At 44.4% G+C, this 72089-nt stretch overlaps 1 long non-coding RNA gene across 1 annotated transcript; it reads left to right on the forward strand.

The window, feature by feature from the left end:
* Nucleotides 1-23407: 23407 nt before the first annotated feature.
* On the forward strand, nt 23408-37959 carry LOC122683541. The gene is made up of 4 exons (XR_006337772.1): nt 23408-24754; nt 30730-30851; nt 32834-33026; nt 37911-37959. It is a non-coding gene; the product is annotated as an uncharacterized LOC122683541 (long non-coding RNA).
* The last annotated feature ends 34130 nt before the right edge of the window (nt 37960-72089 follow it).

The raw sequence follows: 72089 nt of genomic DNA on the forward strand, positions 1-72089 counted from the left end.
TGCATTTTATTTCTTTTTCTTACCTAATTGTCAGTCAAGATTTTGTGGTTATTTTCCATGTGGGATTATTGTAGCAACACCTGAGTGATAAAGAGGCTTTCCTCATATGTCTAGAGATCTCTGGATGGTGGCTCCCTTTTAAGAATGGAGCACTGAAGATAAGAGAACATACTCTGTATGATTTTAATACCTTTAGACCATGAAATTTTTGTACCTTGTTTTATGTCTGTGAATATGTTCCAGTGTCTTCTAGTTTATAGTCTATGGGAACCTGAATAGAATTTGTATCCTACTGTTGTGTGAAAGTTGTATAAATCTTAATTATGTTGAATTGGTTCATAGTGCTTTTCAAGTCTACTATATCCTTCTACTTTTCTGTATATTCATTCTATTAATTTTTGAGAGTTGGATACTGAAACTCCAGCTAAAAATCTTAACTTATCTACTTAAAAATATAGTGGAACTATATGTAACATTTTTCTTTATTTTCCAAGTCTCCTGTAAATGTGTTGTCATGCTTTCATAACTTAAAAAAATAAAGCAATTTTCTTCCCCCCCCCACCCCCCCAAAAAAAGAATGAAGCACTGAAAAGGGACCTGAGACCCTGTGTGCTTAGATGGGGCCTGGAGACTTTATGGTGACTGTGTGGGGGACATAGCCAGTTCATGGGGAGCCTCCAAATGTCAGTGTCTGTAGATCTTGCCATGGTGCCCCCACTTTTCCTGGGATGTCCTTGTCCCACTGCTGCAATTTTACATCTTACTTCCTGCAGTCTCATGAACGTCTCTCTAGTATGTGCTTATATGGCAGGAAGAGTGAGAAAGCTCTTGTGTCTCTTCTTATAAGGGCACTAATCCCATTCAGGAGGGCTCCACCCTCAAGATGAAATCATCTGCCAAAGACCCGCAACCCGCCCCCCCCCCCAACACCATCCCTTGGGGATTAGGATTTCGACATATGAATTTTTAGGGGGCCTTTAACATTCAGCCCATAATGCATCATGAGGTAAAGAGTCAGATGTGGATACTGCTGAGCCCTGAGAGTGCTGATGCTAGCTCATTTCTCATACTTGTCAGGAAGAGCTTTGCTGGTCTCCTTGCCTCTTCTTTCTTTCCTGACCCAGAGGACTCAGAGCTGGATTTAATGAACAGGAGAAGAAGCACAAGCTGAAAAAAGAGAAAAAGGGCAGCTCCCTTCCTGACTGCAGCAAAATGACCTGGGGAAGGAAAGAAACCTCAACTTGGAATCAAGGTTTGAATTTTGGTGCTTATGTGGGACTGACCTTTTATTTTGTGATTAAGGTCTTTTTAAAGTTTTTAATTTAACAGTGGCCAGAAAGTTCAGGAGACTGAGTTTTTTCCAGGAGTAGAATTGTCCATTAGCAGTTTGAAAGGGAAAATGAGAATAGATATTAATAAGTTTAAGTTGTTTTGTGATTATATCCCAGAATCTGAATTAGTTAGTTTAGTTCAGTCACTCAGTTGTGTCCGACTATTTGTAATCCCATAGACTGCACCACGCCAGGCTTCCCTGTTCATCACCAACTCCTAGAGCTTGCTCAAACTCATGTCCATGGAGTCGGTGATGCCATCCAACCATCTCATCCTCTGTCGTCCCCTTCTCCTCCTGCCCTCAATCTTTCCCAGCATCAGGGTCTTTTCAAATGAGTCAGTTCTTTGCATCAGGTGGCCAAAGGATTGGAGTTTCAGCTTTAGCATCAGTCCTTCCAATGAACACCCAGGACTGATCTCCTTTAGGATGGACTAGTTGGATCTCCTTGCAGTCCAAGGGACTCTCAAGAGTCTTTTCCAACACCACAGTTCAAAAGCATCAATTCTTTGGCGCTCAACTTTCTTTATAGTCCAACTCTCACATCCATACATGACTATGGAAAAACCATAGCTTTGACTAGATGGACCTTTGTTGGCAAAGTAATGTCTCTGCTTTTTGATATGCTGTCTAGGTTGGTCATAACTTTCCTTCCAAGGAGCAAGTGCTTTTAATTTCATGGCTTCAGTCACCATCTGCAGTGATTTTGGAGCCCCCCCCCCCCCCCCCCCACAAAATAAAGTCTCTCAGGGTGCTCAGGTCTGGTGAACTGGCATGACCCTGAGGGATGGCGTGGGGAGGGAGGTGGGAGGCGGGTTCAGGATGGGGGACACATGTACACCCATGGCTGATTCATGTCAATATATGGCAAAAACCACTACAATCTTGTAAAGTAATTAGCCTCCAATTAAAAAAAAAAAAAAAACCCAAAGTCTCTCACTGTTTCCATTGTTTCTCCATCTATTTGCCATGAAGTGATGGGACCAAATGCCATGATCTTCATTTTTTGAATGTTGAATTTTAAGCCAACTTTTTCACTTTCCTCTTTAACTTTCATCAAGAGGCTCTTTAGTTCTTTGCTTTCTACCATAATGGTGGTATCATCTGCGTATCTGAGGTTATTGATGTTTCTCCCAGCAATCTTGATTCCAGCTTGTGCATTTTGCATGATGTACTCTGCATATAAGTTAAATAGGCAGATGACAATATACAGCCTTAACGTCCTCCTTTCCTGATCTGGAACCAGTCTGTTTTTCCATGTCAGGTTCTAACTGTTGCTTCCTGACCTGCATACAGATTTCTCAGGAGGCAGGTAAGGTGGTCTGATATTCCCATCTCTTTAAGAATTTTCCACAGTTTGTTGTGATTCACACAGTCAAAGGTTTTGGTGTAGTCAATAAAGCAGAAGTAGATGTTTTTTTGGAACTCTCTTGCTTTTTCGATGATCCAACAAATGTTGGCAATTTGATATCTGTTTCCTCTGCCTTTTCTAAATCCAGTTTGAACATCTGGAAGTTCATGGTTCACACACTGTTGAAGCCTGGCTTGAAGAATTTTGAGCATTTCTTTGCTAGTGAGTGAGATGAGTGCAACTGTGTGGTAGTTTGAACATCCTTTGGCATTGCCTTTCTTTAGGTTTGGAATGAAAACTGACCTTTTTCAGTCCTGTGGCCACTGTTGAGTTTTCCAAATTTGCTGGCATATTGAGTTCAGTACTTTCACAACATCATCTTTTAGGATTTGAAACAGCTCACCTGGAATTCCATCACCTCCATTAGCTTTGTTCGTAGTGATGTTTCCTAAGGCCCACTTGATTTCGCATTCCAGGGTGTCTGGCTCTAGGTGAGTGATCACACCATCGTGGTTATCTGGGTTGTGAAGATCTTTTTTGTATAGTTCTTCTGTGTATTCTTGCCACCTCTTAATATCTTCTGCTTCTGTCAGGTCCATACCATTTCTGTCCTTTATTGTGCCCTTCTTTGCATAAAATGTTCCCTTGGTATCTCTAATTTTTTTGAAGAAATCGCTAGTCTTTCCTCTTTTTCTTTGCGTTGATCACTGAGGAAGGCTTTCTTATCTCTCCTTGTTATTCTTTTGAACTATGCATTCAAATGGGTATATTTGAATCTGAATAGTTCATCCTAATAGCTACACTTATCTGAGAGTCTTTTTATTTTGCCCTTCCTCTTGAGAGGATAAAATTCTAAGTTATTATTTTTTCATCACTTCAATAATATTATTCCACTGTCTTCCAGCATCTAATGCTGTTGAAGAGCAGTCTATGCCACTGTAATTGTCATTTGTGTTTCTGAACATCTTATAAAGGAGACACTGACAGCTTCTCTTCTAGACTATCTTTTTAAGGATATTTATAGAAAAAAAACTGCTTTGGGAGATAGATATGGTGTCTTCTTCTGGAGCCACAGGTAGGTTTGTTTTAGGATCTTTAACTCTCCTGCGTGCATTGGGTTTTTTTTTTTTTTTCCTTGTTGGTTGTAGGTGTTTCTCATTGATTTTGTGAGCTCAGCTTTGCCTTTTTTTTTTTTTCTTGGAGCATAGTGAGTACCATTTAGACAAGAAGTTTACCAAATGTGAGTAAATAATCACTTTAATGAACTTTTCTGGAGTGTTTAATTTTAAGATAATGTAATTAATCCTGGAGTTGCAGTTGTCATAGCAATTAGCTATTGATAATTCAATTTAACAGCACTGATTTTAACAAACACTGTCTATGTTTACTTCTCAACATTTATTTGAGTACTTAGTCTTTTTTTCTTAAACTTTACTCATCCAGCCTTCCTTATCATACACTCTCTTGGGACTTGCAGATGGGTGGTACTGCTGTTCCTAAAATTTTACAGTGATTCTAGTCCCATTTAATGCTCCGCACACTTCCCTTTCCCCTTGCTCATGCTAGATATGTTACATTTCCCATTTTATGACTTTTCAGTTCTTCACACTGCCCTTTATTGCTTGAAGTTCCACATTGTAATTTGAAAAGTAGAACACTAAAATATCTATTTCTGAACGATCTGCTAACTACTGGGCTGTAATTGTATTCAAAATTGATAGTTCAGCTGAAACTTTATTTTATTCAACTCGAGAGGTATTTTTGTAGCTGATTATTCTTGCTTATGGCTTTACCTAGAGCTTTTATTTCACAGTTACATTTTGTATCATGTTAAATATTTTTTCATCTATTTTTCACAAAGCTAGATAAAAATGTTAACAAAGACATAAAAGCCATATGTTAAACCCGAAATAGTTTTGGAATCAGAAATGATAGACTGCATCATCTTACTTTTATTGTTTGCTGAGATTTATTGCTGTGGAGAAGATTCAGCCCAAGACTGTGATGGCTAATACAGTTAGACCAAATTTTCAAATATCTAAAATTATGGCACTAAAACTTTCATATGCTAACTGGAAATGAAAAGGAAAATACGTTCAGATAAATGTCCTGAGGTAGGAAAGGAAATAGCAACCACACAGATGAGACAAGTCTTGCTTGTTATCTATGTTAGATTGGCTGTTCTCCTACTGAGAGCTGCTCCATCATTCGAGTCCTTCTTCCTTGAGTGATAACCCACAATACACACACTGTCACCCCAGGGAAGCCAGGAAGCTCTGTGCAAGATGGCAGAGAGTCATGCAGTTCTGTTCCTTCCCCATCCTCAACCTGGGTCCCTGGAGTCCCTGGGCTTCCTTGGGTTGGCTTTGTGGCCAAGGGAGCAGGGCACTTCCTATTTATGGGATGCGGGTCCACATATTTCATCACATTCTTCAAGGGGTCCATGATCTTCCAGATGCCAAGAGTGAAGTGTAAAAGCATCTCTCTTTTACAGAAGACTCTCTTAGAAATTATTTTGATTATTACAAAATGGCTAATGGGTATTTAAAAGCAGAAATATCACTTTGCAGACAAAAGTCTGTATAGTCAAAGCTATGGTTTTTCCCGTAGTCATATATGGATGTGAGAGTTGGGCCATAAAGAAGGCTGAGCGCCAAAGAACTGATGCTTTTGAATTGTGGTGCTGGAGAAGACTCTTGAGAGTCCCTTGGACTGCAAGGAGATCAAAGCAGTCAATCCTAAAGGAAATCAGTCCTGAATATTCATTGGAAGGACTGATGCTGAAGCTGAAACTCCAATCCTTTGGTCACCTGATACGAAGAGCTGACTCATTGGAAGAGACCCTGATGCTGGGAAAGATCGAAGGTGGGAGGAGAAGGGGACGACAGAGGATGAGATGGCTGGAGGGCATCACCGACTCAAGGGGCGTAAATTTGAGTAAACTCTGGAAGATAGTGGAGAATAGAGGAGCCTGGTATGCTGCAGTCCATGGGGTTGCAAAGAATTGGACAAAACTTAAGAGACTGATCGACAAGCAATGAAATTGATATTAAGCATATTATTAATAATAATGTATATGATTATGTGCCAGGACTGTCCTAAGCACTTGGTTAAAAAATGAAAAAATATTATGGGTAACTGCAAATGTACAACAGGGAAAGCAAAAATATGATTCTCCATGTTCTTATCACCCAGCTTCAATCACCATCAACATTTTGCTAATTGTTATTAGACTTTGAAATGCATGGCCTGATATAGTTGCCATTTGTACCCTAGGGGTAGGTACTCTTGATAAACCTTTTGTAGATGAGGAACCAGAGGCTTGGAGAAGCTCAGCTGCTGGCTGATGGTTGCACAGCTGTTGAGTAGAGTGTGGACTTTAACTAGGGGCTGGCCAGGTCTGGAGCCACCCTCATCTCTGGAGCCACCCTGAGCCACCCTCATCTCTGGAGCCACCCTCATCTTAGGCCACTAGGGGTCTCCCTTCTTGAGTGACTGCTTCCTACCGTGTGTGTGTGTGTGTGTGTGTGTGTGTGTGTGTGTGTGTGTGTGTGTGTGTGTGTGTGTGTGTGTGTGTGTGTGTGTGTGTGTGTGTGTGTGTGTGTGTGTGTGTGTGTAGTTGCTCAGTTGTGTCCCACTATGGACTGTAGCCCGCAACCCATTGGACTGTAGCCTACCAGGCTCCTCTGTCCATGGGATTTTCTAGGCAAGAATACTGGAGTGTGTTGCCATTTCTTATTGCTGGGAGTCTTCCCCACCCAAGGATTGAACCTGTGTCTCCTGCTTTGCAGGAGGATTCTCTGCCTGCTGAGCCTTTGGGGAAGCCCCTGTGCCTGGCTTCCCTGCAAATGCTTTCATCTTGGGAGTAGCTACATTTACTGAGCACCTCCTTAGCTTTTTTTTTTTCCCCAATTTTAGTGAAAGTCACTCAGTCATGTCTGACTCTTTGCGACTCTATGGACCCCATGGACTATACAGTCTATGGGATTCTCTAAGCCAGAATACTGGAATGGGTAGCTGTTCCCCTCTCCAGGGAATCTTCCCAATCTAGGGATTGAACCCAGGTCTCCCACATTGCAGGCGGATTCTTTACCAGCTGAGCCACCTGATAGCTGGGGCTTCCCTGATAGCTCAGTTGATAAAGAAACCACCTGCGATGCAGGAGACCCAGGTTCCATTCCTGGGTCTGGAAGATCCCCTGGAGAAGGGATAGGCTGCCCACTCCAGTATTTTTGGACTTCCCTTAAGGCTCAGCTGGTAAAGAATCCACCTGCAATGCCGGAGACCTGGGTTTGATCCCTGGGTTGGAAAGATGCCCTGGAGAAGGGAAAGGCTACCCACTCCAGTATTCTGGCCTGGAGAATTCCATGGATTGTATCCATGGGGTCACAAAGAGTCAGATATGACTAAGTGACTTTCACGTCACTTCCTCAGCTTTATGTGTGGTTTTATTCTGTTGTTTTTTGCCTGTATTAAAAAAAATGTATTCTTCCTGCTTTTAATAAAGTGTCTCTGAGAGACGTATATTATCCTCAGTTTACAGATGAGGAAACCTCAGGACAGATGTTAGACAGCTCAGCCTGTGTTGTACCTAATCAGTGATGGAATTGGTACTGGAATCCAAACAGTCTGACTTCTCTCCAACACATACTGGGCTCCAGGCTCAGTTAAATGTGGCATGAAATTAAAAGAAAAATGAGTGTATTTTCTAGAATTGAAAAGTGTTAGTCGCTCAGTCATGTCCAACTCTTTGCAACCCCCTGGACTGAAGCCCGCCAGACTCCTCCGTCCATGGTATCCTCCGGCAAGAATACTAGAGTGAGTAGCCATGCCCTTCTCCAGGGGATCTTCCCAACCCAGGGATCCAACCACGTCTTCAGCATTGTGGGCAGGTTCTTTACTGTCTGAGCCACCAGGGAAGCCCCATATTCATGGGGTCAACTAATGGTGGCGAGCATTGGGCACCTAGCTGGAGACTGCGGCTATTTCAGCACAGAGGAGGGTGAGAGGCTTGTGGGGTTCCCCCCTGCCTGCCCTTGGGGCACTGTGATGTCTCCCGGGGGTCCCCGCCCCCACTCCCATCAGATCTTCAGGGTCCAGGGCAGGTTCTAGATTCCCATTTCTAAGCTGGGCCTCAGGCACTGACATGATGCTCCCATGGCTTTGTGCCATCTTTTAGAGGATGAAGAGACTTCCTGAAACTGGTGGGTTTTAGGACCATCCCTCACCCCTGGACAGTGAGATCTGTCCTCTGAGACCAGACACGGCATCACTATCATCGACCAGAAGGTATCGTGGCCTCATCTTGCTCATAGGAGCATCCAGGCCAGTGACACCCCAGCATTCAGAAAACACTCCTGTCCTTCAGGGGGGTGACTGGCCCAGCTTAGTCTGTGTCATCCAATCATCTGACCCAAACATGTTACCTTTATGCACAGAGATGAGGAAACATAGGATTTTGCTCCATGTGGAGGTAGGTAGGAAAGAAAAAGCTATAGGGAAGGGACTTCCCTGTTGGTCCAGTGGCTAAGACTCCCAATGCAGGGATTCTGGGTCCAATCCCTGGTTGGGGAATTAGATCCCACATGCTGCAACTAAGACTGGGTGAAGCCAAGTAAATAAATAAATACTGAAAAAAGACTATAGGGAAAATATCAGGAGTCTGAAGATTATTATTAAAAGTTGAGTTATGCTTATATTAATTAGTTAGTGTTAGTTGCTCTGTTGTGTCCAACTCTTTGCAACCTCATGGACTTATGAATAGCAATAATTAATTTATATTTTCACAGTATTGCAAGCCCACATTACTTCTGGATCATTAAAACACAATGATCGTTTGACTAAGTGGTTGATTAGAAAAGTCACATATATTGATACAGGTATAGAAAGTGCTACCGGATATGCACCCACTAATCACTTGGCCGGCTGCAGTCCAAGGGGTCGCACAGAGTGGGGTATGCCTGAGCGTCTGAGCACACGCATACACAGTGAGGATGTGCTATTTCCTGTCATCAGAAAAAGAAGCCCCCAAATGTAAAGCACAGACTAGGGAGGTGAAATTTCACTTTTTAATCCCTGCAGCTCACCTGGGGAGGGTTGCTGTCAAAATCCCCTGGCAAGTGGCAGGCTTCCTGTCACCCCACTCCCCTCTCCCATCACCGCTTCCTTCTTTGAGTAACTCCGGGCACACCCGCACAGTTACCCCTTGCTAGGACAACACTGTGTGGGAGGCCCAGTGGAGAAGACTTCACCCGCGCTGCAGCCCAGCGCTCATCTTACCCGAGCAATCCTTTGAGAGTTCAGATGCTGGGCCTCGTAGCCACCCTCTTTGCTGTTTCAGTAGCATACTGATGGGGACTCAATTCACGCTTTCCATTCCAGGCAGTCTTCATACCCTGGCTAGACTCTGTGGTCTGGCCCAGCTCCCAAATCCACGCGCAAATCAATCTCCATGGCCGGCAGATGCAATAATCTGTTTGACTTTAGCCAGGCAGGCATGGGCCTTGAGAGTGTTTCAGGGAGGGTGGAGTCAGGCTCTCAAGCACAGAGTTGAGTTGTGGGGCAGGTTTGTAAAGGCCTTGAGGATTCCGTGCCTTGAAAAAGGGAAATAGTGCTGGGGCAGGGAAGACATGGTGGATGTCTGCCTCACTGATGCATGTTTTCCAGATGTTATGTGCACTTCAGATGGGTAGACCAGATGCTCCCAGACTTCGGTGTTTTCATTTCTTTATGACCTTTTCCTTCAAATGGAAAGTGTAAGTCTTATTTTGTTTTTCTGAGACCTGGGAGAGACTGTGGATAGCTTCATAAGTATAGATGTTGTGTTTGGGTTATTCAGTTAATGACAGAGCAGTGGGGCTTCTCTGGTGGTTCAGTGGTAAAGAATCTGCCTGCCAATGCAGGCGGTATAAGAGACCCGGGTTTGATCCTGGGTGTTGGGAAGATCCCCTGCAGAAGGGAATGGAAACCCACTCCAGTACTCTTGCCTGGAGAATCCCATGGACAGAGAAGTCTGGCAGACTATAGTCCACGGGTTTATAAAGAGTCAGACATGACTGAGCACACACACATACACAATGCCTCCTGTTATATAGAACAAGGCCATATGTAAAAATTTTATTTCCCCCTTATATCTGTTTCTAATAAGCCATTTCTTATCATTAGTGATGCTGTTAAATTTTATTTACCTCATTGCAGTTCCTATTCTCTGTCTTTGTCTCTGTTCCTTGGAAGAAATCAAATCCAAGCTTGTACTGAAGATTTATGATGTGACCGTTCAAATTCCCATCCCCTTCCCATCAATTACAGCAACACACCTGTAAATGTTAATATTTCCATTTTAAAGATGTGGACCCAGAAAACATGGGACATGTCAAACGGTGCCTCAGTAGAAAGAGAGCTGTGTGTCTTTTAGGGTCACACCATCTTCTGGCCAAGTAGACCTCTAAGTCTCAGGCATTTGTTGCTCACTCATGGGACAGCCCACCTGGGGGCTCCCAGGTGGTGGGTGGCTTTTGTCCCCTGGTGCCTTCTGCCTTGTGCTTCTGCTGTTCTCTGGGACCTTGGAGCCCTCAGCATGTAGTTGCCATCCACACTAAGTCAGGCCTCTTCATTATTCTGGAATCCCATCTTTCCCTTTATGGTCCAACTTTAAGGAAGGCTGAGCACCGAAGAATTGATGCTTTCAAGCTGTGGTGCTGGATAAGACTCTTGAGAGTCGCTTGGACTGCAAGGAGATCCTAAAGGAAACCAACCCTGAATATTCATTGGAAGGACTGATGCTGAAGCTGAAGCTCCAATACTTTGGCCACCTGATGTGGAGAGCCAACACATTGGAGAAGACCCTGATGCTGGGAAAGATTGAGGGCAGGAGGACAGAGGATGAGATGGTTGGATGGCATCATCGACTCAGTGGACATGAGTTTGAGCAAACTCCGGGAGATAATGAAGGGCAGGGAAGCCTGGCGTGCTGCAGTCCATGGGGTCGCAAAGAGTCGAACACCACTGAGCGACTGAACAACAGCAGCATCATCTTTCCCCGTGAATGTACTCACACACGGTGACTTTCATCTTTTCACGTTGTCTGGCAAACAATGCCACTAACAACATTTTTAAAAATGAAGTTTGTAAAGCTTAACATAGGTTTATTGTGTCTCCCAATTTTTAATTTCCAAACAATAGCAGAGAAGCCATATATTTTTCTTACTCTCAAATATTAGCCTTGTATTTCCCTTTAGCTTTTTTCTTTCAGTAAAACTGCGTTTCTTGACAATGTCTGTTTTTTTTTTCATTGCTCTCCTCTTGTTTCCCACCTCAAGGGTTGCTTCTGTAGGTGTTTTGACAGTTGCCTGGCTCGGCCAGGCTCCCATGGAGAATGGATATTTTCTGGCTTTTCTGTGCTACTGCTCAGGCTATTAACAGCTCCTTAAATGGACTCAGCTTTCAAGTCACCGCTGGCCTTTTCAAGGTTGTTGGCCACGGGTGGGGAAGTTTCTAGCCCTTTCTAAAGCTCTCTGAACCTTGTTCAGCATTTTGCTGCTTCTCATGAAAGTCCTGGGATCCCCTGGTGGCTCAGATGGTAAAGAATCTACCTGCAATGCAGGAGACGTAGATTTGATCCTTGGGTTGGGAAGATCCCCTGGAGAAGGGAATGGCAACCTGCTCCAGTATTCTTGCCTGGGAAATCCCATGGACAGAAGAGCTTAGCGAGCTACAGTCCATGGAGCTGCAAAGAGTTCAACTTGACTGAGTGGCTAACACTTTCATGAAAATCCTAGATTGGTTAGGGGAAAAAATTTCTCCCTAGTCCTGGGATCAAGACTTTGAAAAGAAATGTCTACAGTGCGTCGTTTCAATTCTTTCTTAGTGAGTTATGCTAAGGCCCAAGATGAGAGGTCTGAGATTTAATTGCCACAGAGAATGAATGAACAAGAGGATGAAAGGTTACAGGTGACCCCCACTGTGCGGTGAGTGATTCCCTGCCGTTAGCTCCATCCCAGGACCAGGTCAACATCATACTTGGGCTCTGGATACCTTTTCTCCAAGACGATCATTGTCAGTCACATGCTTCCAAGAAGTGGACCACTTTGCCTGGTTGTTCATGAAGCTGGGCTGCTGAATGAGGAGGCGGCTGAGCTTTCTGCAGCCCTGCAGGGATGCTGACTCACTGTCCCCAGGGCCCCCCTGGAGGCAGAAGGCAGCGGTGGCCTTGGAGCACTCCTTTCTTAAAATCAAGAATGTGACATGGGCTGAGCTCAGAGGTTTAACCCCACCCCCTGTCTGCTTGGTGTGCCCTCTGACTGACGAGAGGTGGGCTCTTCCTCAGGGGGAGAGCTTGGTCAGGAGGTCTACCTTGCAGGGACTTAAGTGAAGGCTTTGTTGTTGCTTTTTAGTCGCTGAGTCATATCCAACTCTGTGATCCCTTGGACTGTAGCCTGCTGGCCTCCTCTGTCCATGGGATTTCCCAGGCAAGAATACTGGAGTGGGTTGCCATTTCCTCCTCAAGGGGATCTTCCCGACCCAGGGATTGAACCTGAGTCTCCTGCACTGGCAGGAAGATTCTTTACCACTGAGCAACCTGGGAAGCCCAAGAGTAAGGTAGGTCTAATAGTTTCCTGGAAATCCCAAAAGCTGAACCACAGGGTTGCTGGGATAAAAACAAAAAAACTCTTGACGACATGGATGTGTGTGGGAAGCAACACTTAGCCACTTAGTATTGTTTTTCTAGTTGTTCTGTAAGATACTTCTTAACTCATGGCAATTACTGAATTTCCTAGATCCTCAGATATCACTGATTGTAAAACACATTATCAATTAAATAACAGTATTTTTGGTGCGTTGAGAACAAAATGCTATTGCTTAAAATGTGCTGTTTGCAAAACACATTCCAAATTATAGAAATGATAAAATGTGATGAAATGGTAATATTTTAGCTCAAGGAAATATGTTAGAAAAGATTTTCTGCTCTAGACTAGAGCAATACCAGCTCTGTAGGTAGTGGAAGAGGCTTTTTTTTTCGAGTTAGTTATCCCTTTTCCCTCAGTTTGGGGTCTGCAATTACAGGAGCAGGCAGAAGCCAGTGGCTCTAGTAGTGAGGCTCCCGCAGGGCGATTTGTGGCTGCAATTTCTTGCTGTTGTCTGTTCTGCCGTCCTCCTAGCTTGCACTGAAACCTGCTGTGAGCCAGCGGACCCCTAGGGAGTGAATTTGCAGAAAGATAAATTCCCTTGTCCCTGCCTACCTTTGAATGCTATTGTGGAAACTGAATAGAATACAGATCACCCCCAAATTGAATTCTGTGTACCTGCTCTGCTAAGTAGAAAATTGCATATCAAATAGGTTCCTAGACTCGGCTCTGTCTAGACACAAAACTTGCTTCCAGTTTTTAATGTTCTCGGTCATTCAGGCATATGACACCCGTTTGCCCCAATCATTTCAGGATCTCAGGCATTTTATCTGGGCGGAAGTTATCACTGCCTCCTGCCAACCCCTGTCCCTGCCCTGCCCGAGGTGCTCTCGAGGATGCTGTGTTTCTCTGTTACAGCATCAGCAGCCTCAGTTGGCACTGCTTGGACGTAGGGACTGGGTCTCATTTTTATCCTAAGTGTTTAGTATTAGTAGCAGCACACACCATTGTGCAAGAAATGTGTATTAAGGCATGAGGGCGGGGAGAAATGGCTGGCATTAGGACCTCTAACGATCCTTCTCACATGGACTTATCCCTGAAAGGCAGCCCAGTGCCCCTCTCCTTTTGTGTAGAGCACGTGGGTAAGATGATAACTAGTGTCTGATGGGTGTTTCATGGTAATTCTCTCCTTGAGGCAACTCCTCATTTGGTCCTTTGTTGCCTCTGAACACTAGTAGGTGCCTCTCCAGAGGAAGTTAGAGAGCCTGGTTATGCTATTGCAGCTGTGGCAGTTATGTTTTAACCTCCAGGTGGCTGCACTTTCTGCAAAGCAGGAAGGGAGATGGCAACCACAAAGTGAAAATGCACAGAACTCAAGTTCCATCCAGCCTCAGTGCCCGCTGTTGGCAGACTGAGTCTCTCCAGGCTGGCGATTATCTGGGGACCATCACGAAGACCAAGGGTGGTTCCCTCACTGGTGTAACAGCACATCAGCTTTGTGCTTTGCTCCTTTGAGGTGGAAACCTTTCATTTTCAAGTGCACGCTCAGCCACTTCAGTCCCGTCTGACTCTTTGTGACCCCATGGACTGCAACCTGCCAGGTTCCTCTGTGCTTGGGAGTCTCCAGGCAAGAATATTGAAGTGGGTTGCCCTGCCCTCCTCCAGGGGATCTTCCCAACCTGGGGATGGAACCCACATCTCATGCATTGCAGGTGGATTCTTTACCTGCTGAGCCATCAGAGTGTCCTAAGTAAATTTAACTCCATGATAGGGATGTACGTGGGGCAGAGCATAAATTGAATGTCAAAGAAATTAAAGCATGAAATCTGAATTTTGTCCTGAGATGGCTTTGCTAAGAGGAACCTTTGCTTGTGTTCCCAGACTTGTGAGACTCTCCTTGGGCAAGAACCTGGGGGTGGAGCCTGAGCTGTTTGATTGGCAGGAGGCAGAATCCCAGATAAGTGCGCCCAGCCCCGCCCCCCACGCATCTCCTTGATTTTTCTCTCTGGATCTTATGGTTTAGTTGTGCATTTCTCATGGCTTCCTGTAGGGGTGATTTTCCCTGAGGGGTGCTACACTGTGGAAATTGGAGGGGGCGTTTTTGGTTGTGACAATGATGGGGAGTGTGCTAAGTCGCTTCAGTCATGTCCGACTCTTTGCGACCCTAAAGACTGTAGCCCACCAAGGGCCTCTGTCCATGGGATTCTCCAGGCACGAATAGAAGGGCCTCTGCTCTTGATAGCATTTAGTGAGCATGGCCCAGCAACACTGTGTCTTGCAGAATGTGGGGTAGTCCTGTCTGTGGAAGGATTGCCTGGTGTCCTGCCAGACTTCCTAATGTCCCGAGGGACTTTCCTATGGCTGAAGATACCCTCTGTTTTCCTCAAGCCACGGGTGTGATCTAGCCCTGGATAATGCTGACCTGGGATGCCTTTTGTAGCTACCATTTTCTTAATAACCTTCTGTATAGGTCTCCTAAAGAAATTTTTCTGTGATGTGTTAGGGACCAAAAATATATATATAAAAGAAAATCATTACAATATTTCATGTGAGATTGTGTAGATACTGACAAGTCCCCCCCCCCTTTTTTTTAGTAGTATTTATGGCCGTTCAATTAAACAGTCACCAAATAACAAGGAATTCACCAGTATTTCCAAATGTGCCGTCTTGGTGTTTGTAGCTCACCATATGTTTGAAGTATGACATAATCCTTATGGAACACATTCAATTTGTTGCTTCCCAGTTTCAATAGGAGCAGTTAAATCTGTCTCCTTTTAGACAAATTGTTAATGAAAAGGTAGCAGAACAATCATTTTCTTGTAATATGCAATTCTGTCTCCTTAAATACAGGAGCCTGACAGAGCTATTCAGCACTCAGTACTTTCTTCTCTGTGCAACTGAACTCTCTCTGACCCTCGGAAGCTAACAACTGGAGCAAAAAGGGAAGAAAGAGGGAAAAGTTAGCTAAAAAAAGGTTAGCTAAAAGTTAGCTAAGGGGAACGTTAGCTAAAAATAAAGACTCACCTGTAATACACAGAGTCCCGAAAGTTGAATGGGAAGTATATTTTACCTTATTGTTTTCAGATAATGTGTGAATGATCACCTTCTGCTGCCAAATCTATTCTTACTGATTTTAAAGTATCTCAAGATGTGGGCACAGTGTTTGGAGAAAGGTGAGACTGTCTGAAAGATTCGGAATTGAGAGTCCCGTGTCTTCTTCTCTTTTAGCAGTGAGTCAGCGCTGCTGATAACGGCACAGGCGCATGGTGTTCCCTCTTTCAAGAGACCCCATGGATTACACACTCCACGGGAATTCTCCAGGCCAGAATATTGGACTGGGTAGCCTTTCCCTTCTCCAGGGGATCTTCTCAACCCAGGGATTGAACCCAGGTCTCCTGCATTGCAGGTGGATTCTTTACCAGCTGAGCTACCAGGGAAGCCAAGAACACTAGAGTGGGTAGCCTGTCCCTTCTGCAGCGGATCTTCCCAACCCAGGAATTGAACCGGGGTCTCCTGCATTGCAGGTGGATTCTTTACCAACTGAGCTATCAGGAAAGTCCTCAAGAGACCCATGCAGGAGAAAACAAAGAGATTAGCCATCCATCCAAAACAAGCATGTGATTTGACCTTATTTTAATATTTAAATTCCCAAGAATTTCTTGAATAGAATTGAGCCATACAGTTTTACATCCCATTCTAAAACAAAAAAATAGTCAACCATGTCTTTATTTTATTTATTTTTTTTTTTTGATGATTTTTTTTTATTTTATTTATTTTTTTTTTCCAGTGGGTTTTGTCATACATTGATATGAATCAGCCATGGATTTACATGTATTCCCAATCATGTCTTTAAAACATAGTGTAGGATAGTAACTGCTGGTGTTTATTGAGTGTTTACTCTCTGCCACCCTGTACGAAGGTTATCAGCTGACCTCACCAATGATGGGTGGATGGTCATGATTATCACCATGCAGAAATTGATGCAGAAATGTGAGGCAGAGAGGTTATGGTTGAATAGCTTCACTGACTCAATGGATGTGAATCTGAGCAAACTCTGGGAGATAGTGAGGGACAGGGAAGCCTGGCGTGCTGCAGTCCATGGGGTCGCAGAGAGTCAGACACGATTCAGTGACTGAACAATGACAAAGAGATCACTCAGCAAGTTTGTGGCAGAGCCAGCTTTTACACTCAAGAAGGCAAACTGAAGTCAAGACGCTTAGCCCTGCATGATGCCATGTGACAGCTGGAGATGGCTTCACACAGTAAAACCTCGTCAATTCAAACTGCTTTGGAGATGGTCTGAATGACAGGATGTTTGACAAGAAATGCCATCTGACATCTCCAGGAGATGTGTGTAAATTAAATACAGATTTTAAAATTAGGCAAGAAGTCTTGACAATCTCACTTTATTGTAAAGGAAGATATCTGGTTTAAAAGTACTGAGTTATTTAATTTTAAGGCTCTTGATGCCAAGTGGGTGCTAAGTTGCTTCAGTTGTGTCCGGCTCTTTGTGCCTCTATACACTGTAGCCCGCCAGGCTGCTCCGTCCATGGGATTCTCCAGGCAAGAATTCTGGAGTGGGTTGCCATTTCCTACTCCAGGGGATCTTCCCGACTCAGGGATCGAACCCTCCTCTCTTACATCTCCTGCATTGGCAGACAGTTTCTTTACCACTAGCACCACCTTTCGTGATTCTAATCCATGTTTTTTCACAGTAGAAATCTGAACTATTCACGTGTTGATTACACATAGTTCCATGTGGACCATGGAAGGGCCATACAGACGTGTAAGTTCCAGATGGTGGAATCTTTGAGAGTGTAGACTCCAGGCTCAGGGCTGGATTCAAAGGCTTGTATAATGCCCTAGGGTTGAAAACTAGATGGATCAATAGGTATTCAGCAGCCCTTTGCTCAGAGAAGGGGCTCAACTGATGCAGACAGTCATCACTACTACAACCAAAAAGAGGACCCTGGGCTTGAGAGTGAGCAGGAGGCAGATACCACAGCTAACCACCCTCCGCGGTGCATCAGACGTGTGCAGTTCCTATTGAAGGAAGTGAGTCTGGAAGGGTGAGATGTGGCCTGACCCCAGACAGCCTCAGGACAGTGTTTGGGCTCCATTTCTGCTGGCACTAGGGAGCAGGGATGATGCTGGTATGAAATGGTAGGATTTAGGGAATGAGCTGATGGAGGGACAACAGAGACCTTGTCCAGAGGAGAACAGAGAAAGGAGACCAGGGCGAGACAAATGCTCCCGGTGCCTGTCAGGGTGCCCAGGTAGGAGGCCCTGGAGACTGGGGCACATCAGACCCCCAGCCTCTGCCCCCCGCCACAGGAGACCACACAGGTCACAGGGCCTGACCTCCTGCTCATCAGTAACCACTCCTAAGTTTTCTGCCCAGGTTATACATAGCAGAGACTGCAATTACCACATGAAACAGAGGGTTTAGGCCACTTCACAGTTGTGTTTCTCCTTGTGAATTTGTAAGTCTGGGTCTGGGCTTCCCTGGTGGTTCAACAGTAAAGAATCCACCTGTCAATGCAAGAAATTCAGGCTCTATCCCTGGGTCAGGAAGATCCCCTGGAGGAGGAAATGGCAACCCACTCTAATATTCTTGCCTGGAGAATCCCATGGACAGAGGAGCCTGGCAGGTTACAGCCCATGGGGTTGCAAAGAGTCAGACACAACTGAGTGACTAACAGACACACAGGTTTTGTTTATTTACTCAAGGTAGAGACTTGCGGACATATTTCACTCTCCTCTTCCTCCCATTCATTTGGACATCAAGCCCTTGGTGAAAGCTTTTCTTAAATACTACTCATAGCCCTGGATCTCTGTCTATCACCTCCACTCAGAACTTGGGGTTGGTGTCCAACTACAGGGGTGGCCTTTGGCTGGTCCCCTCACCTCTCTTCTTCCTCTTTTCTATCCCCAACACAGTCATGCGCTACGTTGCTGCTCCACAGATCACTTACCATCCCTGCTTTCTATGCAAGGAAGCAATACCAACAGCAGCAACCAACTAACCCACAGAACCCACAAAGCCTCTTCAGTGGCCCTCCGTTGCCTGCACGGTGAACTCCTGGATTCATAGTAAAGGATGCTTGTCCTCTGGCCCTGACTTTCCAGCGCCTTTCCCATCTTACGATGCAGCCACTCCACCTGCCTCTCTGCCCCTGTTTCCTGAGAAACCTGTGCATTTGTGAGTTGGTTTTGTTTTTAAACACACCTCTGTGCTTTTGTACCTGTTAGGGATGCTGTTTCTCATACCCCATCTCACCATTTGCTGGTTGAATTTGTGTTCATCAAGGCTTCGTGCTCAGTCACTCAGTCGTGTCCAACTCTTTATGACCCCATGGACTGTGGGCTCTCTCTGTGCAATTTCGCAATCAAGAATGCTGGAGTGGGTTCCCGTTTCCTACTCCAGGGGATCTTCCTGACCCAGGGATCGAACCTCCATCTCCTGAGTCTCCTGCATTGGCGGGCAGATACTTTACCACTGAGCCATCTGGGAAGCCAGCTGGCAGACATGGCTCTCTCTGTGTTTTCACGGTGACAGGAGCGCACTTGGGCTCACATTGTGTTGCACTTGCTTCTCTCCCAGTGGCTTCTGTAGTCTGTGAGCTGCTGGAAGCCAGGCCCTGTGCATTGCCGTCACTGGGTGGAGGGAGGGGTAGTGGCAGGACTGGGAAATGGAAGGGGTGGCAGTGTACCATAGATGGGGGGGGGCATGAAGAAATTTAAAAAAGAGTCAGAATCCATGAGCTGTAACAGCTCAGGACTGTGTGATTGACTTTTATGTGCCACAGAACCTTGCCCTATTGCCAGCACTTTGGGGAAGAGTCTCAGCCCTAATGCTTTAAGCACGTTGCTGTAATTCCACTCTCCATAAAGTGGTCTTTAAATTGTGTTTTGAGGCTGGCAAGTGCATATCAGTGACATGCTTAACTGTACAGCCACAGCAAAACGGGAATCTAGACCTATCTGTATGCAAACACCATGCTTCAAGTTCATCATTGTTATTAGGAAACGGAAATACAGCCGGAGCAGAAACCATAGTATATTTCCCTCTGCCTGTGTTGTGTTTTTGTCAATGGGGCTTCTGAAGGACTAGGCATTTACGAACCCATTAGAATGAGCAATTTTATATCTTAATGTAAAATTAAAGGAATTAAAGGATCTTCCTGAGAGATACACTTGTTTAAACCTCTATTAATGTCTCTCTTGGTTTTGTTGTCTGGGTTGGTGATATATTATTGGAGTAGAAAATGTCCCAGTCGTGTAAATACTTTCTAAATCTCAATGTATTTTTTTTTCTGACAAGGTGTAGAACTGATTTTCTTCTCTTCTGTCCAAAATATAAGATGGAGGGACAACAAAACTGTTCTTAAATGCAAAGCATGCTATAATTCTTTTTTTTTTCCCCAGTTCTTTATTATTATTTTTTAAAAATCTCATTTGTATCATCACATTGTCTGTTTTCCAAAGATGTATGCTCTTGGCTTCTCCCAGCTCTCATCTATGAGCCCATTAATTCCTTTTCCTTAAACCCATCAGGTAGTATTTACTGTGGTATTCACCAAGGCCTCCCCTAGCTTGCGTGGGATCTGGGGCAAATAGTCTTTGTGAGGCCTCTGGCCATGTTAACAATTTGATTGAAACGTGTGTTCAAAAATGCACGATGGGACTTCCCTGGTGGTCCAGTGGTTAAGAATCCACCTTGCAATGCAGGGGACGTGGGTTCAATTCCTGGGCGGGGAACTAAGGTCCCACATGCAACTAATAAGCCCAGACTTCGCAACTCCTGAGCCCACACACCAGAGCTCGAGAGTGTGCACAGCCGTGAAAGAGCCTGCATGCCACAACTAGGGCTTGACACAGCCAAAGAAATAAATATTTTAAAAATGCATGGGTCCATTGAGGTGTATCGGTTTATCAGTGAAGGTTTAGAATCATGTAGAGAAGAGATACTGAGGACCCTTTTTTTTTTTTCCAATCAGTGCACGTGAAGGTGCTTCCTCCTCTCCAGGCATCATCTCTATCTGTTCAAGTCCAGGGACCGTCACTTCATCGTGTTCATGACCAGTTCCTGATCACTTCACACCCCCCACTTTGCCGTCACACACAACACATGGCCCTTCGGAACCTGTTTACACTGAAACAACACACTTCATCTTGCCCGTGCGGTTTCCTGGGGCACTTACCGAGGGCTGGCCACACTGTATTGGACACAATGGACATCGTCCCTCCAGCCGTCCGGGAACACTGGCTTCCAGGGACAATCTCAAGGTGTTACTGTGCTTTGTCAATGACGGTTACGAAGGCAACCCTTCCCCAGAGGATGCAGCAACGCTTGGATGATAACTTCTTTGTGGTCGTGTTCAATGTGCTGATTTTATAGCTTAAGGTAGAACAGCACATCTTCTGTGTCTTGAACTCTTTAGATGCTTGTCTCTGCAAGCTGAGATGTGCTCTCTCACAGTGTCGCTCACAGCTTTCTACTCCACAACCCAGGGGCCGGGCTGGGGGAGAGGAGTGGTCTCCTGGCTCAAAGAGCATCTGTCCCTTATCCTACACTCACCTAGGAAAGTCTCCTGGCTCAAAGAGCATCTGTCCCTTATCCTACACTCACCTAGGAAAGTACAGCCATAAAGGATTTCCTCTAAATTTACTGTTATTTCTGTAAAAATGTCAACCTGACGGTTTGCAGATAGTCTCCTGAGTTATCCCAGAGACAATACACAAGGTATTCTCACATAACTGGGAATCTTGACAAATCCTGAATTGTCCAAGAGCCCAGTAGTAGATAAAAATCTCACTGTTATATTCCGGCCATTGTGCATGTGTGTGTCTGTGAGTTATTCTAAGTGCTTCGTGGTTCTCATAATTTTCTGCACCCATTTGTGAAGTGTACTTTAATGTTGATTTTATTTTTCCTTTGTGAAAAAATATAACAATGGATGTAATAATTTTCCAAATGGACACTGATGGCGAAGGAGGCTCTGTGTGTGTGTGTGTGTGGGGAGGGGCAGGAAGTATTTGCAAAGCTCTGTTGATGTTGTTCAGTCGCTCAGTCATGTCCGACTCTTTGTGACCCCTTGGACTGCAGCACATCAGACTTCCCTGTCCTTCACCATCTCCCAGAGTTTGCTCAAAGTCACATACATTGAGTTGATGATGCCATCCAGCCATCTCATCCTCTGCAATGCTCTGTAGCTTTAGCCCATTTTTGCTGTGAACCTAAAACAGAAAAAAAAAAAAACTAACATAAGGAAAATAATGACTCAGAAGACTGTGATGTCACTATGTTAACAGAGGTGGGAGAAGATGTTTTAAAGTCACATGGTGGGTGGGGCAATGATATGGAAAGTCCTAGGAGATGGGAGCAGCCGCCTCTTAGGACTGCCAGACATGGAGACAGACCTGGAGACTGTGGGAGAGTTGGGGTGACCCTCCTGCCCGCCAGGGTAAAGGACATCTGCCACCACCCCAGCTGCCCCTGGGTGCTAAGGACCAGAGACAGCATTGTAGTTGGAACACAGATGGGCAAAAGCCAATTCACAGACCTATGCTCTTGGCTTCAGTCCAGGGATCAGCAGTGACCCTTCGTGAGCTCAGAGCCCTGAACGCGCCCTGTGTCTGACATGAGTAAGAATCTCCAGAATCAGCACGTCAGCACCATTCTGGCAGCCTGTGTGGGTGCTCAGTCGTGTCTGATGCATTGCGACCTCGTGGACTGCCAGGCTCCTCTGTCCATGGAATATTCCAGGCAAGCATACCCGAAGTGGGTTGCCGTGCCCTCCACCAGGGGATCTTCCCGACCCAGGGATCAACGTGTGTCTCTTGCGTCTCCTACGCTGGCGGTCAAGATTCTTTACCACTGATCCACCAAACCCTTGAGACCAATATGGTACCACTTGGTGGGAGTCATCCACTGGCCAGGCTGCCTTCCTGGAACCAGAGCCCAGTCAGGACTAACAACCCACCAGCATGAGTCCGCTTGCTCCTTGGGGCATCTGGTCAACCCATTTTCGGACCACAGAGTCTGGAAACTAGACACATTTGCCCCTCTCGTAGTGGAGGAAGCCTGTGCTTCACTCCCAATATCTTTTCTCCACCAGCAGCTGAAGCATGAGGGGTTGATACTGGCTGCATGAGGTCCTTCCGGAGATCCATCCCCTCACAGAGTTGGACCGCTCTCCTGACTGGCCTGGTCACTGTGGCTCATCAGTCTCACTCTCAGATTCAGAACTGCTCTGTACAGTTGGGCAGGTTGTGCACTGCACAGCAGTGCCTGTTCCCAGGGGGCGCCACTCATGCCGCAGGCGTGCAGATGTTTCACTGTGGCAGATGGCGCTAAACTGTCTTGTTCTAAAAAAGATCGGTGTATTACGATGATTTTTTTTTTTTTTTTGGATAAACGGAAATCTTGAAGAAGGGGGCACCTTTTAAGAATTTGCGGGAAATAGCCATATGAGCTAGCAGTGCCTTGGGCTATATCTGCCCACTCTCTGATGGCCAAGCTGTGGAGGCACCTTCATTTTCCCCTGGTTGACATCGTTCATTCACGCATTCCTTTATTCACTGACAGTTATCCAGTGCCCACATGTGCCCAAACCCTGAGAAGTTGGGAGGTTTTGGGAGCAGTCCCGCTACGTGTAGGGGGTGGCCCGTTGCCCAGTGGCCCACGCCCCCATGGGCGTGTCCAGTTTTGGCCAGCGGAGAACGGGAAGAGCAGCGTGTGACTCTGGGCCAAGCAGTTGAGAAGAGGTGTTGCTCCACCCCTCTTCCCACCTGGGCGGATGCACCAGCCTCGGTGGCCCGCAGAGGCCGAGCCACGGGGCCTGGCCTGTGGTCACACAAAGCCCTGATGAGCACAGTGGACGTGAGCGCGGCTTCCTTGTCAGGTGGACCTGGATTCAAGCCCTAACGTTGCCACTCATCAGCTGTGCGGCTTTAGTCTTCAACCCCAAAGTCCTATTTCCTCACCTATGAAATGCAAAGAACAACCCCCCCAGCGCCTCCCTGGTTGGGAGGAATACAGGCCGTGACACACACACAGTGTGAGGAGAGAAGGCACTCAGCGAATGGCCCCCACGTTGCCCCAGGGCTGGGGTGTCTGCAGTGATTAAGGCTGTGGGCTCTGGACCAGGCAGCTGGGACCTGAACCCTGGGTCTGCCCTTCCATGCTGTCTCAGGGACGTGACTTACTCATCTGTTAAATGGGGACAACAGCAGTCTGTATGCCATAAACAGGTTGGGAGATGAGATTGAATAGAGAAAAGTGCCAGGCACAGGGTGAACACTGGGAGTGGTGGCCTCCCCAATGGTAATGCTAATCCATGAACCCCTGACCGGGACCTTATTTGGAAAAAGGGTCATGGCCAGCGTCATTAAGTTGACCTTGAGACCAGATCCTTCTGGTCTCGGTTCTGTTAGAAAGGGGATGACTGCCTAGTCATCCAAATGACAGATGTCGATTCCAGGGACATGAGTCCCGTTGGAGGGAGATGGGTGGTGGATTCTTGGGGTCGGGGTGAGGTCACGGCTTCCCCGGGAGAGGCAGAGTCAGAGGGTAGTCTGGGAAGCAGGTGAGCACACCTGGGTCCTGACTGCCTGGGTGGGATCAGGAAGGAGGAGGGTGTGGACGTGTAGAAAGAAGAAGAGCCCTCGGAGACGGCCTCACTTCCCATAGAGGACTGCAGAATGTGCTGGAAGAACCTAGTGCCCTGGAGTCACCTCTCACGGAGGTTTGAAGGACCTAGCACACTGGAAGGGCAGCGCCTTGCGGCTTTAGCTTCTTGCTCCTTGAAGGTGGAGACTGCTAGCCCTTACCTGGCTTCCTTTCTGTCTCTGGCTGAGAGTTTCAGGGGTGGGATGGACAGGCCATCGCAAGCAGCAGCTGCTCTGCTCCGCATGCGCAATGACGCAGGTGGGCTCCCCTTTGTTCTCATAGCTGGGGATACTGGTCCCCAGAAAGGTCCTGGCTGGGCCATTCAGGGAGCTGGGGTGACAGGTGGGGACCACAGCCCTCCCAGGACCCATCCTCCTCCCTGAGTCCTTCCCATCCCTCCCTGCACCCCTGGAGGCATCTGGTCTCCCGGGTGAAGACGCCGGGTAGGTCTCATCACCTTACCGATTTTTTTTTCCTCTGGCAGTTCTGAATTCGTGGATGCCCGGTCACCTGCTTACAGAAATGGAAACTGGCTCATAGAGTGATTTAAACCCCAGACCTGAGGATTACGTTCCAGGAAAGCATGGGGCAAGGGTATCTTTCCATCTGGTTTATGGCCTCCTTCACTGAGCGGCGCTGCCCTTGGCCTCACCGAGGTTTTATAACCGGCTCTCATTTCGGGTCCGGCAGAGACCCCCTCCGGAGTTGTACGGGGAGGACGCCAGCCCCCTGCTTTCCCTGTGAGCAGATCTTTTCTCTCGCCTGATCCAACAGTAGTAAGCAAGACTCCAGTAAATAAATCGTTCAGTTCCCACTGAAATTGCCTATGCTGGAATTTGTGCCTTTTAGAGACACATGAACGATGACTGGGACAGAGCATCCTTTTATGTGAACCCGGATGATTCCAGCCCAGATAGTAGAAATGTGAGAAGCCTCAGCGAAGTCTGTTCTCTGGGTTATAAATTCCTTTTCTCTCTAATGCCTTGGCCTTATCTGGAGATTCTCTTGGCTGTGCTTTCTTCTTTCATGGCTGTCTCTTTATTCACCCTGTTCCTTCTTTTCGGGGATTTTACTAGCTCAGCAGCTGCAGTTGAATTGAGCCAAGAATATTTGCTCGGGTGGCCGAGAGATGGTCTCACCCCGCCTCCGAGGCCGTCTCTCCTCGGCACACTGGTGCCCTTCTGTAACTGTCCTTTTCGGAATCAGCTCTGCTTGAGCTTGGTTAAAAAAAAAAAAGTCAGCGAACGACAAAACAATTTCAAATGACTGGATTTGTTCACCTTTCTTTGGCTGTCCTTAACATCGCGCCCCTTTCCTAACTAACTTTCAAAGTGTGTTTTTTGGCTGTGTCTACAGGATGTTTTAAAAGGTATTATTATTTTTTTAAACAAAAGAACAGTGTGACCAGATGCATTTTAAAATAGTTTGTGCACTTGAAACATCGAGCCAGAGGCTTTGTTGCTGCAGCCTTGGAAATAATGGCGGGGTTCCGACGAAATGGAAAAGTAGCTAACTGGTCATTCACACAGTTCTCAGAACTTGTGCGCTTTGGGGGCACTTATGGCATTCTTCAGGACCTCCTTGGTCATCCATGGTAAGGAATCTGCCTGCAATGCAGATGTGGGTTCAATCCCCAGGTCAAGAAGATCCCCTGGAGAAGGAAATGGAAACCCATTCCAGTATTCTTGCCTGGAGAATCGCATGGACAGAGGAGCCTGGCGGCTATAGTCTATGGGGTCACAAAGAGTCAGACACGACTTAGCCACTAAACAAGAATGATGGCATTCTTCACAGAACCTGAATCTACCTTGGGAGTGGTAATGGAACTTGAAAACACCTGAGGCTAAGGCTTCGGGTGTGCAGAGGGGTAAACAGAAGTCAGGTTTGGGGAAGACAGGGTCAAAAGGAGCTTAGAGAAAGTGGGGCAAAGGGAAAAAATATGTTGTAATGGCAGAGAGAGGCCCAACTTTATCAGCTGTGATGATGCAAGGATAAAATAAAAATTAAGGCTGAAACAAAATGACTCTGAAAGTTTTAGAATTAATTGAAAAGATAGTGTAGCAATATTCCTACAGATAAATTAGAACATGAAATGAAAAGTGTTAAGGACAGAGACAGACAATTCATATTAACAAAAGTGAAGTTGCACCAAAGAAATATAACAGTTTTGACACGGTAAACACCTACTACCACAACTTTTTTTTTGTTTTTAGTGCCCCCCCCCCCATGTCAACCTCCTCAATTTGTTTAGTCCTTTTCAGTTCCTATTGAAAAAGTAAAAATTGAATTATTTTTGTTTTTTAAAAAAGATGCATTTATTTTTATTTAGAGCTGCACTGGGTCTTCACTGCTGCCTGGGGACTTTCTGCAGTTGCCGTGCACAGAGGCTGCTCAGGGCAGCGGTTTCTCTGTTGTGGGGCACAGGCTTCAGTAGTCTGGGACGTGGCCCTCGCTGTCCCGCTGCTTTTGCGGCCTTCCCAGACCAGGGATCAAACCCATGTCCCTTGCACTGGCAGGCGGGTTCTTCATCACTGAGACATCAGGAAAGCCCCTGAAGTAGTTACTTTTAAAAGACCCTGAGGGATTTTCTGGTGATAGACTTATATACCTTCCTATCGTATACAAAAACAATTTATTGCTTTTGTATACATAGCTTGCAAGCATGTGTGCTAAGGTGCTTCAGTCATGTCCGACTCTTTGTGACCCCATGGACTGTAGTCCTCCAGGCTCCTCTGTCCATGGGATTCTCCAGGCAAGAATACTGGAGTGGGTTGCCATGCCCTCCTCCAGGGGATCTTCCCAAGCCAGGAATCGAACTTGTGTCTCTTACGTCTCCGGCATTGGCAGGCGTGTTCTTTACCACTGGTGCCACCTGGGAAGCCCAGTATACATGCCTTATTTTTGTATAATTAATAGTCCATGGATCAATTTGACTTCTTTCCTCTTAAATTCCAGTGTCTACTTAGGGCTTAAAGTAACCTGACAATAGGGCTATTATCTTGCCACATCTTTGAAATATTTACAAATATTTTCTTTGAAAAAGAAATTGACTAACCTCGAATTGAAGAGATTTTAACACACTGCTATTGTAATGGGGAGAACTGTGGCCCCAAGATATGCTTACATATTGATTCCTCTAGCCTCTAAATACCACCTTACTCGTGAAGAGTCTTTGTAAGTGTAATAAAGTGAAGAATCTTGAGATGAGATCCTTCTGAATTACCCAGGTGGACTCTAAGCGCCGTCTCAATGCCATCACAAGTGTCTTTGTAAGAGAGAAGCAGAGGGGAGCCGGAGACACAGAGGAGGAGGCGACGTGAAGATGGAGGGAGAGACTGAAGCGAGGTGGCCTCCAGCCAGCGTGGGCAGCCCCCAGGAGCTGGGAGCCTTAGACAATGGATTGTCGCTAAGGGTCTCGGGAGGAAGCAGGGCCCTGATGACACCTTGATGTCAGACTTCTGGTGTCCAGAACTGCGACAGAATAAATTTCTGTTGTCTTCATGTGGACGTATGGCAGAAACCAACACAGTTTTGTAAAGCAATTATCCTCCAACTAAAAATAAATACATTTTTAAAAAGAAAAAAGAATTTCTGTTGTTTAAAGCTACTAGTGCAAATGTTAGTCTCTCAGTCGTGTCCGACTCCTTGTGACCCCGTGGACTGCAGCCCGCCAGGTTCCTCTGTCCATGGGATTTCCCAGGCAAGGATACTGGACTGGGTTGCCATTCCCTTCTCCAGGGAATCTTCGCCACCCAGGGATCAAACCTGGGTCTCCTGCATTGCAGGTGGATTCTTTACTTTCTGAGCCACCAGGGAAGCCCTTAAAGCTACTAAGTTTGTGGTAATTTGTCATGGCAGCCATAGGAAACAAAATTCTCAAAAATGAACAGATTAAGAAAAAGAATAACTAATTAGAATATCAAGGATTGGAAAAGTGGAATTAACTCTACATCCAAGTGTGCTCCTTTTTATACATATATAGAAAAATTTATTAAAATTGACCATGTCCTACACCACAAAGGAAATGTGCAATTTCCCAAGTTGAAGTCATTGAGTCTTCATTCTTTTGGGAGCAGTGCAATAAAAACAGCAACCACCCACAAAAAGATGGACAGAACATCCCCTGAATGCATTGGGAGATTAAAAAATATCTTCTAAATAATTCATGTTTTAATGAGAAAGTCAAAATAAAAGTTATAGTACTTAAAAGCAAATGACTACCCGAGCTGTGCATATAAACTTGTGAGATAAAACCACAGTGTTACTCAAAGAAGAATTTTGAGCTAGGAATGCATTTATTAGAAAACAATAAAGATTGAAAAGAAATTAGCTAAGCTTTCTTAGCTGTAAAAAAAAAAAAAAGAACAGCAAAACAAATCTAAAGAGAGTAGAAGGAAGGAAATAATATGGATTAGAGCAGAAATTAATGAAGTAGAAAACTAGAAAGTCCAGTAGCATTAATCAACAAACAGAAGCAAGTTATTTAAAGTGATTAAGAAAATCAGTGAGTTTTGGGCAGGTATGATCAATAAAAAAGAAAAAATATAAATAAATATCATGAGGAAATAAGAAAAGATCTATAGTTGTAAATATTTTTGACTCAAAATATTTTAAAGCATTAAATATCTTTATACTAATCCTTTAAGTAGCTGATATTGAAAAGTTCCTAAGATACAAATAATCAAGATTGTCCCAAGAACAAGTAGTGAAACAATCGTAAATGGAAATGATGGACAAAGATCAATAAGCAAGAGGAGTTGCAGAGTTGGACATGACTTAGTTGAACAACAAAACCAAGTCCATACTGTCTAAAAGATCTGCTGTGTGCTGTGCTTAGGCGCTCAGCCGTGTCCGACTCTTTGTGACCCCAGGGACTGTAGCCCGCCAGGCTCCTCTGTCCATGGGGCTTCTCTAGGCAAGGATGCTGGAGTGGGTTGCCATGCCCTCCTTCAAGGGGTCTTCTAACCCAGGGATCAAACCCAGGTCTCCCGAGTTGCAGGCAGATTCTTTACTCTCTGAGCTACCAGGGAAGCCCCAATAGATGAGTTCTACCAAATAATCAAGGAGAAGATAACTTAGATTCGGGGAAGCTATTCTAGAGAATAGAAAAAGATGGAAAAAAGACTCTGTAGCCATCCGGTGGCTAAGACTCTGTGATCCCAGGGAAGACCTGGTATAGTCAAATAAATACACATATAAAAATATTAAAATAAAGAAAAAGAATGCTTACCAACCCATTTTATGAAGTTAGTAGAAAACATCAAAACTGCACAAGGAAAGAATAAAAAACCCCAAAGGCTCATTACACTTATGAATGTGTGTGCAGAAGCCATAAAAATATTAGCAAATTGAATTTTACAGTTTACTAATAGGACAATACACCTTGGGCCAGTTAGGGTTGCTTCAACAAAGAATATTTATCAGTGTGGTCAACTGCCTGAAATTAAAAGAAAAAACCCCAAACCTCCATGATTTTCATAATAGATGCTAACCTCCCTCCCCACCCACAATAAATATTCGTTCACCACGTAAATCATGAGAAAACTGAATAGAAGGAAGCTCCTTGAACTAATAATAAAGAATATATACCAGAAAATCATAGGGGTCCCCTTACTTTATGATGTAACAAAATTTAAGTAGTCATGTTCCTATAATGTGTTAGCTACAGTTCAAGAAAAGAAATAAAAAATTTAAAGGAAGAAACAAAACTGTTAGGTTCAGATGTTATAATTGCTCAAGTTGAAAAACCAAAGGAATCACCTGGTGAACAATGAAGGCCAATAAATTAGTTTATTCAGCAGAAAGGCTGAATGTAAGCTGAACATATAAAGAGCTTTAATTTTTGTTTAGCTAGCAATAAGTAGTTAGAGATTACAATAGAAGAAATATGATCTGCTTCATAATAGCAATGAAGTATGTTAGGTATCTGAGAATAGACCATGCCAGGGGCATAGCCAGTCTCCTTCCTTCTTTACTAAACAATCTCAAATTATGTTTGTGTTGGCAATATTCTGTAAAACAAAATACTTGATCTCCCAGCATGCTTTGTAGCTAAGGTTGCCCATGTGATAACAGTCCCATGCTCCAAGAAACATAGGCAGAAATACATGGGAGGGCATTCCTTACCAGATAAGACGAGAATGTCACCTTCTTCCTGCCTGGAAGACAGACAAGATGTTAGGAGGTATAGCTGCCTTCTTGTGATCACAGCATGAAAGCCTCCTGCTGGGGATGGTGGAAAAAACACCTGTTCCCTGATGATTTCCTGAGGCAAAGCATTGGCCCAGGACTGCCTTGGGCTTGCTGGAGAGAGGTGGCAAGGAGGAAGGAGGGTGGGCAGGAGAGGGGAGAGAGGGAGGGAGAACCTCACTTGTTATAGTCACTGGTGTTTAGATTTTGTCTGCCTCACAAGTGAACACATCTCTAACTGATGCAAAACCTGAAAAATGTTAAAACCTAAATGAACAAATCCATAAAATTTCATAGTAGAACATGAAGGTAGCCTAAAAAAAGGAGAGCTGTACTATGATCCCAAATGGAAAGATTCTACATGGTGATGAGGTTGTTGTTGTTATGGAGTCGCTAAGTCGTGTCTGGTTCTTTGCAACCCCATGGACTGTAACCCACCAGACTCCTCTATCCCTGGGATTCCCCAGGCAAGAATACTGGAGTGGGTTGCCATGTCCTTCTCCAGGGGATCTTCCCGACCCAGGGATTGAAACTGCGTCTCTTTTGTCTCCTGCATTGGCAGGTGGATCGTTTACCACTAGCGCCACCTGGGAAGCCCCAGGCCCCTCCTGGACAGCAGGAGTGATTGATGTCTTACCAGTTACGCCTGTATCTGCGCTCTAGTTGGCCGTCTCCTCAGAGAAGGTATGTTGAGATGCCGCTTGTGGGCTTGCCCCCCTCTCTAAGAGCATCTATCTCGAGAGGACCCCTCCTTTAGATCCTCATCCAGATCACCAAATCAAAGCCCAAATCCTATAGGTGGTTCTAACATCCTCTTCCTGACCATCCAACCCCCTCTCTCCCCAGTTCTCCACAGTGCATGATCTCTCTCCTCACAATGAGTAATAAATGTGACTTGTTTACCAGAAATTCAAAGTATATTTCTGGTGGCTTTGCCTGGAGGGCACTGACAATACATGCATGTGAAATATATGAAATAGAAATTAAAAGTGAGCTAAAATATGTAATATTAAGAATAGCGTAGTCCTGTTTATTAATGGTATGAAACTTTCTAGACCATTTCTTTCTGTTCTCATTAGAGTACATTAAGAACTTTGTTTGATGTTCAGTTGCCAAGTTGTGTCCATGGACTGCGGCATGGCAGGCTTCCCAGTCCTTTACTATCTCTTGGAGTTTGCTCAGACTCATGTCAACGGTCTTGTGTGACTCAATGAAGCTATGAGCCATGCCATGTAGGGCCACCAAAGATGGACGGGTCATGGTGGAGAGTTCTGACAAAACGTGGTCCACTAGAGATGGGAATGGCAGACCACTTCATCATCCTTGCCTCAGGAACCCCATGAACAGTATGAAAAGGCAAAAAGAACTTCTAAAAATAGTAATATAATCAAATATTCATTATGAAAGAAATCTTGTTTACTTTGTTGTGATACAGTGATCTGAAGGCTAGATTCCAAGTTCAGTTTATTTTGACAAGGGTTTTAATGTTGTCTTAGCTGAGAGTGAGATTTTCCAAATAATGGTAGATCCAAATGGTTTTGCTTACTAAAAAACCACAAGATTCATTTTTTTTCTTGACAATGAAATTTTTCCTTTATTGAACTTTGCCTGTTGATTGTTAGTAAATTTTTAAAAAATGAAAAATAAAAATTGCAATGAAGAAGAAAAAATTATGGAGTCATATTTTTAAAGTTCCATTAAGATATTTCTAGGAAAAAGAGAAAACTTATATGTACATAATAGTTTTCTTCCCTCCCGGTGGCAAAGAGTATAATTAAATTTTTTGCTCTTAAGCCATAACTTCTGCAAATTTGTCAATGACTTTTTAAAAATTCGATCTTGTCTTATTTATATGCAATTCACCATAGAGCCAGCTTTGTTAATCTATTTTCGTTTATAGTTGACGGACACCTCTTTATCATTTAATCACATGAAGAAGGAAAAGTCTTGTTTAAGGTATTAATGGATGTTTGGCAAAGATTTATAAAAATTCCATTTTACAATAAATTCCAGAAATTGAGTTCACGTCCTTGGTGAAACATTTAAAAAAATCACATCTGCCAGTTATGCAATTGAAAACATGTGGAATCAAAATCCATTCAAAATAGTTTTTTGTAAGTCTTTTAAACAGATTAGAAAATTCTGTTTTAAGATAGAAGAGCTTAGTGGATAATGTATTATCTTGTTTGGGGCAGTAAAGTCTTATAATAATGAAGACATTTCCATTTATCTGTATTCAGAAGCTCTCTGTATAGCATGGCTCTTTCTTTCATACCCATTTAAAAAATGTTACTTTTCCTTTGAAGGGACAGATGGAATGTGTCTAGTTTTTCAAGAGTATGATAGCGGGATACATACTAGTGGTTTTTAAAGTCAAGCCAATTGGGAAAACTTACTTTTTTGGTGCAAGTACTGTGTAACGAACCTCTTTATATATGACAACTGTGGTGAGCACTTTGCCTTGGCTGATCAGTCTGTGTGAGGTCTCAAGAGGTCCTCGTGGACCTTATTTCATTGCTCATTCTGCTCTTGGAAAGAGCGCACTCTCTGTGTCTCTAACTGGGCAGATATAACTGTATTGAACCACTAGACCCCAAACAGGAGCCCTCATGTAGGGTCACCGGCCTGACCTCCCCAGCGTGTCCACCCACCTCCTCTCCCTCCAGGTGACCTTGGGATTGGCCATTACTGGACCCAGTGGGCTCCCCAGGATTCATCTGTATTTCGCACTGGTCACGTGGCCTTGAACAAGTCACCCACCCTCTGGCCTGAGTTCGATGACATGAAGACCATCAGTCAGAGTGCTTCCTGGGGCCTCTGAGTGGATGAGATGGAGCCAGTATGGAGACAACTCAGCAAGTAAGTGTGGCTTGAATGCTGGGCCTTTATGATTCTTTAGAGACAAGAGAACAAGGTCATTGTCGTAGCAGAGAGTATAGAGGACAGGGGAGCCCAGAGGTGTGAAGTTAGCACTTGGCTGGCTGATGGGGGCCTTTTTGCTTCTAGGGGGTATGTGGCATTTTATGGGGTCCCAGCAGGTGGGTTTGATTTAGTTGACAGGGATTGAGGAGAGGAGACTTCCTCTGAGTTGAGGCAAAGCAGGCAAAGGAATTGAGGTAGAGAAGGCAGGCTGCCCTCAGCAGTAAGATGGGGGAGGCTCTCTAGACCAAGGGTTGTGGCCATGGTCTCTTAGTAGACTCTGAGATCCCCCGGGGAGTCAAAGACCCTGTGAACCCCCCAGTCCTTCCCCTTCTCCCACAGCATCCTCTTACACTTGGTATGTTGGGTTAAACTCTTCAGTGTCCATGCACAGGGGGACAACTGGCCCAGTCCCTTCCTCCCTCCTCTTATACCTGCCCTTTAGCTGTGCCCTTGCACTTGTCTGATTTGTCTATAAGCTTAGTGAACTTGCTTACTTAGAAAGGGATGCTGAATGACGATCTTTAAATTATTAATGATTTCAGCACTTTGTAATTAAAATGCTCATTTTCTCCGTGAATTTCAAGCACACATATATCACGAATACAGACAGAATCTATTTTAATGAAAAACATTAAAGCACTCAATTCCAAGTAATGAGGTTATTTCCATGTCTTGGCTGTTAGTTCATATTTGACTCATTCATTTATTTATCCACTCACTCACTGACTACTTTTGCCCCCTGCTTGGAGTAAAGTATTCATACAGCTTTGTAGATGTAACTTCCATCCATTACACTGAAACAATATCTCTACACCTGAGTGGCACACAGTCCATCTTTTGGAAGGTATTCTTTCTGGCTAGGTTATTTCGTGATCATACCTAAATTTGAGCACCTGCTGACTATTTAGGAAAATACTCTGGTGTTTAGGAAAATACTGTAGTGTGAAAGGGGATGTTTCCTAGGGCGTAGCCAGGAGAGACAAAGGGAGCAATAACTTGCTTTGTGTAATCAAGTTGGAGGGATTTGAGGTTTCTAAGGGTCAGGGAAGTCTGGAAGAGAGGATATGGAAAAAGTGAAGAGGTTTTATGGAAAATTGTATTTTCCAAAGATGGAAACATCTCCCATCACACAAGGTCTTCCACTGAGAGGTGGAGGCCAGTCCCCTTCTCCTGGATCTTGGGTGGGCCTTTGCAATTGCCTCAGACAGAAGCAGAACCATATGAAGGGCTTCTCAGGTGGCTCAGTGGTAAAGAATCTGCCTGCCAATGCAGGGCATGTGGGTTTGACCTCTGGGTCGGGAAGATCCCCTGGAGAAGGTGATGGCAACCCACTCCAGTATTCTTGCCTGGGAAATCCCACGGACAGAGGAGCCTGGCAGGTTACAGTTGATGGGCTGGCCAAGATTCAGACATGACTTAGGGACAGTATGAGCATGAGTATCCTATGACCTCCAAGGCTCGGTCATAAAAGTGCATGAGATTCTACCGTTCTTGAGGTACTCTTGCTCTTGGAACCTGGTGGCCATGTTGTGAGGAAGCCCAGAAGAGTCCAGGTAGACAGACCACATTGAGAGACCATATGTGTAGATACTAAGGTCCACAGTCTGCTCAAGTTCTCAGCCAACAATTTGCCTTAACCATGAGACACCTTATGACTCATTGGAAAAGACCCTGATGGTAGGAATGATTGAAGGCAGGAGGAGAAGGGGGTGACAGATGGTTGGATGGCATCACTGACTCAGTGGACATGAGTTTGAGCATGCTCCGGAAGTTGGTGATGGACAGGGAGGCCTGGTGTGCTGCAGTCCATGGGGTTGCAGAGTCGGACATGACTCTAAGGGTCAGAGAAGTCTGGAAGAGAGGATATGGGAAAAGTGAAGAGGTTTTATGAAAGATTGTATTTTCCAAAGATGGAAAGAGTCGGACATTACTGAGCAACTGAACTGAACTGAATGAGACATATGAGTGAAGATATCTCAAGAAGATTTCAGTCCCCAGTTATTAACTCACACCCAGACTCTGAGATGTCTCAGAGGAGGTCCCAGAAATCCTGGAGCAGAAAAAAGTTGTTCCTATTGTGTCCTGTCTGATTCCTGATCCCTAGAATCTGTCAGCATAATACATTAAAAATATTTTTAAAGACTTGAAGAGAAGTTCTAAGTCTGCAGCAAAATTGAGAGGAGGGTAAAGAGATTTCCCATATTTTCACTGCCCTAAAAATCTGCTATGATCTACCTACTCATTCCTGCCTATTGCCCCACAATACCCAACTCCTGACAATCACTTTTTACCTGACTTTTCCAGGATGTTATAGAGTTGGAATCATACAGTGTTTAGCCTTTTCAGATTGGCTTCTTTCATTTACTAACATGCATTTAACATTTCTCTATGTGTTTTCATGGCTTCATAGCTCATTTCTTTGTAGTGCTGAATAATATTCCATTGTCCATTATTCATGGAATGAATAATATTCCATTCTACGTATACATATCCAGTCATATGTCCTGGATATACCATGATTTATTTATCCATTCAGCTACTGCGGGACATCTTTGTTGCCTCCTAATTTTGGCAATTATTAATGAGGCTTCCATAAACATCTGTGTGCCAGTTTTTGTGTGGGCATACGTATTCCACTCCTCTGGGTAAATACCAAGGAACATGATTGCTGAATTGTATAGTAATATTATATTTAATTTTGTAAGAACCCATCGAACTGTCTTCCAAAGTGGCTTTACCAGTTTGTGTTTCCACCAGCAGTAAATGAGGTTCCTCTTGCTCCCTCTCTCTCTCTCTCCCCCTCCATCTCCTTTGCTATATAAAAATGGGTTTCAAACACAGGCTTAGGAAACCAAATAGTACAGGGGGCCATGTAATGAAAAGGGACAGCGCTTTGCTTGGCCCCCTCACCCTAGTTGAATGCTTCTAACAGAACTGCTTTGAAGGGATTCTGTGTTTCAGTCTCCTGGTGGTTCCTCCATGTCTCTCAACAAAGCACTGACCTGGCTGTCTCCTGATTTATTGATTCTGAACACCATCTACTGGCTTTCTGCCGAGAGAGATGGGGTGGGACATGGCGGGGAATTCAGCTCTCCCTTCTTCCCCATCCCAACAGCTACACCATGTATTTCACTCTGCCCTTAACTGTGTCACTCTAAACAATGCATTTAAGCCTCTAATTTCCGTTACTTCAGCTTCAGAAACCAACACACTTGTCTCTCACTCCCTTACTCGCTCTCTCTCCTCCCACACAGATGTTCCATTATCTGGATTCAAAAGGAACATCAAGCCCGTTTATGTACAATTCCTCTACAAGGACCCCTGCCAAGCTTCATTCTTTCTACTTAGATCTGCAACAGAGGCACCCTGGCTGCCAGATGTCATAGGCAGGCAGCCGCTGCTTTCCTGGGGTTTTCCTCCCACCTTGGTATTTTAGGTCCTTGTTTCATTCCTCTCTCATGGGTCCCTCTCCAGATGCTCCCCAGCTTCGGGTGTGTCCTATGCTTATGCCTGACAAAGGCTGATGGTTCCCTATTGGGAAGTGAGCTCGGCCTCCCCAGCCTGTTGCTTTCCTGGAGGCTCTGACCTGATAAAGTCTCTTTATCAGGGCACTAATCTTATTCATGAGTGCTCCACCCTCATGACGTAATCACCTTCCTAACACCATCACCTTGGGGATCAGGATTTCAACAAATGAATTTTAGGATACAAACATTCATTCCATAACAGTGTCAATGTCATAAAAGACAAAGAATGACTGTGGGACTATTACAGATTGAAAGATATTAAAGAATCATGGTAACTAAGTACAATACCTGAGTTGGGTTGGATTTTGTAGTGGAGGAAAAAATTCTCAGACATTATTTTTGGGTTAGTTGATAAAACTGAAATAAGAAAAGCAGATTGGATAAAAGTACTGTTTCCATCTGGAGATTGATAACTATTGTGATTATGTAAGACAGTAAGTATCCTTACATTTAGGAAATACACACAGAAGAAATTAGGATTAAAGGGCTATGATGTAAGCAGTCTTTGTTCAAAGGGTTGAGAGAGGCAGAGAGAGAGAGAGTTAAAGATGATAAAACAAACGAAGCAAAGTGTTATCAGTCAGAGATTCGGGGTAAATGGTGCATGAGCATTCTATATACTATTTTCATTCCTGCCACTTTTCTGTGTGTTTGAATTATTGCAAATAAAAGGCAAGAAAAAGTGAGCAAGGGACAAAAAAATGGCTGCAGGAAACACGCATACAGATGTCTTTGAGCCCTTGAGTTAGTATTTTTGGGGGAAAATTCTCTGGATTCTTGGACATGGAATTGCTGGATCAAAAAATAGTCACACTTAACAAAATTTGGTTAATATTGCCAAATTGCCAGGCAGTTTTTGCCGCACCATATGTCTTAAGATAAAATGTGGTTGAAATTAGCATCGCTGATGGAGACTGAGGACATCACCACCACAGGGCGTGTTGGAGGCTTCTGGGACATGGATCCCATTTTTCAAAGGCCCTTTAAGCACCTCATGTGCCTTACAGTGGAGCAGGAATCACGGGAACAGTCATCCCAGGTGTATTAATCTATCTGGGATGCTGTAACAGAATCACAGACTGGGGGGCTTACACAACAGAAAAGTATCAGTCCACAGTTTTGGAGGCCAGTCTCTGACATCAAGGTGTCTGCAGGGTTAGTCCCTTCTGAGGGCTGTGAGGGAAGGATGTACTCCAGGCTTCTCTGCTGGGTTTGTAGATGGCTGTCTTCTTCCCGTCTATTCACATCATCTCCCCTCTGTGTGTTTCTGTGTCCAAATTTCCTGTTTTTATAGGGATGCCAGTCATATTGGATTAGTGCCACCCTGGAGGCTCAGATGGTAAAGAATCTGCCCTGCCTGCAATGAAGAAGATATGAATTCACCCCTGGATCAGGAAGGTCCCCTGGAGGAGGGCATGGCAACCCATTCCAGTATTCTTGCCTGGAGAATCCCATGGATAGAGGAGCCTGGTGGGCTAAAGCCCATGGGATCTCCAAGAGTTGGACACAACTGAGCGAATGACTCTTTCACTTTTCAATGACATCACTTTAACTTGATTACCTCTGTAAAAACCCTGTCTCCGATTAAGGTCACATGCTGAGATACTGGGTGCTGGGACCTCACATAGACTTGGAAGGGATGGGCCCTACTCCACCCATAACAGCAGGGTTCTCTGTGCTCTTGAGCAGTTCTTAAGTTCTTCCAGGCTTACCTCCCATCTGCCTTGAGCCCTGTGTCTGGACTCCATCTATTTGGCTGCATAGCTTAGCTTCTTTTTCATCTAGCCTTGCTCACATTGGCAGCTGGGCTTGAGGCTTGTTCTGGCTCTCACCAGGCATTCACTTCCGGTAGGCATCCCCAGAACCACTGGTGGAGAGTCCCTACAAACTGTGAAAGAGCTGAGGGTTGCACAACTCAGTTGGTGGCCAGAGACAGGAGAGAGAGAAGAAGCCTGCATCTCAGTGACATCCCACTTTTCTCAGCATCCTCTCCACTGTTGGAAACACATCACTTGTTACTGTTTGTGCATACAGTGTATGCTGAATATGGTTTTCTGGTTGTGAATACAGTCCCACCAGCACATCCTATTCCTTCTGTTCATTGTACCCCATTTGCTAAACCCCTTCTGGGCACAAGGCACTATGGCAGAAACTCTGTTAAAGGCCGGAAGAGACAAAGAGGGAGTCAGACCCAGGACAGCATCATCGAAAGATGGTGGGCTCGGGAAGAGACACACGTGCACATGCAATGCCATGTCATCAGTGGTGAGCGTCTGCTCCAGAGTAATCCTTGGATTGAAAGATGCAGTGGCCCATCCTCTTAAGAACAATTAGTGTAAAAAAGAGCTGGAACCTCTGAAGCAGCATGGGCCCGCCAGTCAAGGCTCTCACCGTGAATCATGTTGTAAAGCCCCTGATTTGCACACGAGGCCCTGTGTTGCCTCTTTGCTCTTAGTAAACTTTGCATGATAACAAGCTGCGCCGAATCAGAGGGAGGCAACACAGAATTTGAGAGACGTCCTTTCCTTTGAGGCTTCTCATTTTACACCAGAATTCTGATGATAACTCTTAGACACAACTACATGTCCCCTTGGGCCAATGAGCAAGTCAGCGGTGGGTTTTAGGGGGCATGTCTGTGCACACTCCACATTCTGCAGCTCCCCAGGATGCTCCGAGTGTCCTGATCCTAGAGCTGCCCTGTGGGCATCGCTACATCAAAATATTTTCTTTCAAATTGAAAATCCCAGTAGCTCAAAATCACCCAGATGTAATGAACCAGGTGAAAATCTGATTTAATACCTGTCTGCAAACCGAGCACTGTGGGCAGGAAGGCAGGGGCTGGAAATTCCTTCAGGATGGAAAAGGAAGCCAGCGACCCAAGGCAGTCACTCATCCGGGCAGCAAAGGACGGAGGGACGATACAGCCAAGGCCGAGATGTCACCCAGAATTTCAGGGGGTCCTCCTGGGGGGCTCTTATCAGTCCTGGAAATGAAGTTATAGAAACTGGAATCACCTTTCTGTCAATCCCAATCCTAAACATTTTGCTTCCCCTTACCTTCGCCTCTGTATGGGATTGAATAGTATCCCGCCTGCTCCCCCAGTTCGTGTCCACCTGCAGCCTCAGAAGGTGACCTTGTTTGGAAATAGAGTTTTTGTCTTTGTAATTAGCTATGATGAGGTTATACTCGAGCAGGGCTGGGGTATAGCTATCTAATGGCTGATCCTCATAAGAGAAAGTGGGTGCTCATTATGCAGGGAGAAGGTCATGTGATGACCAGGGCAGACACTAGAGTGATGCATTTAAGAGCCAAGGGATGCTAAGTGCTGCTGACAACATCATCAGATTCCAGGAAGGGGCAAAGAAGAATCTTTCCAGACTCTCTAGCGGGCACACAACCCTGCTGGCACCTTCATTTTGGACTTCTGACCTCCAGGACTGCAAGCGAAAAAAAATTTCTGTTGTTTCCAGCCACTCAGGTGGTAATCATTCTCTCTGGTATCCCTAGGAAAACAATGGGGCTTCCCCGATGGCTTGGCAAGTAAAGAATCTGCTACAATGCAGAGACACAGAAGATACAGATTTGATCTCTGGTTTGCGAAGAGGAAATGGCAACCTGCTCCAGTATTCTTGTCTGAGAAATCCCATAGACAGAGGAGCCTATGGGCTACAGTTCATGGGGTCGCAGAAGAGTCGGACATGACTGAAGGACTAAGCACACACATGCAGGAAAACAATGGGTGTGTGTTAGTCACTCAGTCGGGTCCGACTCTTGCGACCCGTGGACTGTAGCCCACCAGGCTTCTCTGTCCATGGGGTAGCTATTTGGATATAGTTTAAAAGATCAGAAACTTCCTTTTCTTCTTGGATGGCTGGGCTGGGGGGAGGTCTTGTTTGCACTCACAGGTGGGTTATGGAGCTGATCACAGGCGGGTTGGGGATCAAGGCTGCTGAACTGTCAGGTCTGTTTCAGAGGTGGAAGATTGTTTTGTCTTTCTGTTGTTTGAGGGCTTGCTGGAGCTGAGACTCTGACGACTTTTCAGTCATGTGAGAGAAGCAGCTCCTCAAGTATTTAATGAGGTTCTTGGTTCTATAGTGAGTGCCATGGGGTTTCTCCTGGTTTCAGGAGAAGGCTAGATGGGCAGACCTGTGTGAAGGGTGCTGAGCAGAGGTGAATGAGCACTCTCCAAGTCAGGAGAGGCGGACGTACCATCACCTGGAGGACGTCAGGATGGGCTAGAGGCACCGGGCCTGGGGAGTCCCTGTGGGTGCCTAACTTGGCAGAAAAGGTGTTGAAGAATTGTCTTAGTGTCAGTTTGCTGACTCATTGGAAAAGACCTGAATTCTAGGAAAGATTGAGGGCAGGAGGAGAAGGGGGCAACAGAGGATGAGATGGTTGGATGGCATCACCGACTCAATGGACATCAGTGTGAGCAAACTCTGGGAGATGGTGAAGGACAGGAAGCCTGGCGTGCTGCAGTCCATGGGGTTGCAAAGAGTCGACACGACTGAATTCAGAGTGACTGAATAGCAGCGGTTTGCAGGATGAGTCAGCTGAGGGGAAAGCCGGCAAATAAGGAAGAGATACCCCATGGACTGCTGGTGTCCCCAGGTTCTGTGCTGTGACAAAGCTCTACCAGCTCCAAAAAATACCACCAACCAGACAGTCCTGGCTGCTGAAAGGCAAATGGGGCCCAGAACCTTGCCGCTCAGGGTTCTGAGTTCTAATTCTCAGTCTATGGTTTCAGCAAGTCTTACTGACCTTTTTGTGCCTTTCTTCCTTCCTTAAAGTAATAAATCACCCACTGTCACATCCAGTTTCAAGCAGCACATAAATGATCATAAAGCAGGCTGGAAATGTAAATCATCAAGAAGTGATAAATGGTGGGTCCTAGGATCCTGCCAGCCTGGCAGCATCTTCTTTCTGTGAAGCTTTCCACTGGCTTTTCCCTGAATATTTAGACGACAAATAAGTTTCACTTTTTTTTTTTTTGGTTGAACACAACCTTGAGCTCCTCTATACTGAAGTAAGGATCCTGGTTTGTTTTTCCTAGTCAATTGTCTTTCTTTTTTTCCTTTGGTGAGAGGAGGGAGGATGTTAATTAATTAATTATTTAAATTGGAGTATGGTTGCTTTGCAGTGTTGTGTTAGCCTCTGCTGTACAATGAAGGGAATCAGCTACACATGTCCATGTGTCTCTTCTCTTTGGGACCTACGCCCTCCCCATTTGCTTTGTAGCTACCTCTTTAAGGACAGATTTCCTACATCCTTGAACCCCTTGGAAGTGAGAAGGAGTGTAGCAGGGTTGTACGCATATAAGTTGCCATATTTTGCAGAATCAGACTCTGCAAAGCTTCTACAGTCAAGAGAAGCTGCAGAGGTGTGGAAAGACAAGCGTGAACCTCTGTGAGGTGGGGTCCTGAATGGGGTTTGTGCCATGGGTATCACCATAGGACTACCAACATGCTCATGGCCAGGTGCCTGACTTAATTTTGTTGTCATTGAAGATGGTGCTTTTATTTTTTCCTCTTAAAAAAAATTTGTGTGAAATTCACTTAACAAAGTTTTTTGGAAGGACAATTTTTGCAAATGTTCAAATCAAACCAGATGAAGAATACCGTATTCTAATGTGATATCATTTTGTAAAAAATATATGCAAAATCAATACCTGATTTAAATGTTTTACATAAATTTAAATATTTAAACAACAATTTTATTTAAAGAAATATTGTAGATTATGAAATGCAAACTAAAACTCCTCACTAGGAAAAGTGTTTTTTTTTTTAAAGAAAAAAAAATTCAACATTATTGCAACTATTTACTGTGAAATGTTGTTTCTTATTTAAGTGAATTTACCACAAATGAATTTTATTGGATTGTAAAATGCACCTCTTTTAAAATTACCCATTGGTGACAAATACATACAACTGATGGTTTTCCCAGGTGGCACTAGTGGTAAAGAACCTGCCTACCAAAGCAGGAGATATAAGAGATGTGGGTTCAGTCCCTGGGTTGGGAAGATCCCCTGGAGGAGGGCATGGCGATCCACTCCAGTATTCTTGCCTGGAGAATGCCATGGACAGAGGAGCCTGGTGGGCTACAGTCCATGGGGTCATAAAGTGTCAGACACGACTGAGCAACTGAACAACAATCGTCACTACTACAATCAAGAGAGAGAGCGTTCCATCACCCTCACCTGAAAGTTTTCATTTGCCGTGCAAACTGTTGCCCCTCTCACCTCTGCCCCTCGGCAATCGCTGTGGATTAAGATTTAAAAGTGAAAGATTTCGTGGCATTTAGTATATTCACAATGCTGTGCAACCATCACCTTCATTTAGTTCCAAAACAATTTCAACGCCCTAAAAGGGAACCTTGTACATTAAGCTGTGGCTCTCGTTCTCCCCTCCTGTACCCCCCAGCACCCACCAATCTGCTTTTTGTTCTCCATGAATTTTCACATTCTGGACATTTCATGCAACTGGAATCATACATCCTTTTGTGCCCGTCTTCTTTCTCTCAGCATAGCAATTTTGGGTTTCCTCTGTGTTGTATCAGCACAGATGCAGCTTGGATATATTACAGGTTTGGTTCCAGACCACTGTAATGAAGTGAATACTGCAGTAAAATGAGTCACATGATTATTTTGGTGTCTCAGTGCATGTAAAAGGTGTGTTTACCCTATACAGTAGTCTATTAAGTGTGCAATAGCATTATGTCTAAAAAAAATCAAGGCTCATACCTTAACTAAGAAAAACTTTATTGCCAAAAAATGTCCCTGCCTCGGGGACCCGGCTCCATCTGTGCGGGAAGCGTTAGATTTGCTGTTGCGGGTTAGGTATGCTCCGTGGATCCGTCTGCGCAGACAGGACGTGGGGTCTGTGAACCATTGGCATCCCCTTCTCGAAACGCATGGTTAGAGTGGGCGGGGGTAGGGGAGAGTGGACATTTACTGAATGAAGAAAGAACACGTGGAGGAGCGATGGGAAGACTAACCAATGGACGCCCATCAAAGAGTGGGCGGGGCGCATCATCCAACTGTACCTCCAGGCCCCGGACCATCTAAGACTGGAGTCTTCTCAGCGTACCTACTGTGAGAAGGAAAAATAGGAAGTCGGTTGTATTAATACATTGGGAATGTCCCAACCTTTGGCAATTTGCTTGACAGTATTTCTGTTTTCTATGAAATTGACCTGCGAATTTCCTTCAGATCTGTTCAGTCGCTCAGTCGTGTCCGGCACTTTGCGACCCCATGGACCGCAGCACGCCAGGCTTCCCTGTCCATCACCAACACCTGGAACTTGTTCAAACTCATGTCCATCAAGTCAGTGATGCCATCCAACCATCTCATCCTCTGTCATCCCCTTCTCCTCCTGCCTTTAATCTTTCCAGCATCAGGGTGTTTTCCAATGACTCAGTTCTTCACATCAGGTGGCCAAAGTTGAGTTTCAGCTTCAGCATCAGTCCTTCCAATGAATATTCAGGACTTATTTCCATTAGGATTGACTGGTTGGATCTCCTTGCAGTTCAAGGGACTCTCAAGAGTCTTCCAACACCACAGTTCAAAAGCATCAATCTTTTGTGCTCAGTTTTCTTTATAGTCCAACTCTCACATCCACACATGGACTATTGGAAAAATCATAGCTTTGACTAGATGGACCTTTGTCAGTAAAATAATGTCTCTGCTTTTTAATATGCTGTCTACGTTGATCATAGCTTTTCTTGCAAGGAGTAAGCATCTTTTAATTTCATGACTGCAGTCAACATCTGCAGTGATTTTGGAGCCTCCAAAAATAAAGTCTGTCACTGTTTCCATCATTTCCCCATCTATTTGCCATGAAATCATAGGACCAGATGCCATGACCATAGTTTTCTGAATGTTGAGTTTTAAACCAGCTTTTTCACTCTCCTCTTTCACTTTCATCAAGAGGCTCTTTAGTTCCTCTTTGCTTTCTGCCATAAGGGTGGTGTCATCTGCGTATCTGAGGTTATTGATATTTCTCCTGGGAATCTTGATTTCCAGCTTGTGCTTTATCCAGCCGGCATTTTTCATGATGTACTCTGCATATAAGTTAAATAAGCAGGGTGACAATATACAGCCTTGATGTACTCCTTTCTCGATTTGGAATCAGTCTGTTGTTCCATGTCCAGTTCTAACTGTTGCTTCCTGACCTTCATACAGATTTCTCAGGAGGCAGGTAAGGTGGTCTGGTATTCCTATCTCTTGAAGAATTTTCCACAGTTTGTTGTGATCCACACAGTCAAAGGCTTTGGCACAGTCAATAAAGCAGAAGTAGATGTTTTTCTGGAACTCTCTTCCTTTTTTGATGATCCAGTGAATGCTGGCAATTTTATCTCTGGTTCCTTTGCCTTTTCTAAATTAGGCTTGAACATCTGGAAGTTCTCGGTTCATGTACTGTTGAAGCCTGGCTTGGAGAAGTTTGAGCATTACTTTGCTAGCGTGTGAGATGAGTGCAATTGTGCAGTAGTTTGAGCATTCTTTGACATTGCCTCTCTTTGGGATTGAAATGAAAACTGACCTTTTCCAGTCCTGTGGCCACTGCTGATTTCTCCAAATTTGCTGGCATATTGAGTGCAGCACTTTCACAGCATCATTTTTTAGGATTTGAAACAGCTCAACTGGAATTCCATCATCTCCAATACCTTTGTTTGTAGCGATGCTTCCTAAGGCCCACTCGATTTTTCATTCCACGATGTCTGGCTCTAGGTGAGTGATCACACCGTCATGGTTATCTGGGTAATAAAAATCTTTTTTCAGGTGAGTGTCCTTAGCTTACCTTATGTTGTAGCAGTGTTTCATAACCTCTTTTCACATCACGGTATGTGCAGAAAATGACAGCATTTGTACCAACACTGGGGTAACTAGAGGCTGCTGCCCTTGGCCAGAGGTGAGGGGTCTGGACTCAGTCCTGGAACTCGGGAAACCAGACCCCACAATCATCTTTAATCCATTTCCTCAAAGCCACTGAGCTAGGGTACCCTACTTGGGAAGCTCTGTTTTCAGGGGCTGTTTCAGGATCCAAATCTTTATGTTTACTAAGTAGCATCAATATTACCTACTAGTCAGACAGTCATGCACACAGTCAATGTCTGTACTATTAAGCAAAAAGTCCTTATCTTGAAGGAAAATGGTAACCTGCTTGTTCAAGGAAGTGTAGTGACTACACCAACATTTTGTGCTAATTTTTAAAATTTGTCCTTCATCCAAATGCTAAATCCCCTATTGCTTTATTTTCCACTGAATCTAGTTCATCCAAGCAAGAGTTAACATATAATGAAGAGCGTCTCCTCCTTGCTTTGGCCACTTATTGCTTCTAGATGGCTTATTATATGAAAAATGTTGCCCACCCATGTGACGCTAACCACAGAAGTGGAGATGGTTCCTGTGGTTAGATGTAATATCTATTCATTGGTCTATAGATCCAGGACACCACAGAGAGTTCCATGAAACCACGTGATCCAGGAGGCCTGGAGTTTGTATGATAAATCCGAACTAACTGGAGAAGGTCCCCGACTGTTATCTATGCTGCAGAGAATGCTTCCTCTTCGGAGAGGGCACAGTAGATCTCCTTAGCAACACTTTTGTTTTTGTGGAGGTAAAGGATGGAGTGTCAGGTGACGACACCATGGATCCCACTTCTACAAAGTGAGATACATCCTGGGAGCGGGGCAGGCTTTGGTCTTGCTAAATCTTAGATAAAGTTAGCTTACAGGGGAAGTGGGAGTACCAAAGGAATAGTCAATAAATGTCAAAACTACCCATCTTCCCAAACCAAGGAGGAAGAATCATCAGAGGCTCATCAGGAGAGTCATGACCACAGGGGAGAAGGAGTGAGTAATAAAACAACAAAGGCTTGGGGAAAGGCTACATGCCTTGAAATAAAATAAAAGGCAAAAACTCATCATTCAGAAAACTCATGGCATCTGGTCCCATCACTTCATGACAAATAGGTGGGGAAACAATGGAAATAGTGACATACTTTGTTTTCTTGGGCTCCAAAATCCCTGTGGATGGTGACTGCAGCCACGAAATTAAAATACGCTTGCTCCTTGGAAGAAAAGCTATGACCAACCTAGACAACACATTAAAAAGCAGAGACATTACTTTGCTGACAAGGGTTCATCTAGTTAAAGCTATGGTTTTTCCAGTAGTTGTGTAGAAATGTGAGAGTTGGACTATAAAGAAAGCTGAGTGCCATAGAATTGATGCTTTTGAATTGTGGCGTTGGAGAAGATTCTTAAGAGTCCCTTGGACTGCAAGGAGATCCAACCAGTCCATCCTAAAGGAAATCTTTCCTGAATATTCATTGGAAGGGCTGATGTTGAAGCTGAAACTCTAATACTTTGGCCACCTGATGTGAAGAACTGAGTCATTGGAAAAGACCCTGATGCTGGGAAAGATTGAAGGCAGGAGGAAAAGGGGAGAACAGAGGATGAGATGGTTGGATGGCATTGATGACATATAAGTTTGACTGACTCGATGGACATATAAGTTTGAGCAAGCTTTGGGAGTTGGTGATGGACAGGGAAGCCTGGCATGCTCCAGTCCATGGGGTTGCAGAGTCGGACACGACTGAGCAACTGAACTGAACTGACATGCCTTGAAATAAAAGGCAAAGTAAAAAAACAAAGCAAGAGACAGCTCCTTGTTCTCATCTCCTAATGTCCCTCAGTGCTGGGAAGTGTCCTTGGAGTCTGTTGAGGACACAAGGAATGTTTGCTGAATGAATAAATAAATGAACCCAAACATTCCTCTCCACCACTTGTCCACAGCCTAGAAAAACATTTCCTAAAGCAGAGGCTAAAAATCTAAATAGATCCAAATCCAAGAACAAAAGGGAGTATTAGAAATGTGAAATACTTTAAAACTTGAGAAAAAGATAGTGTTTAAATCCAAAGTCACACAAAATTATTAATCAACTATACTCCAATATAAATTTTAAAAAATCAAGAGTAATTTAATAACAAGTTGATGAAGTAGTGGAATGATCACCAGGTTGGGAATCTGGAAGCCTGGGTTCTGTATGACATATTTTTTCAATTTGATACATGCCATGACAAGATGTTTTTGATCAGTAGGGAAGAGAAAGAATACTTAATAAATGTGGGGAAAAGTGGTAAGGAAATAGGAAAAATATCACCATAAGACAAGTCATACCACACAACTAAATAAATTCTGGTTGTATTAAAAAATCAAATGAAAAAGTGATAAAAATAGCAAGCTGAAGTAAGTAGTATGCTCCTCAGTTCAGTTCAGTTCAGTCGCTCAGTCGTGTCTGACTCTTTGCAACCCCATGGACTGCAGCATGTCAGGCCTCGCTGTCCATCACCAACTCCCAAAGCTTGCTAAAGCTCATGTCCATTGAGTCGGTGATACCATCCAACCATCTCATCCTCTATTGTCCTCTTCTCCTCCTGCCTTCAATCTTTCCCAGCATCAGGGTCTGTTCTAGTGAGTCAGTTCTTCACATCAGGTGACCAAAATATTGGAGTTTCAGCTTCAGCATCAGTCCTTCCAATGAATATTCAGGACTGATTTCCTTTAGGATTGACTGGTTGGATCTCCTTGCAGTCCAAGAGACTCTCAAGAGTCTTCTCCAACACCACAGTTCAAAAGCATCAATTCTTCAGTGCTCCTACTGGAAGGAAATTTTTGTTGAAACTTTTTTGGGATTAGTGTTGGTTTTAAGAGCTCTAAAATATTATTTTCTTATTTTTGTTCAAACTATTTTTTGGATTTGTGAGGAAATTGTAAGATAAATTGAGAAATACGTAGGCAATACGAAGACTAGCACCCATTTTGACTAGATTCTCACAATGCCAGTGACACCTGGAGCCAGTGGTGGGTCCCTTTCCAGATTCTTTCGATATAAAATGTGTCACAGCTTATAAATGACTCGGAGGCTTGTAGTGCTCATTCAGTGTGGTGCCTTGGAGTGCTATCCATTTTAGTACCTATTGATTTGTTGCTTTCTTTCTAACTGCTCCACTCAGGATATGAAGACCAATAGGGCAGCACCTTGAAAATCCTGAGGGAAAGTGACTTTGCACTAGAGTAACAGCGGAATTCTACGCCAAAAGGAGGCATTTTCAGATGTTCAAGAAGAGAGTGCTTTCCAGTGTTACTAAAGGGTGCGCTCCAAGACGAAGAAGCAAGCAAGCAACAAAGGGGGAGGAAGTGGAGCCCCCTAGATGCTAAATATTCCTTGTTGTTCAGTCACTAAGTTCTGTCCGACCTCCTGGACTGTAGCTCGCCAGTCTCCTCTGTCCTTGGGATTCCCCAGGCAAGAATACTGGAGTGGGTTGCCATTTCCTCCTCCAGGCGATCTTCCCGACCCAGGGATCGAACCTGAGTCTCTTTTGTCTCCTGTTATTGCAGGTGGATTCTTTACCACTAGCACCACCTGGGAAGCCCCAGAATAGTGAATGACAGGGAAACCAGGAAGTCAATGTGATAATTCAGGTAAGAAATGCTGAAGCCGTAACTCAGACCAACCTTTCAGGCAAGAAGTACTGGAGTGGGTAACCATCCTCTTCTCCAAGGGATCTCCCCAACCCAGGGATTGAACCCTCATCCACTATGTCTTCTGAATTGCAGGCTGATTCTTTAGCCACTGAACCATTGGGGAAACCCACATTGTTCCTTAGCCCTCTCGTTATATCGTTATTGCTCTATCTGTCTCTCCATCTCTCTCTGCTTCTCATATTTCCTGTTTCCTCTCCTCTTTAGAACCCTCGCCCCTCATCTGAAAGTGTGTGAAGTCGCTCAGTTGTGTCCGACTCTTTGCGACCTCATGGAGCCTGCCAGGCTCCTCTATCCATGGGATTTTCCAGGTAAGAGTACTGGAGTGGGTTGCCATTTCCTTCAGGGGATCTTCCCGACCTAAGGATCGAACCTGGGTCTCCCACACTGCAGGCAGACTCTTTACCATCTGAGTCACCAGGGAAGCCCCCACAAGGCCCCCTCACTTTATTATACCAGGCAATCCAGTCCTCTCTTTATCTCCCTGGCCTGCCCTGGTTTCTCCCTGGAAGCTTTCTGATTTGTCAAGTCCCTCTATTGGAAATTCTTCCTCCTGCCTGCTGGACGGCAGGGTCATTTAACATCCTGCAGGCATTTAAGTCCAGGCACTACTATAAAAAATGACTCAGCTACCAGAAGCTCTTCTCTGAGCAAAATTGGCTTGCAGATTTATTTTCTCTATTGTTTTTCTGTCTTCTAACTTATTATTTTCTACTTTTTCCTTAAATAATTCTTTATTTAACTTTCTTTTAGCCTGCTTTGCGTCCCTCTGCCTTTGTGAATTGGGCACTTAATCCATTAGTTTCTTTCCCTTTGTTTTTCTTCTTCTCTTTTAATGGATAGAATGCATGTGTTTTCTGCTAAGTTTACTTAGCTCTTTCCTATGGATTTTTAACCTCTGACCATTTCATTATTTTTTTCCCAGATGTTATGTATTTCAGTTTGTCCACTTTCTTTGACTCAAAGGGAACTTAAGTGTTTTTTTTTTTTTTCCTTCTGGGTGGAGAGATTTTGTGTATTTTGATTTGATTTTCAGTTTCTGGCTTTCTTTCGTTGTGATCATAGAAAGTTTCCTGTCCTGTTTTTGCTTTCTGGAGATTTTGTTTTCGGCTTGAGTCCAGTTTTTATGATAATTTCATGAGCAATTCAATAGAAAATATTTTCTTTATTTTCAGAGTATATGTGTGAATATATTTGTGTATACACAAAAGCTTCCCTGATAGCTCAGTTGGTAAGGAATCCGCCGTAATTGCAGGAGACCCCAGTTCGGTTCCTGGGTCAGAAAGATCCGCTGGAGAAGGGATAGGCTACCCACTCCAGTATTCTTGGGCTTCCCTGGTGGCTTAGCTGGTAAATAATCCGCTTGCAGTGTGGGAGACCTGGGTTTAATCCCTGGGTTGGGAAGATCCCCTGGAGAAGGAAAAGGCTACCCACTCCAGTATTCTGGCCTGGAGAATTCCATGGACTGTATAGTCCAAGGGGTCACAAAGAGTCGGACACGACTGAGTGACTTTCACTTTCTGGGCTTCCCTTATAACTCAGTTGGTAAAGAATCTGCCTGTAATTCAGGAGACCCCAGTTCAATTCCTGGGTCGGGAAGATCCCCTGATGAAGGCATAGGCTACCCACTCCAGTATTCTTGGACTTCCCTTGTGGCTCAGCTGGTAAAGAATCTTGGGCTTCCCTGGTGGCTTAGCTGGTAAATAATCCGCTTGCAATGTGGAAGACCTGGGTTCAATCCCTGAGTTGGAAAGATCCCCTGGAGAAGGGAAAGGCTACCCACTCCAGTGTTCTGGCCTGGAGAATTCCATGGATTGTATAGTCCATGGGACTGCAAAGAGTTGTACACGACTGAGTGACTTTCACTTTTCAAACCAAACTTATTTATTAATTATTTACTTAATTACTTTATTAATTATACTATTTTGGTCTTCTGTAATTTATTTATTTACTTGTCCTTTTTATGTATCAAGGACAGATGGGTGTGCTTGGGGCTGTTACATCTGTACTGTGAAATTGTGTCATTTAATTTAATAAAGTGCTCATTTTTGTCTTTTTATAAATACAAAATAGTGGTCTTGTGCTATAAAGATCACAACTCTTGCTTTTTTTTGTTTGTTTGTACTCGAGTTTTGGAAAACTTTTATTCAAAAGTCAAAAGACTTCCCAGTCTTTATAAAGTATTTTGTTTTTGGAATGGCTCTTGTGTACAGCCTAGAATTGGGTCTCGCTTTTGGGATCTGGCAACTTCACTTTCTCTTCACTTTGGTATCTGGTTGCCTCCCCTCCCCGCTCCCTTTCCCTTCCCTACTCCCGCCCCCTTCCCTCTCTCCCTTCCCTCCATTCATCATAGATGAGTTAAGCTTGTTTACTTCTATTAATCAGGCTTCCCTGGTGGTTCAGATGGTAAAGAATCTACCTGTAATGCGGGAGTCCTGGGTTCGATCTCTGGGTTGGGAAGATCCCCTGGATCTTGGGTTCCAAAATCAGTGCAGATGGTGACTGCAGCCATGAAATTAAAAGAAGCTTGCTCTTTGGAAGAAGAGCTATGACCAACCTAGACAGAATATTAAAAAGAAGAGACATTACTTTACTGACAAAGGTCCCTCTAGTCAAAGTTATGGTTTTTCCAGTAGTCATGTAGAAATGTGAGAGTTGGACCATAAAGAAAGCTGAGTGCCAAAGGATTGATGCTTTTGAACTGTGGTGTTGGAGGAGACTCTTGAGAGTCCCTTGGACTGCAAGGAGATCCAACCAGTCCATCCTAAAGGAAATCAGTCCTGAATATTCATTGGAAGGACTGATGCTGAAGCTGAAACTTCAATACTTTGGCCACCTGATGCGAAGAACTGACTCATTTGAAAAGACCCCGATGCTGGGAAAGATTGCAGGTGGGAGGAGAAGGGGATGACAGAGGATGAGATGTTTGGATGGCATCACTGACTCAGCAGACATGAGTTTGGGTAAACCCTGGGAGCTGGTGATGGACAGAGAGGCCCGGCGTGCTGCAGTCCATGGGGTCGCAAAGAGTCAGATACGACTGAGCGACTGAACTAAACTGACTGCCCACCTCCCATCTTTCCCAAGTGCTGCTGCAGATGAGGGACACGCCTGTCATGATGAGGGACCGATGCTTTCTGCTCAGGAGGTGTGTCCTGGGGGAGCTTTCTGAGTTCTGGCCACACCCTGTCCCCTCTCCATTCCCCGCGCTTTTCCTTTTCCTCTCTCTCTGCAACTTCTGCTCAGTTTCAGCTGCATCTGCCAGGGTTTACAAATATTTTAAAGTTCATTGATTATACTGTTCTCCAAATTTCACTGAGTATGAAGTTCCTGCATTGTATTGGTAACGCTGCTTGCTGTTTTATGACTTTTGAGGAGGAAAAAGAGTTGCAGACTTAATCATGCTCACACTTGAAGTCCATCTATGTTTTCTTAAATTTTTATGATTTCATTTTGACGTATAGCTAAGCCATCATCCATTTTTTTTTGTGTATGTGTACTTGAGGTCTGATATATTTCTTTTCTAGTTGTCCTAATTTTTTTTTGTTGAATAATCTGATCTTTGTTCCTTGTTTTGAAATGGTATATTTATCATAGGCCACAATCTTGTATTTACTCCTTGTGGAATGTGTTATTATGTCTATTTCTTCAGTTACTGTTACCACAGTATTTTAATACTGAATATTTATAATCTGCTTTTTTGTGTCTACTTTTCAGAATCTATTTGCTATTTTGCTATTCTTCTAGATTTACTCAAGTAAGGTATATTTTGAATCTCCAAAATGGGAATACACTATGTATTATATTCTGTATTCATTGAAATATGGAATTCTTTTAATAGTAGAATAAGAATTTCTTTCTTTTGAAGCTAATATTATATAAATCATAGTTTGAAAAATGCTACTCTGATATTTTAATAGTAAGCATCATGCAGGCTGTTGGTTAAAAAGAAATCATTTAAGAAGAGGTATTGGTCTACTCTTATGTTTTCCAAATTAAAAAAAATTCAGAAAGGAGGTTAAATTTAGCAGTATTGAGAAAGAATCATTTTCTTTCCTTGATATGATAATATAATGTATTATGTCCAGAATTTAGTTCTCACTAGGAAACATTTATACATTCCTATTGTAAATTATGTGTGTTCAGGGAATATTATTATTCTAATGTATTTCTAGGTTTTATATAACAGAATTTATGCATCTATGTTTGTGAGATTTGGTTTGCAGTTATCTTTGTCATGTCTTGATTTAAGGTGACTCAGGCTTCTTAAAATGGAACACTTCTTCCTTTGCTATTTTCTGAACCAGTTTATTTTCTGAACCCACAAACTTTATCAGTTGCTCAAGAGTTTGCAGTAGCCTGCTGGGGAAATCATGTACCCCCCTGTGTCCTTGGGGGCTGCTCTTTGACATAACATTCAATATCTTCTGCACTGCAAAAGCAACGATGGTGCCGGTCACTGACCTGCCGGGGTCAAGTTCTCCAATTCCAGTTACTGGAGGGTGTGAAGTGTCTAATTTTTCTTAACTTCTCTGTCTTAACAAACAGGCATAATAACAGGCTCTACATCATAAAGCTGGTGGGCAGATTAACTGAGGCAGATTAACTGATTGAGACAGCCAACGAGTATCTGATACTAGCAAATGCTGGATAAACATTAGCTGTGTTCTTATTATTGATCTGTTCAGATTTGCTCCCCTTTAAAGGGCAAAGTCTTTAGTAAATAGACTATTTCTAGACAATTAACTATTTCATTGAGAGTTAAATGTTTGTTACCATACTATCATTTATAGTATTTGCTTATGATGATCAAAAGTATTTTCTACATCTGTGGTTGTGATTCCTTTCTAATGCTTAATAATGTATATTTGTGCTTTCTGCCTCATTTTTCTTGATTAGCTGTGTTTGGAGTTTGTTTATTTTGTTGGTCTTCTCAAATATTGGATTTATTTATCAATGGTATTGTTTTTCTGTCTTCTATTTCATTAATTTCTATTTTTACTGTTATATTTTTATTCTTGCTTTCTCTGTTTTGCTGTTCTTGATATTTTTCTAGTTTCTAGAGTACATTACTTGCTTCACTGATTTCTATTCCTTTGTGTTTAGTAATAAAAACAGGTAGAGTTAGGAATTGCTCTCTAAGTGCTTAACAATTAATGTAAAGCAGGGGTTGGTAAACCAAGGTCATGGGCCAAATCCAGCCTGTGGCCTGTTTTTGTAAATAAAGTTTTTCTCGACACATCCACATGTGTTCATTTGTGTGTTGTGTATGACTGCTCACACTACCATGGCAAAATTGAGTAGCTGCATGTCTGTGTATGTGACTTAGCATACAGAGCCTGAAAAGCACCAGCCTGCTGGAGCTTTGCTGCTCTGGGGATTCCCACTTCCACGGCCACGTGACCATCCCCGGCTAGCCTGCTGGGTGAGGAGACACACGTGGCCCCATCCCCACTGCTGCTGGTGGCCCTGCCCACAGTCAGCCAGCCCCAGTTGCAGCCCCTGGCGGCTGATCACAAATGCAGACTGAGCCCAGCTGGAACCATGAGAAGAACTGACCAGTTGAGCCCAACCCACATCACCAACTCAGAATGGTGAGCTCAACAAATAATTGCTGTTTTAGGCCACTATATTCTGGCATGGTTGACCCCCATAGCAAAGACTAACATGTCCTCTGGGGATTTTTGTCTTCCTTTAATATATAAAAACTCTCTTTATCAGTGATAAATCTACCCATGTATTCTATTTTAACCATACTGTTTGTTTTGCTTCCTTTTAATTACATATTTTTGTGGATATCTAAAGTGGATGGCATCACCGACTCGATGAACTTGAGTTTGAGTAAACTCCGGGAGTTGGTGATGGACAGGGAGGCCTGGCTGGCTGTGATTCATGGCGTTGCAAAGAGTCAGACATGACTGAGCAACTGAACTGAACTGAACTGAAAGTGCACAAATGATGATTTGATAAACACACACATGGGCTTAGGGCTTCCCTGGTGGCTCAGACAGTAAAAAACCTACCTGCAAGGAGGGAGAGCCAGGTTCTATCCCTGGGTTGGGAAGATCCCTTGGAGAAGGGAATGGCACCCCATACCAGTATTCTTGCCTGGGAAATCCCATGGACAGAGGAGCCTGGCAGGCTACAGTCCATAGGGTCACAAAGAGTCAGACACAACCGAGTGACTAACTCTTTCACTTTCATACACAGTGAAATCAAAACTACAATCAAGTTAATGAACATGCCATCTCCTCATAAAAGTTACCTCTACCTTTGTTTTTTGGTGATGATCTGCACCCGAGCTCTATGGTGGATAATCTCTGAGAGCCTTAGTCATATAATCACAGCTAATGGACTTCTGACAACAACCAGTGAGTTTGGAGAAGCGCCCCAGCCTTGGTTTAGTCTGATGTGAATCTCAGTGTAGGACCTAGCTACCACATGCCAAGACTCCTGACCTACGGAGATTGTGAGATAGTGGGTGTCGTTTTAAGCAACCACGTTTGTGGTACTTGTTACACAGAAATAGGAAGCAATTATGCTTCCGTATTTCTAAACAAAATGGCTTTTGTTTCCATTTACGGAACTGTTCAGTTGGTGTTTCCTGTATCACTTCTTTCCCTGATGGGTGAAGAGTAGCTTCCTCACAAGACTTGATTTCCTCCCTGCATTTCTACCCTGATAGAGTCTTAAACAGGGCACAGCCCAGGCTACGTGATTTCATCATTGCCCCAAGGTCGAGTCTTAACTGGATTTAGTAGCTGAAGGCCTCTCCAGTTTTATCTTTTTACTGGTTAGAGATGAGAAGCAGTTCTATTTTCTAACCTGCAAATCATGAAATTTATGGCCTATCCAAACTCTCTTTCGATTCTGCTTGCAAAATGGCCATTTCTTCTATGAACTTGTTTCTTTCTTACTATGCCTTGTCAAAAACAGCCATTAGCAAATAACTAGCGTTACCAACATTCTCCTTTCCCATTAAACCCACAAGTTCATTAGTGCCGCTCTGTGCTTCCCAGATGATCTCAGGTGACAGTTTCATCAAATGCTTCACCCCTGCATAAAAAGCCTTTACTATCAAGCCTTCTTTTTGATCACCTGCCACTCCACCTGAGGACTCACGCACGTATCTTGGGTTTATTACAGTGGCACCTTACTTCCGGGTATCAGTCTTCAACTTGTTCAGCTCTTTTGCCATAACGTCAACATCAAAACCAAACCACCCAAACTGTGACTTCTAATAGCAAAGTTTGATGTGTGCAGAGGTGATGGGTGGGTGGGGATCTGCTCCACGAGTCGACTTCTTTCCAGGATCCAAAGCAGCAGTTCCTCTCTGAGAGCAAAGTGCATGGCAGTTTCATGCCATGAATCTTGGTTTTTTAAAAAAATTCTGTTTATTTATTTGTTGGCTGTGCTGGGTGTTCATTGCTTTGCAGGCTCCTCTCTAGTTGTGGCAAACGGGGGCTACTCTCTAGCTGTGGTTTGTGGGCTTCTCACTGTGGTAGCTTCTTTCATTGTGGAACTCTAGGGTGCTTGGGCTTCAGTAGTTGTGACACGTGGGCTCGGCAGTGTAGTTCCCCGGTTCTAGAGCACAGGCTCGGTAGTTGTAGCATACCAGCTTAATTGCTCCATGGCATGCGGGATCTTCCTGGACCAGGGATTGAACCCTTGTCTCCTGTATTGGCAGGTGGACTCTTTACCACTGAGCCACCAGGGAAGCCTCATGCCGATTGTGAAGCTTTTGCTTGAAAGTATCATGTATCAGCTCTGCTCACATTTTACTGGCCCCCAAAATTCATATGGCCAAGTGTGTTATCAATGGGACAGGCATGCGTAATGCTCCCTTGGCAGGGGACAGCACGTGCCTACCCTGACATAATAGCCAGAGTTAACAGACTGAAAGGAGACATTTATAAAAGACACAATTGATAAATAATTAGTTTCTAGAATATTTAAGGAGCACCTGTAAATCAACAAGAAAAGGGCATGAAACCAGTAGAAATATGGCAAAGGACAAAAAGAGGCAATTCAGGGAGGAGAAGGCTAATGGGTTGTAAGAAATCTCATTAGCCATCAAAGAAATGCAAATTAAGTCAAGATATCCATCCAGCTGTAGAAAGCTACAGAGTTGGAAAATATCAAATATTGACTTGAACAAGGGGAACCCTTTGAATCCTGCTGGTGAGAGTGTGTAAACTGGAACAGCTATTTGGTTGATTAATTTGGGAGGAATAAGTGAAGTGGGCACAGACAGAGGGCAGTGCCTGGAAAGTTCTAGCTCTATGGGATTATTGTCATAGCAGCTGCCCACTTTCCCCCCTGCATGCTCATCCAGTACTTGGGTGATAAGCAGAGTCCACTGTACCAGATCAAAAGATCTCAGAGGCTGGGACTATGTCTGATTTTCTCGCCATTTCTTCCCCTGCACCTTGTACAGAGCATCCCAGAGGTGGAAACTTTGTATGTATTTGGTAAATAAAAGCATGTTTTTTGTTTTTTTTTAATTCCATTATACCTAGAGACTTGCCTCCTCTAGGGCAGGAAAGTATGGACTTGCCAGGGTGTACCTGCATTGTCTGAGGACGCCTTTGGGATCTGTTTTTGACTCAACTGTGTCCCTCCCTCTTTCCCTCTCGATTAAAATATTAAAGTCCTGATTCTCAGTGTGACTGTGTTTGGAGATGGGGCCTTTGGGGAAGTAACTAAGGTTAAATGAGTGTGGGAGACCTGGATTCAATCCCTGGGTCAGGAAGATACCCTGGAGAAGGGAATGGCCACCCAAGCCAGTATTCTTGCCTGGAGAATCCCATGGACAGAGGAGGCTGTGGGTTACAGTCCATAGGGTCACAAAGAGTCGGACACAACTGAAGCGACTTAGCACGCACGAGGTTACAAGAGTGGGGCCCTGATCTGATAGGGCTGGTGTCTTCACATGAAGAGGAAGAGACATGCAGAGGTCCCTCTTTTTCTCTCTGCATACATGCACAGAGAAGAGACCAGGAAGAAGAGGGCTATTTGGAAGCCAAGAAGAGAAGCCTCACCAGACACTCTTCTTGACCGCACGTTGTTCTTGGAGTTCCAGCCTCCAGAACTGTGTGAAAATAAATTTCTAATGCATAAGTCCCTCAGTCTGTGGTATTCTGTCATGTCAGCCCAAGCTGACTGATACAGGATTCAAGGTACCATCTCATAGAAATCTGCCTCCTCTGTTGAATTTGTGCTTCCTCACCACCAAGGGTAAACTAAACTATGTTGTTGTTTAGTCACTAAGCTGTGTCCGACTCTTTGTGGACCCAAGAACTGTAGCCTACCAGGCTCCTCTGTCCAAAGAATTCTTCAGGCAAAAATACTGGAGTGGGCTGCCATTTCCTCCTCCAGGGGATCTTCCTGACTCAGGGATAGAACCCGTGTCTCCTGCATTGACAGGTGGATTCTTTACCAATGAGCCATTTGAAAAGCCCCTAAATCAAACTATACCAAGGCAGAAAGACATCAAGGTCTCAGGTCTCTCCTATTGATCATAATTTGCTGAAATAGAAATAGATTTGGGGAAGCTTTCTGTCTGAGGTGTTTGGGAACTTGATGACGCAAAGTCCATTGGCCTGTCTTAGCCATGGTTTGAAATGCTTGGATAGTTTTAGGGCATGTAGTTCTTTCAGAGAGGATAGGGAGTTTTCAGATCACCTCCTTCTTGGCAGTTTAAGTCATGGTTGAATTGAGCAAACATTATATTCAGAAGTGCTCAAGGCCAATCCGAAAAAAATAGGAATTAAGTATTATCTTAAAAAATAATCCTGGGTGTGCCAGGTCCATGATTCAGCAGTTCTTTGCCCGACTCGGGGGTCAGGCTCCTCTCCTCCCTGTGGCTCAGGCAATAAAGAATCTATCTGCAATGCAAGAGACCTAGATTCAATCCCTGGGTTGGGAAGGTCCTCTGGAGGAGGAAATGGCTATCCACTGTACATTCTTGCCTGGAGAATCCCTTGGATGGAGGAGCCTGGTGGGCTACAGTCCATGGGGTCGCAAAAAGTCGGACACGATGCAACAGCCAACACTTAAAGCGCCTGTCTCGGTCAAGGGCAGCTGCTGTTGCCTTTGGTCGGGCATGCCCCTGGTCCTGTCTCCTGTGGACTCTCAGAGCTCTCGTGTGTGTCCCTGTGTCTCCAACCAGGCGTGCATCACCTGCACCCTCTCCTGTAGATCCTGACATATTGGGGGTGAACTTGGGCTCCTATCTTTTTTAACAAATCTCCTGGTGATCCTGAAGTACACTGGAATTTGAGAACAACTGGTGTATCAGGTGTTAGCACTTAATTACGTTTTGTTGTGTTATTCTTGACTTTGGTTTTTTATGTTTTAGCAATGAATTCTAAACCAGTTTCACAATCCTCTGTGGGCAGGTAATACATCTTGATTTTCCATTTATCCCACATGGTCCTGTAACAGGCTTGGAAAGGGTCTTAGCAAAGGCTAAATGCTCTCAGACAACTGGCAAGACTCATGGACTGAAAGCTCTTTTCTTTGTTCCAAGAAACCCTGCCTTTCTTGGGGGTGCTGCCTTTTTGGTCATAAGGTTCTCAGCTGTTCCCTTGGATTCCATTTTTGCTATTTCTGAGTCCACATCCCCATCTCATCATCTGATGGTACCCAGATTTTCACAGGCATCACTGGGTTTCTTCTTTTTCAAGTTTATTTGTTACTTTTGGCTGTACTGGGTCTTCTCTGCTGCACAGGCTTTCTCTGATTGTGGCGAGTGATGGCTACTCTTCATGGTGGTGTGCGGGCTTCTCATTGGGGGGCTTCTCTTGTTGAGGTTCTCGGGCTTTAGGGTGCTTGGTCTTCCTTAGTTGCAGCTCTTGGGCTCAACAGCTGTCCGTGCAGGGCCTTTACAACTCCAAGGCAGGTATGTGGGATCTTCCTGGACCAGGGATTGAACCCGTGTCCCCTGCTCTGGCAGGCAGATTCTTATCCAGTGTGCCCCCAGGGAAGTCCCTGGGCTTCTTTTAGGTGGACTTGAGCACCCACCTCTGGAGTGGTCACCAGTTGGTTCTAGTAGCCAAGACTGAGATGCTAGGACAGAGAGCACCTCTTCTTCAAGCTGTCCGCTGACCAGAGCCCCGCCCATCTCTGGTGACCTCTGGTGTGGGCCCAGTCCAGCGGTGAGCTGTGCATGGTTCTGCTTGGACATTGTCTTCCGACTGTGCATCATTTGGGGCTGGGGGAGGCTGTGGTCACTAACCAGGATAAAAGTTGCTGCCCTCTGCACGCCTCATCCTATAACAGCCTTGGAGGCCCTATCCTCGTGACCATGCTCCTGAGCACAGGTCTCTTCAGGCAGCCATCACTAGGCTTGGCATGGACTCCCACAATTTACCCATGAGAGGCACAGAGTTTGTCCTGGGATGGCCAGTGAACTTCCCCTGTCCGTCTCCAAATTGTGAGTGGGGAAGGTAGCCTTCTAAGAATGTTCTTAGCCTGCCCTGAGAGAAGCCATGGGCTGTTGCCCTCCAGGATCCTCTGTCCGTGGGTTTCTCCAGGCAAGGATACTGGAATGGGTAGTCTTTCCCTTCTCCAGGGGATCTTCCCAACCCAGGGGTCAAACCCAGGTCTCCTGCATTGAGGGCAGATTCTTTACCAGCTGAGCCATAAGGGAAGCCCAAAAACACTAGAGTGGGTAGCCTATCCCTTCTCCAGAGAATCTTCCTGACCCAGGAATCGAATCAGGGTCTCCTGCATTGCTGGCAGATTCTCTACCAACTGAGCTATGAGGGAAGCCCATTAAACAACCATACTCCAATATAAAATAAAAAGTTAAAAAAAAAAAAAAAAAGAAACACACACGTAAGTAGCCTTGGAAAAGTCTGCCAACTTACCCAATATTCAACAAACCTTCAAAGTGACAATTAGTAGGGTAAAATAAGCAGTTCTTCTGGACAAAGTTAATCTTGCCGTGATGCTTTGTAGTAATGATATATCCTATGTTTGAGACTCCTTTCAGATTAAGTCATGACTGGGGATATAAGACAGGGGCTTGGGAAACAGGGTAGGTCAAGGGAAGGGGGAGGGTCTGGCCCTGGATTCTGCAGAACGTGGAGCCAAGGGAGATGTCAGAGGAAGCTTTCTCTCTGGGGGCTGGAGGATGGGGATTAAAGTAGTGAGTAATCATGTCATCCACCAGAAACCCAAGAGTCAAGACACAACTTAGCGACTAAACACCACCACCAACACCAGGCTAGGGAAACCGAGTTCAGAATGGAGTGTCCACTTGGAGAGTCTGCCCAAGATGCAGAATAGAACATAATGGGGCACAGAGCATGTGGTCTTACCCATGGGTCCATGGGTGGGGGGAGCTTTGCAGTCTTCCAAGTGCTCTTATGTCCACGATTTCAACTGATCTTTCCAACATGCCCGTAAGGTAGTTGGGGCAGGAGGTGTTATCGCTTTTGCTGTGTAACATCACTCTGAGTTACTGATGCTCAAGGATGGTTGTTCATCTCATCTGCTGCTGTGGGACAGGAGTCGGCTTGACTTGGCAGGAGAGGGGTGGCAGGACACATGTGGCCCTGGTCCACGCGTCTCTCACATTCTTTAGCGGCTGGAGTCCAGGCATGTCCGTCCATGGTGATGGCAGCAGTTCAAGAAAGCAGGTTGCCATGTACAAAACCTCTTGGCTTAGGCTTGGATTGGTGCCCTCTTATTCCCATTGTATCCTATTGACCAAGGTCAGCGGCCAAGTCTAGAGTCAGACTGGGAGAGTATTGCTAATGCACTTGGCAAGGGTGAAGATGCAACGGGGGTGAAGAATTGGGCCGTTGGTGCATCAGCTACTGTGCCCCATTTTATAAATGCTGAAACACAGGCTAAGAGAGGAAGTGACTTCCTCAGAGTCTACACCTCCTCGATAAAGCACGTCACCTGTCTATCTAATGCGTTCTTAAATAGCCCACATGGGAACAGTGGGTTGGCTGTGGTTCCATTACAGTGCTTGGTGGCAGTGAGCCCTTGCATAAATTCTCTGAAAAATAAATTCAATTAAAAAAAAAGTAAAAGTCTTGGCTGTCGCAATCTGATTTCCTGGTTGAACGAAATGGCTTTGTTGTTCGGATCCTTTGGGACGAAATGTATTTTACATGAATTTATTTCTGAGATTGATTACAATTCCCCCTCCATATGGTCCTGTGGGTGGTATAATTGGAAGTTTAGATGGAAAAGACAGAAATGGCTTTAAACTATTCACGTATCCCCCTAAAATTTGCAGAAGGGTAAAAATATAGGAGACTTTAAGTAAAATAGGCTGCATTAGGCTCTTTTTTAAGTGTAACTATCTTCATTCTTTTCTGACATCCAAGCACATTGGGTTTTTTAAATCTGTTTATTTTGAGAAACCATCTCAAAGGGCTTTGGCTGCTTGCTGTTCATTTCACTTTACAATTTCTGTGCACGTGAGTCTCGGAGAAACTTGAAGCTGTGCTCGATCGCCACCACATGCCACTCAAGAGGAACCCACCTGGTCTCTCTCTGTGCCCCTTGCTGTCAGGGGTGGAGGTGTCGGGGAGTTGTCCAGTGCTTTTCACTCACTCGAGACCTATCAGAATTACCCCTTCAGAGGAACGTCTTTGGGGATTTGGGCCAAACATTTGACACCAAAGCATTCTTAGTGCATAGGGTCTTACCTGGGGGCAACCACTTCAGTTATAGCTAATGGACAGGAAAATATTTGGAAATTTTGACTTAAGAATGAATCTTAAATTTTTGGAGGTGGACCAGGCTGGGGGAAATGACTCGTGGGAAGAATATATCGTGTGACACTCGGGTTTTGGGCTGAAGGCCCTGGGATGGGGTGGCTCTTTCCCCAGGGCAGTCCTGGGGCAGCCATGGCCACATTTTTGACTTCCAGACTTGGGGGTCTCCATGTTGGCTTCCCTGGTGGCTCAGACGGTAAAGCGTCTGCCTGTGATGTGGGACATCCGGCTTCGATCCCTGGGTCAGGAAGATCCCCTGGAGAAGGAAATGGCAACCCACTCCAGTACCCTTGCCTGGAAAATCCCACGGACAGAGGAGCATGGTAGGCTACAGGCCATGGGGTCACAAAGAGTCGGACAAGACTGAGTGACTTCACTTTCACTTTTCACTTTCATGTTGCATTCGAGGAATGGGTTCTTTTACTGGTCAGAATCCTTTAGTACCGACCATGGCCACCAGCATTTGATTCTTGGGGCCCATAATTCCCCTTGTCTATCTCTTTGTTGCCACCCCTATTCTGGTAATACCCACTGTGGTTAGGAATGTATCTCATGGAGGGTGGGACCATGTTATAGCACAAGCTTGCCATTTGCAGCTTGAGTTCTGAACATTTTGCTTATCCTGTTTCCATTCTTTATTCTGCTTCTGACCTTCCCATCTCCTGGAAGGGGAGCTTTCTGTCTTGTTTCTGTACTTTCCCTTGGGCTTAAGGCTTTGCCCATTTTCCCGACCATGGCCTTGCCCACCTTCCCATAATGACTCTGACCTCCCATCCGTATATCTTCTGCTGTTGGTTGCCTTGCACTTCCATCCCCACTCAATCAGCTTGGGGACTCTCCTGAAGCAGGGAGGAATTCTCACTAGACCTAATGTGCCCAGGTCTAGTGAGGGACAGATGAACATCTCTGACAGACATTTCTCCAAAGAAGACATACAGATGGCTAACAAACACATGAAAAGATGCTCAACATCACTCATTATTAGAGAAATGCAAATCAAAACCACAATGAGGTACCATTACACGCCAGTCAGGATGGCTGCTATCCAAAAGTCTACAAGCAATAAATGCTGGAGAGGGTGTGGAGAAAAGGGAACCCTCTTACACTGCTGGTGGGAATGCAAACTAGTACAGCCGCTATGGAAAACAGTGTGGAGATTTCTTAAAAAACTGGAAATAGAACTGCCATATGACCCAGCAATCCCACTTCTGGGCATACACACTGAGGAAACCAGATCTGAAAGAGACACGTGCACCCCAATGTTCATCGCAGCACTGTTTATAATAGCCAGGACATGGAAGCAACCTAGATGCCCATCAGCAGATGAATGGATAAGGAAGCTGTGGTACATATACACCATGGAATATTACTCAGCCATTAAAAAGAATTCATTTGAACCAGTCCTAATGAGATGGATGAAGCTGGAGCCCATTATACAGAGTGAAGTAAGCCAGAAAGATAAAGAACATTACAGCATACTAACACATATATATGGAATTTAGAAAGATGGTAACGATAACCCTATATGCAAAACAGAAAAAGAGACACAGAAATACAGAACAGACTTTTGAACTTTGTGGGAGAATGTGAGGGTGGGATATTTCAAAAGAACAGCATGTATACTATCTATGCTGAAACAGATCACCAGCCCAGGTGGGATGCATGAGACAAGTGCTCCGGCCTGGTGCACTGGGAAGACCCAGAGGACCCAGAGGAATCGGGCGGAGAGGGAGGTGGGAGGGGGGATCGGGATTGGGAATACATGTAAATCCATGGCTGATTCATATCAATGTATGACAAAACCCACTGGAAAAAAAAAGTAATAAAAAAAAAAAAAAAAGAAGCCTATTACCACAACATCCTTTCTTACATCTTAGAACCCTCTTTGCATCTTGGCTGTGCACACATGCCCCATTATCTACACTCATGGGATCCTGAGCATCTATTCTAGATACTCACCTGGTATTGTAGTTATGTGTTTTTAACCACTATATGTCAGCTGCTTCAAGTCAGCCATTGTGGCTTAATAACACCAGCTGTTACTTACTGAATTCCCTTCATGTACTGTGAGGGTTCATTTTATGCACCAACTGTGCTGGACCATGGTACCCAGATATTTGGTTAAACACATCTGAACCGACATTGCTGTGAAAATATTTTTAAAACAAGAGTAACATGTTAACCAGTAGACATTGACTAAAGAGGATTACTCTCTGCAATGTGAGTGGACCTCATACCATCAGTTGAAATCCTCAAGAATGAACGGACTGACTTATGAGACTTCCCTGGGAGTCCAGAGGTTAAGGTTCCATGCTTCCACTGCAGTGGGAGCCAGTTTGATCCCTGATCAGGAGACTAAGGTCCCACCAGTCATGTGGCACAGTCAAGACTGAATTCCCCCAAGGAGGAAGGAATTCTGCCTCCAGATGGCCTTTGGACTCAAGTTGCAAGATCATCTCTCCCCTGGGTCTCCAGCCTGCTAACCCGCCCTGCAGATTTGGGATTTGCCAGCCCCACAACCCTGTAAACCGCTTCCTTGAAATTAATCTCTCTTTCTTTCTCTGGAGACCCTGGCTAACTCACAGATTAAGTACTGCACTCAGGACCAAGACACGTATCATCTCACTTAGCTCTCATGGCAGCCTCTTGAGGTGACTATTATTATTCCCATTTGACAGGTAGATAAAGTGAGTCTCAGAAATCATGAAGAACTTGCCCAAGGCCACGTAACTAGTAAGCGACAGAGAGGCGACTCAACCTGAAGCTTGCTTCGCTAAAGCCTTCCCTTTGTCTTGGCATCTTCATGGCTCATCCAGCACTGACACCTGGTAGGAGCCTGGCAAATATTTAAGTGAATGAAAGAAGTCAAAGTTGTCCCTCTACTTGGTTACCTCTTCCTTCTGCGGAAAGTAAGTTAAAAATTTTATAGGCAGTCCAGAAGGCCTGAGGCTTTGTACCATACACAGATCTGTAAAATCTTGATCTCATAAATGTAGTGTCTTCATCTAGATAAGCACGTGATAAGGAATCAGAGGGGGTTATAGAGGCTGTCTTCCACCCCACCTATGCTAGACATGATGGACTGGCACTCAATTGCCATTCTACCTGCTTTCTGGAATGCGTGAATGTGAATTGGGTTCCCACCCTCGGAGGCTGCTCGCTGAGATTGGGAAGGGCAGGAAGAGGGAACCCCTGGGTCTGCGTTTCGGCTGTTGCTGCTGTCAGGAGGGTCACGATGAGTGTGAGGCGTTGCTGCAGGAGTGGTTCAGGTGTGACCACGGGCCTCCCAGGGTGGGTGAACGTCACGGCCACCCTGGCCTTGGCTCAGTGTTCAGGCATCACTTGTTTGAGGGCTGGGGGCAGGAGCATCGCAGCGTGCGTGTCCATAGCTCGGAGCAAGAAGAGTTGGTTTCTCTGTAGTGGGCGGAAGGTCCAGGCTACATTTTCAGTGCCAGACTTCTAACTGTGGCAGAGTTATAGCAGCTTCCCCAGGGCCGTTGGCATCTTTAAAAAAATTTTTTTTAATCTTTTAAAAAAAATTTATTTAAAAAATTTTTATTGAGATGTAGTTGATTTACAACACTGTTAGCTTCCAGTGTAAAGTGAAGGTCAGGAAGGCCCCCTGGAGAAGGGAAAGGCTACTCACTCCAGTATTCTTGCCTGGAAAATCTCATCAACAGAGGAACCTGGTGGGCTACAGTCCACAGGGTGGCAAAGAGTTGGATGTGACTGAGTGACTAACACTTTTACTTTCATATACATGTATATACCTATTCTTTGTTAGATTTTTTCTTTACGGTTTATTGCAAGATATTGTGTATGGTTTATTATGAGCTATTGTGCTCTATAGTAAGTCCTTGTTGGTTACCTATTTTGTATGTAATAGTGTATATATTTTAATCCCAAATTCCTAATTTATCCCTCTCTCCCTTTTTTTTCCCCTTTGGTAACCATATGGTTTGCAGCTATTTTTAAGATGGTTTAGTTTGCTCATTGTTGTTATTTATTTTGTTTTCTAATTTTTTTTAAAGACTTAGAACATTTTTGAGTTGAAGTATAGTTGGTTTACTATAGTTAACGTGTTAGTTTCAGGTGTACGGCAGAGTTAATTCAGTTGGCATCTTGTTCTGGGAGTTATTTCAGGAGGACCGGCTCTACCATCCAACCCTTCTGACAAGTTTTATATGTACCTGGTTCCGTATAATAAGTTGTGTTCTGCTTGAAATAGTGGTTTGCGTTTCTTATAAATGAGTGTGTCCAATGCAGCAGATTTAACAACTGTAGAAATGAGAAGTTGATCTGACTGTGGGCTCATTAGAGGATTTTCTGTTTTTTGCTTGTAGGTACAGCTAACACTTGTCTGTGGCCATTTGCCCCACTCGTTGGAAGAGTTGGGAATGGGAGGAAGCCTATAAAGAGAAGTTTTACCAAAGTGAGTGAAACATGAAACAGCCATATCAAAGAGAATAACAGTTTGCTAGATCATTTCTTGGGAGTGTTTTCTCTAATTTTCACTGTTGTTGATTCCTCTGTCTTGAAATCTTCTGTTCCCTCTGTTTCCCTTTGTATCCTTGACGGTCTGCATTCCATTAAGTCAGTTTATTTGGTGCTTTCTGCCCTGTGAATATTTCTATTAATATATAAGCCCCTCATATAGTCAAGACTGGGGCTTCCCTGGTGGCTCAGTGGTAAAGACTCTGCCTGCAATGCAGGATACCTGGTTTCGATCCCTGGGTTGGGAAGGTCCCCTGGAGGAGGGCATAGCAACCCACTCTAGTATCCTTGCCTAGAGAATCCCATGGACAGAGGAGACTGGCAGGCTGCAGTCCGTAGGGTCGCACAGAGTTGGACATGACTGAAGTGATTAAGCATCACCAGCATAGTCAAGGCTGTGGTCTTCCCAGTGGTCACATATGGTTGTGAGAGCTGGACCATAAAGAAGAAGTGTTGGAGAAGACTCCTGAGAGTCCCTTGGACTGCAAAGGGATCAAACCAGTCAATCTGAAAGGAAATCAACTCTGAATACTCATTGGAAGTACTGATACTGAAGCTGAAGCTCTGATACTTTGGCCACTTGAAGCGAAAAGCTGACTCATTGGAAAAGACCCTGATGCTGGGAAAGATTGAGGGCAGAAGGAGAAGAGGGCATCAGAGGATGAGATGGTTGAATGGCACCACGGACTCAATGGACTTGAACTTGGCAAACTTCGGGAGCTGGTGAGGGACAGGGAGGCCTGGTGTATTGCAGTCCGTGTGGTTGCAAAGAGTCAGACACAGCTGGGCAATTGAACAACGAGAAGCCCCTCACTGTTAACTTCTGAATACAGGAAAATTATCCCGATGCCAAAATCATGGACTTCTTTCTCTCTTGTGCCATTTCATTCCAGGGCAGTGTAAATGCTATTTTACTTTTGTCATTTGCCAATTGAAAAAAGAGTAGAAAAATCACTTTTACATTAGAGAATTGCATCATAGACATACTCAAAACTGTGAAATGTTGGCTGTATCAGGAACCTTGGCCATCAGTTGGAATCTGTTCCTCTCTCCATTTTAAACTTAAAAAAAATTTTTTTTGGTAAAATTTTATTTTTTGGTCATACCATGTGGCATGTGGGATCCTAGTTCTCCAACCGGGGATAGAACCTATGCCCCCTGTGGTGGAAGCTTGGTGCCTTAACCACCGGACCATCAAGGAATTTCCTTCCCCTTTTTAAAATGAGTAAACTGAGGTCCAAAGAGATGTGCAAGGAAATGCTTCAAACTCACAGGGTTACTTGGCAGAACTTGGCTCAGAGCGTGGGGCGATGACTTTAAGAAGAATTCTTCCCACCATGCCATATGACTGCACTCATAGAAAAACATTGGGTTTGATTTGCCAATTTGTTATATTTGAGCATGAGCACCTAATAAGGGATAGATGCAGGTTTTTTACTGTCTGTTTTTAGGACACATACATGCATTAACTGAGATGATTTCCTAAATAAAATAATGTTTTCTAACCCTAACAAATGGCATATGGGTGTTCTTTTTGAGCAGGACTACTGCAATACTAAAATCATACATAAACATTTGCTGAATATTTAATATAGATGGTTAACTTCCAGCCATTGATTTTGGCTGGTATTAATTATCATCATTATTTACTTAAAGAGCAATAGAGATATGGAGGATAGTTTAGGAGAAGTCAAATATCATTCTAGAAGGTCAAGGGCAAGCTGGCTCCATTCCCTCTGGTTGTGGTCCAAATGTGCCAGAAGGTATGTAGAACTGAGTTAACCAGAGAAAAATAATGTTCCAAGGGGATGACCACTGAACCCATAGCAAGTTGCCCACGGTTCAGTGAACTTTGCGGAATTTTTAGAAAATGAGAATTTAATGAATTCCAGATGGGGAGATTATTACTTCTACAGAGGTTTAAATCTTCTTTACAGAGCATGTAGAACAGCACTGTATTTGGGTTGGTTCTTTGGAGAAGCAAAATTAATAGAATGCGTGTATATACAGAAAGGGATTTCATATAAGCAGTTGGCTCACAGGCTTTTGGAAGCTAACAAGTTCCAAGATCTGCAGTCGGCAAGCTTCAGACCAAGGAGAGTTGCTAGTGAGCTGCCAGGGCTGTTCTGATCTGGAGCTCATCGTTTATAGAGTCAGATGGTTGATGAGACTGTGTAGAGCGAGGCCAGAAGGAAAGAACTCTGAGAAATGGCAACATTTAAGAATGAGTGGAGATGAAGAGCTAACATGGAGTCAGAATGGTAGAAGAAAAGTCAGAGGAGTGTGGCACCAGAGAAAATAAGAAAGAAGGAGAAAGGAGTAATGTGTGTTGTCCCGCTGCTAACTGTTGCTCAAACCATCCTTGCCTTTGGGAACATGGAGGTCCCTGGAGATCTTGAAAGAGCCATCCAAATGGAGCCTCACAGAAGGAAGTCAAGCTGGAGAGGGTCAACGAGAAGGGAGCAGAGAGCACCTACAGAAATGGGTGATATATGAGCAGGAACCCCGGGTCTATTCTAGCTTCTGAAGGATGGGTGCAGCACATGGCCGACCCATCAGAATGGGTGCAGGCTGGGAGAGACCCAAAGCCTTTGGACTGATCTCAGGCCTGACTGTGGTTCTGATGGACACACTTTCCAAATAAAAAGGCAGGATGGACATCTAGGTTGCTTCCATGTCCCGGACGTTGTAAACAGTGCTGGACAAATTGAGGGAAGGAGAGGGTGGGACAAGCAGAGAATGTAGCATCATCACATATACACTATCAGGTATAAGACGGACAGCTGGTGAGACGTTGCTATGTGGCACCGGGAGCCCTGTCTGGTGCTCTGCGGTGACCTAGAGGGATAGGATGGGGGAGGAGAGGGAGGATAGGCAGGGAGGGGATTATGTATAATTATGGTTGAGTTTCACTGTTGGATGGCAGAAACGGGACTTCTCAGGTGCTCAGTGGTAAAGAACCCATCTGCCAATGCAGGAGAAGCAGGAGCTATGAGTTCGATCCCTGGGTCGGGAAGATCCCCTGGAGAAGAAAATGGCAACCCACTCCAGTATTCTTACCCGGAGAATCCCATGGACAGAGCAGCCTGGTGGGCTACAGTCCCTGGGGCCACAGAGAGTTGGAAATGACTGAGCACACATGCACGTATGGCAGAAACTGACACAGCACTGTAAAAATTTAAAAAAATTTTTTTAATTAAAAAAAAATAGGGGAAAAAGGTAGGGTAGCTTGTTTGGACAATACAGTCTGGCAAAAACAGATGAAAATTCTGGAACATGTGGTTGCTGAGGAATGGTCCATCCCTCTAAGGATGGCAGTTCACTGATTCACTTGGTACAGTGTATGATGGGATGAGAATCCAAGATAATGTCAAAGTCATTTGAAAGTGACCTCAAGTAAGGTTTCTTAACAGTCACACCTCTGAAATGCAGGTATTTTTATCTTTAACCTAATTTGCAGCACTTCTACAGAAAATTATTAGCTATAGAGAATAAAATGCGCTGAAAAGATGAAGCTTTCTATGTATTTTAGATAAGGTTTAAGTTTCAGCCAGCAAGACACTTCCATTAACACAAAAAATAATGGCCTTTTTCAACAAGATGACTGTCAAAAAGAAAAAATGTAGACAGTCAAATGATTTATTTCCCCGTCCATACTGAGTTTATTCATGGGGAGATTCACCTTGTGAACTAATAATTTTCTGGGCTAAGAAAAAGCAGCAGGCATTTTTCTTTTGAGGAAATGCCCCCCTCCTTTTTTAATAGCAGGTTTCTTTTGGTCTAAAAAAATTATCTAAGTCTATGGCTTTGATATCAAGGAAAAGGCTTCTTTCAATTGCTTTAACCTTTTCCAAAAAGTGACCCATTGGGATAAATGTTCTCACGCTGAGAATCAAGGTTTTCTCTGATAGCAGAGTGAGAACAGGAAGCTGAACACTTTCTTGAAGTGGTTGAAGAAAAATTTGAAATCTCAGACTGAAGAAAGGAACTCTTTTGAAAGGTCAAGTTTAAGACCTGTACTTTAAGCAACTTAAAAAAATAAGGTAAACCTCAGTCTCGTGTCAGATGGGGAATGACACCAGAACAGGGGGATCAGATCAGAGCTAGAGACCCAGGAGGCAGCTGAGAGGAAAGGTGCTGGCTGATGATTTCTTTCCTTGGGGCAAGAAAGGACCAAACTCCTGGAGGTCAGTTCCAGGGAGGAGGTTTGGGCCGGCACAGAGGCAGGTCTGGTGGCAGGGTTCAGAGTGCTGGGGGTCGGAGTTCAGTTCAGTTCAGTTGCTCAGTCGTGTCTGACTCTTTGTGACCCCATGGACTGCAGCACACCAGGCCTCCCTGTCCATCACCAACTCTCAGAGTTTACTCAAACTCATGTCCATTGAGTTGGTGATGCCATCCAACCATCTCATCCTCTGTCGTCTCCTTCTCCTCCCGGCTTCAATCTTTGCTAGCATCAGGGTCTTTTCCAATGAGTCAGTACTTTGCATCAGGTGGCCAATGTATTAGAGTTTCAGCTTCAGTATCAGTCCTTCTAACAAATATTCAGGATTGATTTCCTTTAGGATAGACTGCTTGGGGGGTTGGAGTAGCCAGTAGCCATTTAAGCCAGATGAACTTAAATCATTGAGATTCCTGGATTTCTGATTAGAGGTGCCAGTAATCCCCTCCTTCCCTGCCTTGGGTCCTTGACAGTGAT

This window comes from Cervus elaphus, chromosome 25 (assembly GCF_910594005.1).
Source record: "Cervus elaphus chromosome 25, mCerEla1.1, whole genome shotgun sequence".
NCBI lineage: Eukaryota > Metazoa > Chordata > Mammalia > Artiodactyla > Cervidae > Cervus > Cervus elaphus.